This window comes from Pseudorca crassidens, chromosome 9 (genome assembly GCF_039906515.1).
Source record: "Pseudorca crassidens isolate mPseCra1 chromosome 9, mPseCra1.hap1, whole genome shotgun sequence".
Lineage (NCBI taxonomy): Eukaryota > Metazoa > Chordata > Mammalia > Artiodactyla > Delphinidae > Pseudorca > Pseudorca crassidens.
This window is the reverse complement of record NC_090304.1, coordinates 87,267,332-87,339,420: the sequence shown is the minus strand read 5'-3', so window position 1 is coordinate 87,339,420 and position 72,089 is coordinate 87,267,332. Positions and strand designations below refer to the sequence as shown.

The 72,089-nt window shown below is 37.7% G+C and overlaps 1 long non-coding RNA gene and 1 other non-coding gene across 3 annotated transcripts; one reads left to right on the top strand and one right to left on the bottom strand.

Moving 5' to 3' along the window:
* Positions 1 to 20,017: 20,017 nt before the first annotated feature.
* LOC137229709 (uncharacterized) lies at positions 20,018 to 48,847 on the bottom strand. Of its 2 annotated transcripts, XR_010945804.1 has the most exons (4): positions 48,765 to 48,846; positions 44,911 to 44,974; positions 40,342 to 40,482; positions 20,018 to 20,337 (listed from the first exon to the last, which is right to left on the bottom strand). It is a non-coding gene; the product is annotated as an uncharacterized lncRNA (long non-coding RNA). The 2 variants fall into 2 exon arrangements; XR_010945805.1 differs by lacking the exon at positions 44,911 to 44,974 and having other exon boundaries at positions 48,765 to 48,847.
* Positions 48,848 to 67,367: 18,520 nt separating this feature from the next.
* TRNAF-GAA (transfer RNA phenylalanine (anticodon GAA)) lies at positions 67,368 to 67,440 on the top strand. The gene has a single exon. It is a non-coding gene; the product is annotated as a tRNA-Phe (tRNA).
* Positions 67,441 to 72,089: the final 4,649 nt, after the last annotated feature.

Genomic DNA, 72,089 nt, shown 5'->3' with positions numbered 1-72,089 from the left:
TTACTTAATCAAAAGGGGAGTTAACCTGGGCAGGCCTGACTTGAATAGGTGAAACTTTTAAAATAAAGGGAAGTGTCAGTGCCCTGCTAATCTCAGGGAAGAAAGCAAACAGCATATTGCAAACTTCTTATCACAGGGGCCGTGTGGCTGGGACCTGAGAGTGATCTCTTTTTTTTTTTTTCTTTTCCTTCTTTTTTTCTGCACCACGTGGCATGGGGAATTTCCCTGACCAGGGATCAAACCCACACAGCCTGCAGTGGAAGCATGGAGTCTTAACCACCGGACCACCAGGGAAGTCCAAGAGGGATCTCTAGTTGCTGAAAGCGACCCCTGGCTGACAGCCGTCAAAAAAAGGGGGACTTCAGTCCTAAAACTACAAGGAAATGGATTCTGCCAAAAACCTGACTGCCTTTGGAAAAAGACTTTGAGCTCCAGGTGGGTATTTAGCCAATCTGACACCCTGATTTCAGCCACGTGAGACCCTGAACAAAGAATCTAGTTATGCTGTGCCTGGACTTCTGACATACAGATATTGTAAGATAATAAATAGGTATTGTTTTAAGTCACTAAGTCTGTAGTAATTTGTTATGCAGCCAAAGAAAACTAATTCATGTTTCTAATAAATTAAAATTAAAGTTCTAAACAATTTTGAAAGTATAAACACATGGTATTATCAATTCATTGTTGAGGCAGCCTCAATTCTATTTCCCATGGGATGCTAATAGGTAATATCTGGGGCAGGGGGAGGGAGCTGTATCACATTTTCTAACTTGTAAGTTATATACTTGTACACACACACACACACACACACACACACACACACACACACTCTGCTGTAGTTATGCAGCACCACTTCCACTGTAATGTCTGTTAGAAGTGAGTCATTATTTTGGCCTATAGATTCAAGGGGAAGAAAATTAGATTTCATCTTTTGGATGGGAGGGGTATCAAATAATTTTCAGACATTTCTTAAACACTTTACATCTCCTACCACCACTTATTTAGAATAGGACCATGTTCTTTGTAAATTCTATGTAATGTTGTCACGTGCAGCTTTGTGTAACTACCTTTACGATTGAGATAGAGAACTATATGATCACCACAGGGCTCTATGGTTGCTCATAGCCACGCTACCCTCTCCCTCCTAATCCCTGACCTCTGGCAACCACTAATCTGTCTTTTACCTCTATAATTACGTTATTTCAAGGATATTAAATAAATTGAATCATGTAGTAATTAACCTTTAGAGCATTGCTTTTTTCATTTAGCATTATTTCCTAGAAGTCCATCCAAGTTATATGTATCAATAGTTCATTCTTTTTTGTTGCTGAATGATATTCCAAGATATGGATTTACCACTATTATTTTAACCACTTATCCATTAAAGGCCATGTGGGTTGCTTCCAATTTTTGGTTATTATGAATAGAGCTGTTAAAGACATTCATTTACAGGTTTTTTTTTATGAACATAAGTTTTCATTTCACTGGGGTAAATGCCTAAGAGGCACTTGTTCACAAACTATTTTCCAGAGTGGCTGTACCATTTTGTACTCCCAGCAGCAATGTATGAGGGATCTACTTTTTGTGCATGTTTGCCAGCACTTGGTGTTATAACTATTTTTTATCTTATCCATTATGACACTTTTGTAATGATATCTCATGGTTTTAATTTGTATTTTCTAATGGCTAATGATGTTGAATATCTTAGTGTGATTATTTGCCTTTGACATATTCTCTTCATTAAGATGTCTATTCCTGTCTTTGTTCATTTTCTAATTGTTTTGGGATTTTTTTTTTTTTTTTACTGTTAAGTTTTGACAGCTCTTGATATATTCTAGACACAAGTTCTTTGTCAGATATGTGATTTGCAAATATTTTCTCCCAGTCTATAGCTCATCTTTTCTTTCTCATAACTGGATATATTGCAGAGCAAAAATTTTTAATTTTGGTGAGGTACAATTTGTTGATTTTTCCTTTAAGAATTGTGTATTTGATGTCAAATCTAAGAACTCTTAACCAAGTCCTATATCTTGAAGATTTTCTATGTTTTTTTCTAAAAATTTTGTAGTTTATAGTTTTATAACTATAGGCAATACTTGTTTCATGACTTAACACAAAAAATTATTTTGATAAATGTTTCATAACCACTTGAGAGGACTGTTATTCTACTCAGCTGAGCTCTTCAGATCTTTTATATCCTTATTGATTTTTTTGTCTGCTTTTTCTATCTGAGAGAAGTGTGGTAAAATCTACAAAAATGATTGTGCATTTTTCTATTTCCTATTTTACTCTGTCAACTTTGCTTTGTAAATTTTGAAACGATGTTATCAGAAAAGTACAAATATACTGATACTATATATTGCTAATGACTTGATCTGTTAATCATTATGAAATATACTACTTTATTTCTCATAGTACTTCTTACTTAAAGTCTAATTTTGTTGATATTAATAACTTACATCAGCTTTCCTTTGATGAGTATTTGCATGGTTTATCTTTTTACTTTTACTTTCAACTATTTTGTGTCCTTAGGTTTAAGGTGTATAGCCTGTAAAGTAGCATATGGTTGTATTTTTTTTTATGTCAGTCCAACAGTTGTCTTTTAATTAGAGTGTGTAGTTGTCTACATTTAATATAATTCCTTGTATAATCGGGTTTAAGTCTACCACCTTGCTTTTTGTTTTTATGTTTGCCTCATTTATTTTCCTTCTTATAATTCTTTCTTTGGCATTTTATGGACTAATCAAATATTTGTATTATTGTATACTTTTCTTTTACTAACTCCTTAGTAACTACTTCTTTTAATAGTTATTCTGTTTTACTTTTTACTATCTACCTTAAATTAATACTTTAATCATTTCCTGAGCAATCCAATAATCCTACAACAATTTAACTCCATTTGCCCTGTTTTATTATTACAATGTTATAAATATGATATTTTGCTGTAAACAATCAATATTACTTTATAATTACCACATAATTAACCTTTCTAGTGCTTTTAATTCTTTCCTGCAGCTCTGAGCTTCCATATGTTTCATTTTTCTTCAACCTGGAGAATTTCCCTTGGTATTTCTTGTAATGTGCATATTCAAAGATTTCTTTCAGCTCTTGTTCATCTGAAAATATCTTGATTATTTTCATTTTTAAAGATTTTTCTTTACTGGATATAGAATTGTCTTTTGCATTCCATGGTTTCTGTTTCACAGTCAAAATAAATCTTATTGCTGCTGCTTTGAGGACTAATGTCTTTTTTTCTCTTAAAACTTTGTCTCTTTGCTTTGAATTTAGCAGCATGACTACTATATGTTTAGGTATGGTTCTTTTTGCATTTACAATAGAATCTTGAACAACATGAGGGTTAATCTGCAAATAACTTATAGTCAGCCCTCTGTGTCCATGGTTCCTCCACATCCACAGATTCAACCAACCATGAATTGTGTAGTACTGTAGTGTTTGCTATCGAAAAATATCTGCATATAAGTGGATCCATGCAGTTCAAACCCTCATTGTTCAAGGATCAACTGCGTTTAGCTTGAAATTCCCTGAGATTCTTAAATTTGTGGGTTGAAGTTTTTCATTAATTGTTGGGAAAAAAAATCATTATCCATGCAAATATTGCTCCCCCACCAACTTTTAATTTTCTTTCCTCTCTTTCTGGGACTTCATTTGCTTATATGTTGGATTTTTTTTCCCATGTCGTTTCACGTATCTCTTATATTCTTTATTCCCATTCTTTTCCTTCTCTGCGCTTCAGTTTGGATTGACCTGTCTTTAAGTTCACTTATTATATATTCTGCTTATAAATCTATCAAATGAGTCTTAATTTCAGATATTATATTTTGCAATTCTAAAACATCCATTTGTCCCATTTTATAGATTTTCATTCTTTGTTGAAACTCTTCACCTATTCATCAAATTTGCCCATATTTTCTTCTAATTTCTTTAATAAATTGGATATAATTAGGCTGAAATCCTTATCTACTTTGTTATCAGAGATAGCCATGAGTCTGCTTCTAATTTTTTTCCTCATGAATATTAATTACATTTTCCTGTTTTGCCCTATGTCTACTAAACTTTATGTTGTATTTCATATATAAAGAAACTGTAGAGGTACCAGATGGCATTTTTCCACTGGGAAAGTTGCTCCTTTCCCCCGTTATGGAGTAGAGGCTAGAGGTTGATTTCTTCAGTCTAATCAGTGATTGAGTTGTGTTAAGCCTGGTTTACAGGTTGAAAAAGACTGCCTCTATCTCTGGTTCTTCCCTGTTCTACCAAATGTGTCCCTCTTTTTTGGGAGGGTGGGGGATTGAGAACCTGGCAATTCTCTAGATGTGAAAGCCGTGGGAGAGACGACTCTGTCCTTCAGAAGGTTTGATCTATGCCCTTTGACTCCCTGTCCAATGCCACTTCCAACTTCAGCAAAATTCTTAAGGAGAAGACAGCAGTATGTTTGAAGAAGGAATCGTTCCTTAAGTGAAACTTTGTTTCCTAAAGACTGTGAGACTGCAGGAGATTTGAATCTGCCTTACAGATCCTGAAAACATTCCAAATAGACTCAAAACTTAGTTAACATACTCTGGAGAAACAAGTTGGGTACTTCTAGTTCCTGAAGCTTCCAAATCCATGACTACTAAAAGGGTTTACTGATTTATTTTCCTTCTAGTAGATTCCCTCTTCATGGACTAAAGCTGATCCTCAGCTCATACACAGAATCAGCAAATCTAGTAATGGAAGGAAATGGCTGATGAAGGACTGTTCACATTAGAAGGACTCTTCTCTCTTAGGAATTTTAGTTTATTGAATATTTTTTGTTGCTATTGCTCTTGAATGTCTTTAAAAATATCTTTTCTTTTTCAAATAGTCTCGATCATCTTTTATTTCTTGCATAGAAATGGTGATATGACATAATCCACATTTTATTCACATGTGAAAATCCTATATACTTCTTTTTAAAACATTTTTCTTCAACTAATACTGAACATGCTGTTCAACATCAGGTACTTTAAAGAATATAGTATAGTATCCCTATCATATTTGCAAGATTTATCTTATCAATATTTTCCTAATGACATTTATGTTGTTTAATATTTTTACTACTAAAAATAATGCTTCACTATATAGCCTAACATGTAAGTTTGTACCCATTTTTGGTTACTTCCTAGTGATAAAGCTTCTAAGACATAAATCATGGGGTTTCAGGTGGGAAAAAATAGTTTTTGATGTATATGTATTAATTCATCAAACATATAATAAGTGCCTACTATGTGCCAGATATTCTTCTGGACAGTTGATATACACATGATCAAAACAGAAAATAATTCCTGCCTTGATGGAGTTTACGTTCTGGTGACAGAGAAAGTAAATACATAAACATAACCTGCAATAAATTAAACAGTATATTAGAAGATGTTAAGTGCTATGGAGAAAAGAACTAGAACGTGGTAAGTGTAAACAGAAGTGCTTGTGGGACGGAGGAAAGTTGCAGTTTCAATGCATAAGAAATCTGCTGCCATCCTTCTCTCTGTTCCTTTTTATATAACGTGTATTTTTTGGGGGAGGGGGCTTTTTGTTTGTTCACTTGCTTCATGTGTGAGTTTCTCTTTAATCACTGGTTGTCGGTAATTTGATGATAATTGTATCTTAATAAAGTTTTCTTCATATTTATTGTGCTTGGGTTTTGTTCAGATTTTTAATCTAAGTATTTATGATTTTTATCAAAGAGTTTTTTTAGCCATTACTTTCTCAAATATTTATTTCTTCCCTCTCCTTTCTCTCCTTCAGAGATTCCAGTTGCACTCTATTAGGCCACTTGAATTTGTCTCACAGCTCACTGAGTGTTTGCTACTTTTTTTCCCAGTGTCTTTCCTGTCTGTGTTTCAGTTTGCCTAGTTTATATTGCTATGTCCTTAAGTTTCCCAATCTTTTCCTCTGTGGGGCAAAATCTAGTGTTAATCTACCTGAGTGTATTTTTCAGTGCAGACATTATATTTTTGAATTCTAGAGGTTCAATTTGGGTATTTTTTATGTCTTCCATATCTCAAATTAACATGTTCAATCTTTCTTCCAGCTTCTTGAACATATGTAGCACAGTTCTAATAAGTGTTTTGATGTCCTTGCATACTAATTATGTCATCTTTGTCATTTCTGGTTGGTATCAATTTACTGATCTTCTCACTTTGATTTACATTTTTCTGCTTCTTTTCATGGCTAAGTAATTTTTTTATTTGATACTAGACATTATGAATTTTAGATATTGGATACTCTTTGTTCTTATAAATGTCCTTGTTGTAGCTCCATGATGCAGTTAATTTTCCCTGAAACAGTTCAATCCTTTCTGCTAATGATTTTAAATGTGGAGCAGAGCTCATTTAAGCTAGGGTTAATTTTCCTCTCCCACTGATGCAAAATCTTTTTCGCTTACTCTATATGTGATGGTTAATTATATGTGTCAGCTTGATTAGGGATATCCAGATAGCTGGTAAAACATGATTTCTGGGTGTGTCTGTGAGGATGTTTCTGAAAGAGATTAGCATTTGGATTGGTAGACTGAATAAAGAAGATCACTCTCACAAATGTGGGTGGGTACCACCACCTATTCCATTGAGGACATGAATAAAACAAAAAAGGTAGAAGAAGGGCAAATTTGCTCTTTTTGCTTGAGCTGGTACATCCATCTTCTCCCATGCTAGGATATCAGTGCTCCTGGTTCTTGGGCCTTCAGACTTGGACCATGACTTACACTATTTGCCCTCTAATTCTCCAGTCTTTGGACTTAGATTGAATTACACCACTGGCTTTCTTGATTCCTCAGCTTGCAGATTGCAGATCTTGGGACTTCTCAGATTCCATAATTGTGTAAGCCAATTCCTATGAAAAATTATTTTGGGTGTTTTATTCTCAAGTCTTGGGTAGTCTCTTTGCACACATGTGCTGATAAGTACTCAGCTGAAGATTCAAAGAAGATTCTCTATAGATCTCTGGAGTTCTCTCTCTGTGAAGTTCTCTTCTCTTCAATATGATGTTTTGTGAAGTCTAGCCTCCTTTGTTTCCCAACTTCCCAGCTCTGTCTTTTCAACTCAGAGAGCTTGCTGGAATCTTAGTTTTCCCTTCCCTGTGCTACAGCATGTGAATTCTCTCCAGGCAGTAAGTTGGTGTAATCATAGGGCTCACTTATTTGATTCCCTAACTCTCAGAGATCATTATACTTTGTTTCTTTATGTCCAATATCTTGAAAACTGTCTTTTCATATTTTTTTCCCAGTTTTAAAATTATTTCTTTTGGTAGGGTAAACCTGGTCCCTGTTTCTCTATCTTGGTTGATGGTGGGAGTCTTGTCAAACAATTTTATTTAAGAAAATATTTACAAACATTGTCTTTTTAAATTCAATTCCACTACAGACAAGTGATTCTTCCTTTCTACATTCTAATAATTATAACTAGCATAAAAATATACTTAGCAATTAATGTTACACAGGGCTCCTCCCAAGTCACTTAAAATCTAATTTCATTTAGTCTAATTGGTTCCCAAAAAAGAGTAAACATTCTTCAATGAACAGTTTTCTCCAGGAAATCTGCTTCTTAAGGATTCATAGGATCATAACATTTTATTACTAGAAGGTTCATTTGAATTTGCTTTTGGCCAGTCTTATTTTATGATGATGATACTGAGGCCAATACTGCAGAGATGCTTTGACAAAAAACATCAGTAACAGGCATCTGGCCAAAGTAAATGATAGATATATTGTACTAGCAGGCCCAGCTTATGATTGGGTTATATTTAATTTTTAATTTAAGTGGTTGTGAGGCAGGAGATATTTTCCGTAGAAACAATGCAGTGAATTTGAGTCTATATTGTTAACATTGTATTATGAACACAGACAGGTACACTTTAGGTTAAATAGGTTTTTGTAAACTGATAGTTGAATCAGTCACTGATGCTACTAGAGAAAAATGTATTTGTGTTCTAAATCAGAATACAAAGCCATCATCTGCCATTCCTGGTTTCTGTAGGTTCTGTCAGTGGTTTTAGTTGATAGAAGTGCCATTCAAGCATTTTGTTTTTAACAGCAAATTGTAAACTCGCTCTATTTCTTAATCAACATTAAAAAACTCTACCTTAAGTGAAAAAAAAGACATTTTCTTGAGAAGACACAGGGTGTTTGGATTTAGACTAAGTAGGTCTTTCTCAGAGAAATTTATCTATATTTCTATTTGGTATTCAGTGTTTATATGTTGGAGACATCCTTTATCTGTCAGGATGAATTTATCCCTAGACTCTCTGGCTTGCATTTTCTTTGTGCTTAGTTCTATATCAAGTGTTATAGGGAATGAAATGAAGAAAACAAAATAATCTCATCAAACAGTTATAATTCTAGGAATTTATTCTAATGAGAGTATTAGAAAAATATGAAAAGTCATCTGTATAAAGTTGTTTATCTCAGCATTGTTTCTTATAACAAAGTTAGAAGCAATTGAATGCCCATCAATGGGAGACTGGCTAAATAAATCATTGCCTATCCATACAACTGTAAACTTCGCAGTCATTATAAATGATGATATAATGCTATATTTATCAATATGAAAAGATATCCATAAATAATTACTAAATGAAGATTCAAACAAAATAAAAAGAAGGTTAAAAACAGCTTTTATTATGTGAACCAATTTATTTAAAATTTTATATAGGCGTACATATGTATGCATGTGTGTAAAGGGTGAGTTGTTTATAAACATATTAAAATGTTAGTATGGTTATTTCTCTGGTTGATGGGACATTGTTTGAATTTAATTCCTTCTTCATATTTTATTTTATTTATAAGTTTTACTACAAATTGTACAATAAGATATTTCATTTCGAAAATAAATTAAAAGAATCCATGCCCTGTGAGAATTCAGTGTAGAGAGTCAAAAACAATCAGCAAAGAATATGACAATGTACAAATAAATATATCTTATCAGACAGAGAGCAGTAGGAGCTGAGAAAAGAGGAAATATATGTGAGTTTTACAGAGGAGCTAGGATGGGACCTGGGCTTTGGGAGAAAACACAGAGATTGGGTAGGAAGAAAGAGAAGGGAGAGCCTTTCAGGCAGAGTGCACAGTATGAGTAAGAAAGGAAGGTCTGGTTTGGTAAGCTGGCAAGAGGTAGTGGTAGAAACACAATTGTATAGGAAATTTAGATTCAAAGTAGTTTCTAAAATTTAAAAAAACCACAGCAAGTACACTTGATCATCTTATCTATTTCTGGTTATTTTTTTAAAATTGAAGTATAGTTGATTTACAATATTATATTAGTTCCAGGTGTACAACATAGTGATTCAATATTTTTATAGATTATACTCCATTTAAAGTTATTACAAAACAATAGCTATATTTCCCTCTGCTGTACAATATATCTTTGTTGCCTATTTTACACATAGTAGTTGGTATCTCTTAATCTATATTTCTATGTTCCCCCTCCCCAATTCCCTCTCCCCACTGTTAACCAATAGCTTGTTCTCTACATCTGAGTCTGTTTCTGTTTTGTTACATGCATTTAATTGTTTTATTTTTTAGATTCCACATATAAGTCACAACATAGGATATTTGTTTTCCTCTGTCTGACGTATTTCACTAAGCATAATACTCTCTACGTCCATCCATGATACTCTCTAGGTCCATCCAATAGGGCTGAGTAATATTCCATTGTGTGTGTTTTTGTGTGTGTGTGTGTATAGATATATACCACATCTTTATCCATTCATCTGTTGATGGACACATGTTTCTTCCATATCTTAGCTATTGCAAATAATGCTGCTATGAACATTGGGGTTCATGTATCTTTTCAAATTAGTGTTTTTATTTTCTTCGAATATATACCCAGGAGTGGAATTTCTGGGTCGTATTGTAGTTCTATTTTTAGTTTTTCGAGGACCCCCCCATCCTGTTTTCCATAGTGTCTGCACCAATTTACATTCCCACCACCACCCTCACCAACATTTGTTATTTGTGTTCTTTTTGATGATAGGTGTGAGGTGATATCTCATCGTGATTTTGATTTGCACTTCTCTGATGATTAGTGACATTGAGCATCTTCTCATGCGCCTGTTGGTCATATGCATGTCCTCTTTGGAAAAAATGTCTATTCAGGTATCCTGTTCATTTTTAAATTGGGTTGTTTATTTTTTTGTTATTGAGTTGTATGAGCTGTTTTGTTTTTTTTCCCCACTGTGTTGACATTTGTACTGACGGTACAAAATTAAAAGTGGATAAAAGCACTGGTGGCTTAGCATGAATCAAGGCAGTGACTCAAAATTTTAGAGATATTTTTTCACTGCCACAAATTCACATTAAAAAATCTGTTTTACTGAAGAATGTTCTCAATGAAGCAGTATAAAGTATTAATTTTATTAAATCTTGAACTTTGAGTGTCATTATTTTTAATATTCTGGGTGATGAAATGGGATGTACACATAAAGCACTCTGCTATGTATTGAAGTACAGTGCTCATTTTGAGAAAAAGCACTTGGGCAATTGTTTGAGTTGTGACCTAACTAGATTTTGTGTGTGTGTGTGTGTGTAACAACATTTTTTTCTTTAAAGTGTGACTGCCAGGCAAATTATAGTTATTTAGACTTGGTTATTTGACAGATACTTTTCCAAAAATGAACAAAGTAAGTCTTTAAGTCTTTCCCTTCAAGGAAGACAACTGACAAATAGTTTTGTTTGTTGCCAGTGATAAAATTTCAGCTTTTACATGAAAATTAAAATTGTAGAAAACTTTCATCTGCTACTGTGAGTTTGGCTGCTTCTTTATACTTAAAGACTTTTCTGAAAGGATGAGGGGAGACATTAAAAAAGTAATTTTTTTGATAGTGAATAATAAAATGTAGTCAACATTTAGAAAAGTGGCATAACTCAGCGTACAAACATTTTCCGAATGACCAATACATCTTACAAAATCATGTGTGTGCAAAAGATCCATTCATTGTGCAAGACAAACCAATAGCTTTTAATGGAACAGAGTAAGATAAGTTCAATGACATGTTTCAGATTCCACACTGCAATTAACCTGTAAGACACCATTACTTGTTGAGTTTTGGTATAGTATCAAAGAAGACCTATCCACAGTTCTCTGAAAAAAAAAAATTAAATATTACTACATTTTCCAACTACACATTTGTGTAAGACAGTTTTTCTTCATATCTTTCAACTAGAACAGTATATCCTAAAAATTGAATATAGAAGCAGACTTGAGAATCCAGATGTCTTCTTCTTTTAAGTCAGAGAGTAAAGAGATTTGCAAAATGAAACATAAGATCACTTTTCTCAATAATTTTTTTGTTAGGGATAATATAGCTATTTTTAATAAAAATGTTAACATGTAATGATTTAATTATTATTATTTTAAGTGAATAAATAAATATTTTTAAAAGACCAGTTTCAGCTTCTAACATAGTAAATATCAATAGATGTAATCCACGTAAACAAACTTCCTTTGGGGTGCTCCATAATTAAGACTGAAATGGTACCTGAAACCTCAAAGTTTGTGAATTGCTTGCCTAGGTCATTCTGTGCTTCTTGACTCTTAATTTTCCCTGTGACCTATGGCTCCTATCCAGGATTGATTCTGTGCTGTTTACTGGACGAACTGCAGGCATCCATTTGGTGGTCTTGATCCAGTGACATTCTCAAACATTCCTTGAGGTACCACCTCTTACCCCCTCACCTTCCTGACTTCCACTCGCTAATAGGTGTTTGCCTTTCTTTCTTTCTTTCTTTCTTTCTTTCTTTCTTTCTTTCTTTCTTTCTTTCTTTCTTTCTTTCTTTCTTTCTTTCTTTCTTTTTTCTCTTTCTTTCTTTCTTTCTTCTTTTGAGTTTCAGTTTTTAATTTGGATAAAACTTAATTGTCTGACATGTAGGTTGAATGGGGACCAACATAAGTTGTAAGTGTGAAACCCATAGGCTTACACAGCAAGAAAAAGAATAATGCTTCCAACATTCATAACGGGCAATGAAGAAGTACTTTACATAATACAGGTATTATGTATTCTATTCTGAATAGAGAAAATAATTTTACTTGAATCTTCTGTTGAAAACCATAGTGTTATGTAAAAAAGTATCAGCATTAAATTACAAAATACTTGTAATTCACCCTTCCTCTATGTTCTAAGAAAAATAGGATCTAAAGAAGATACAATTGTTTCATGGGTGACAGTGGCAATATAGGCTACTTAATTCAATTCACAATTTTTCTGTTGTCAACTAAGGAAAACCAAAAATCTGAAAAAGAGAGGGGATAAAGATATTTGTCTTTTTATGATACTGTTGGTGGCCTTTTCTTTTTTTTCTTTTTCTTTTTTTAAATTTTAATTTTTATTGGAGTATAATTAATTTAAAATGTTGTGTTAGTTTCAGTATACAACAAAGTGAATCAGTTATACATATACATATATCTACTCTTTTTTAGATTCTTTTCCCATATAGGTCATTACAGAAAATTGAGTAGAATTCCCTGTGGTATACAGTAGGTCCTTATTAGTTATCTATTTTATATATAGTGGCATGTATATTTCAATCCCAATCTCCCAATTTATCCATCTCCCCCTTTCCACCCTGGTAACCATAAGTTTGATTTCCACATCTGTGACTTTATTTCTGTTTTGTAAATAAGTTCATTTGTACCATTTTTTAGATTCCACATATAAGCAATATCATATGATATTTGTCTTTCTCTGTCTGACTTACTTCACTCAGTATAACAAACCCTAGGTCCATCCAAGTTGCTGCAAATGGTATTATTATTCTTAATGGCTGAGTAATATTCCATTGTATATATGTACCACATCTTCTTTATCCATTCCACTGTCAGTGGACATTTACGTTGCTTCTATGTCTTGGTTATTGTAAATAGTGCTGCTATGAACACTGGGGTGCATGTATCTTTTTGAGTAACGGTTTTCTCTGGATATATGCTCAGGAGTGCGATTGATGGATCATATGGTAGCTCTATTTTTAGTTTTTTTAAGGAACCTCCATACTGTTCTCCATAGTGGCTGTATCAATTTACATTCCCACCAAATGTTTATTATAATCATTATTACCAACATGAATTTTAAAGAAATTAGTAGCCATTAGACAACCGTCATGTGTGTCAATTTTAGGGAGACGTTACCCTGTGTCTTGTTAATGTCCAAATGGTTTGAGGGGATCAGATTGTAGGCAGAGCAGGAGCTTTTTATTAATTTCAAAGATTAAATTGAAAGAACAATATAATTGAAGGAAAATTTTCCTCAGATCAATAGAATAAAGTTAACAAATGGTAGAATGAATGATCTGGCAATATATACCTGCTCCATGCTCTGAAATACCTCATTAAAATTTTTTTCTTCCTGTTTCTTTAGTATTTTCAAATGAAAGTCAACCATGTGAACCTGGATTTCAAAAAGGAAGAAGCGAGTTCTCATTTTTTAGCTTACAATTCACTTTCCATGGGAAATGCTTTTTTCTCTGTCTGGAATTACATTACAAATATCACAGAGATTTTGCTCATTTTAAGCAACAAGCCCAGGTATTTAGCCTTTGTTCATAAAGAGAACAGATTGCTGCTCAGTTCATGTGCTCAAATGGAAACAGGCATTGAGGTAATTATGACCACTTCTGAGCCATATTCACAGCCAAGTTCAGGCATCCATTTGCTGTGGGCCTGCCGACACCTAGAGTAACATAAACCAAAAAGAACAACAAATGTAAAGTGGGGGTGCTTCTTAGTGGGGAAAGATGCTGGCAGGAAAGAAGGTAGAGCTGTTGCTGACCCAGATCCTTGGACTCTTTAATCAGTAGAAATTGATAAGAGGCCAGACGAGGAATTCAGGCAAGGCTTTATTGGCACTTGTGCCGCACAGAGTGAAAACATGTAACAGGTTCCCTTACTCGCTTCCTGAGGGGGGTGAGCAGGTGTCTTACATGGGTGAGGGTAGGAGCAGACCCATGGGTCCAGCCAGAGGGGAGGCTGAGGTGGTCAGTCCACCCCCTTGGTGGTGCCGTGTGCAGGGATCATGCGCAGTACCCTGCTTTTGCTCCCGACACCTCAGAAGCGGCAGTTGGGTTTTGGTCTTTTGTATCTTGTCATTAATTTGCCCCAACTGTGCATGCACGCAGTTATTTTTAGTCCCATATAGTTTCTTTGTATTCTGTTGCTCAGAGATGTTTGTACAGGTTCAAGCAGTACAGCAAAGGGTCCCAGGTCCCAGGTCTCAGACTGTCTCAGAGCTGCCAGGGCCTAATTCTAGACCGTATGAGTGCTGGACGCCTTTGTCTGGGGAATCTTTACTGGACAAGCCCCATCTGTTGGATCTGAAATGAAAGTGCGCTGGGGACCAGGAAAGATCCAGGCTTGGAAGAAATACCTCTTCATTGTTATTCAAGATTATTATAATAATAATAACTAAAAATGAAGTGTTTTGCTATGTGCCAGTTAAAAATTTAACTCTTTAACAAGCACTACCTCATTTATGCCTCACAACAATCCCATGAAGTAAGTACTATTTCCATCATCATTTTAAAGAATAACTCTTGGAAAATGGGAGTAAGTTTTCCAAAGTGATATAAATAGGGACAGAGGCAAGAATTGAAACCTTGTCTGTCTGACTCCAAAGCCTAAGCTCTTATCCACTGGGCAACCCTACCCTTATTCTCCTGTCACCCACCATATCTCCCCTAGGCTGTCCTTTCTCTACACTGCAGTCAGCTTTTATCCTAATTCTCCACTCCAATCATATTATTCCTTTGCATAGGACATTCTGATGGCCCCACTTCCTCTCAAGATCCTGATCCTGGCCTCCAGGGCATTCCGATTTGCCTCTCCAAAGTCATCTGATGGACACTGGGTTCTAAGCAAACCACACTGCTGCTCCTGATCATAACGCATAATTCCCTGCCTCTCTGCCCTTGTCCCACAGCCCTCTCAGCCTGGACTCTGCTCCATCATCTCCCCTAGTTAAACCACTACCACCACAATGTTCTCCTTACTCTGTACCAACTGTTGTAACCAGCCTTTTACACTGTGAGGTAGCTACTATTATTATTCAAGCTCATCAATGCCAGGTTCAAGGCCTCACAGCTAGTGAGTAGATTGGGGAGGATTTGAAGCCAGTTGGCTGATGCCAGGGTCTGAGTTCCCAGCCACTACGCTATGCAGGTGAATGATGTCGTGCCAAAGCTTTGGAGACTCACGTGTGTGCAAAGCACTTTGCTCAGCTTTCCTGATCCCCTAGTGAGAATCAGCCATCAGCTCCTGCTTCCCGCAGGGGACCACAATGTGTGCCTCTGTTACAAAAATTACTCCACTCTGTTTCACTTTAGCCATGTGTCTCGCCTACAAAATGTGCTCTGTTTGAGGCCATGCCATTCATTTTGTGTCCTTCATGAACGTAGTGCCATATCTGAAGCTCAGCAGGCACTTACTTGATGTGTAATGAATTCATTCAATGGCTGTTTATTGAACTCCTGCAGAAGTTATCTCACTCCTGCCTGTAAACTCCCTTAGGCAATTGTTCTTATCCTTTCTTGATTCACACCCCCCTTGGACAAGCTGATGAAAGCCATGCATCTTTACAACAGAAAAATGCAACAACCAGTAAAATTTTACATCCTTCTTGTTGGCTCATGGATTCTGGATTCAGAGTCTAATTGATTTGAATTCAATTATCGGTGAATTGAATTGTTCTTTCCTTTTTTCAAGTTATAGAAATCCAACTTAAGCCAGCTTAGACAGAGAGAGGTTTTTTTTAGCCTAGGGAGTCCAAGAAATGGTTACATTAAAAAAAATACATAGATGTGTGAGCTTGGCTTGTGGAACAAATGGAACAAGAGATTCTAACATTTTCAGGATATGCTTCTATCTGAAGATCAGTACTAATCTCTCAAACTCACTTCCTCCACAAATTGGAGAATAAGCTTGCTGATAGGTCCTGTGCCTCACACCCCACCAGAGAGGAGTTACCCCTTCTCCCTCTTAGTAATACTTAAAAAAAAAAAACCCAAGGAAATATTCTGATTGGCCAATTTAAGTGACATGTCAGCTCCCAGACATGGGAGTCAATTGGAGAAAGAAAAGCTCCACCAAAGGAATGATATTCTGAGAAGAGGTGAAGAGCAGAGCATCACCACCACTTTTTTCACCATCAACCCCTGGGCACCTGCCCCTGCCATCTCTCCCTGGAAGCTCTCTAAGCCCCCATTCTTCTGTGCCCTCCCACCTTCATTCCAGCATCATCAAAACTTGCCACAAATAGCAAGGACCCAGCTCTTTGCTTTCTAAGAGAACAGCTAACAGTGAATAGATCTGGGCTAGACTATGAAGGAGAAAAACAAAACAAAACAATTACCTGGCTCCCCCTCCTGCTTCAATAAGCTATTTTATCAGTGGCCATTTATAATAATCACCTTAACCTACAGTAGTTCTAACATGGAATTTTGCTTAATTTTACGCATCACAGATTTAAACAACACTGACTTTTAGAGCTGGGAGAGTCCCTTGAGATCATCTTGCCCAATACCTCATTTTATAGATGAGGAAACTGAGGATTAGAGAGTCACTTATTTAGGTCACACAGCAAACTGGTATTAGGCCCTAAGCCAGAGTGTATGGACGCTAATTCCCAGTCTAGTTGTCTTCTTCCTTCATTGTAATGCAGTGAAGAAAATGTTTGGTTTGTCATAGGCCCAGTGAGGCTCACTAATCACTGTGCGTGTGTTTCCTTACTGGAACAAGTCATGACTTCAGTATTCCAGAAAACATATAGAATTAGTTGGCTATATGGGAGGCTTGTGCTGGAGGTGTTGTGAATATGGGCTTGGGAGCCAGGCTGGTTATGTTCATTCTAAGCCTTACCACTTACATGCTTGGACAGGTGAGTTAATATTTTTGTGCCTCAGCGTCCTCATCTGTAAAATGGATCCTCCTCCAGCTCTTCTAAAGCAACAGCCCCATTTAGCATTTGTTGTTCTTTTGGTTCATGTTCCTCTGGGTACAAGCAGGCCAAATAGATGCCCAAGAGTTGTATCTACCACATTAGGTTTTAGAAGAATAGATTAATTCATGAAAATCACTTAGAATATGGTCTGATGAACTGTAAGCATTCCATGAGTGTAACATCTGTAATTAAAATCAAGTTGTCAGGAAAAAGGGAGTATTTTAAAGGCAAAGGCCATAAAACAGAATTTCCTGTAGGTCAAGTAATTCAAACCCTTAATTAGCCTCAATTTCCTTTCTGTCGCACCTTCTTATGAAAACAAAGCAAAGAAAACTCTTACCAGGAATTTCATTAAAAATAATAAAGCGAACAATCCAATATAAATAAACCTAAAATATTCCTATATTTAGCCCAATGTGCTAAGGAGGTTATCTGGATCATCTGCCCTTTGCAATCAAAACTGACATTCAGAGTAATGATTTGTGTCCTCAAAGACAAAATAATTATAATTGCTATCATTTGAGGACTGCTTACCAAACAACAGGCATCATGCTGAGTACTTAACATACCTTATACACCATGCAGACACAGGCGTGCATGCACACACACGCACAAACCCCCCCCCCCCCACTCATTCATTTAATCATCTTAACAACTTTAGGGGCATGGATTTATTCTTATTTTACAGTTAAAAGTACATTTTATGCTTAATGAAGTTGAAGCTTGGAGAAGAGAAGTGAATTTCCAAGTGTACAATTGGTAAGTGGAGCTTGGAGTTGAACACAGAGCTTTCTGAATCCACAGCCAGCACTCTCAACAGCTCTGTTTACAGTCTTAATATTCCAGTTACCAAACAAAGAGAATATGGCGATTTATTTTCCATTTTCAGCCAGACAACAACAAAGGTTTCTGCTTGGCTCTTAACTGACTAGAAACTGAAGCAAATTCAAGAACTTCATCATCCTCTAAGAATCCGCTTACAGAGCTTCTATTTCCCAGTGGTTTTTTGTTTGTTTGTTTTTGCGGTACGCGGGCCTCTCACTGTTGTGGCCTCTCCCGTTGCGGAGCACAGGCTCCGGACGCGCAGGCTCAGTGGCCATGGCTCACGGGCCCAGCCGCTCCGCGGCATGTGGGATCTTCCTGGACCGGGGCACGAACCCGCGTCCCCTGCATCGGCAGGAGGACTCTCAATCACTGCGCCACCAGGGAAGCCCCTTCCCGGTGTTTTTAATTATTCTTCATCCTACCATTAGCAAGGAAAGCCAAGAATTGACTGGAGACCGTGGACTTTGACTCCATATGCACAAGGACTGTGTTTTATTCATTTGTTTCCTCGAAGGAACCAGGTCAATGACTTATTAGTTTTAACGGAGAATAAATATTTATTGAACAAACAAATGAGTAAACAAATATGCATATCAGCCTTTCCATCATGGAGCTATGTTTGAAAGAGGAAAAATGTTCTGTCCAGAAAAACAGATTGTTTAATGAAAGAAGTACTAACTCAAGTGCTTACTAGCTGTGTCATCTTAAGCAAGTTACATAAACTCTCTGACTTTGGTTTTCTCATTTGGAAACGGAGGGACTGCTTATCATTTCATTTACAGTGTAGGGAGAATTAAATGTGCTAAAAAATTCTAAAATGTCTGTTACACAGTGGCCACTCAAAAATACATTTTGTTTACCCTCATTCCTTATTTTTTTATTTCCATCATAAGCCTATTATTTTCTTACACTTATACCATTGATAAATAGAACCTGTCATTTGCAAATTCCTTTGCAATTTACAAAGAATATCATGTTATCTTTTTTGAACATCACAATAGCCTTGAAAGATAAAAAGGATAGAATAAACTCATTTTATCTCAAGTTACAGAGGACAAAACCTATTCTGTTCTCATTTATACAGTGAGTAAATCATAATACCAAGACTCATATCTAGATTCACTGACATGAGTTCTGAGCTTTCCTCAGTTCTCCAAATTGCTTCTGGAGAGAGTGAGAAAAACCAAAGCTTAAATCTTTCAATTAACTATTATATATGTTCTAAATGTAGAATTCCATACTACCACAATAATCATAAAGTCATATGTATTCTTCAGGTTTAACCTTATAATACCCTTCCTTGTAGAAATACCTTCAATTGGTCCTATTAAAAGCCAAAATTCAGCCAAGTAAATTTGAAAATCTAATTGCTTTATTCAACTATTCATGAATAGGGCAGCATCCTATCTAGCAACTAGAACAGTGATCAGAGGAGTTGTACAAAATGGAAGGCTTTTATAGGACAAATGGTGGGGCAAGGGAGCTACTAGAAAAACAAAAGAAATTATTCTTTTTCGACCAGGACATCTTTTGTGAAGGGAGGGAAGAGCAAGGGTTTTCTCATACTGAAGCTTCTTCTTCCTCTTGGGGATGGAGAGGGTCCCTGTGACAGACTACCTTACTGATGCTTGACCAGAAAATTCCAGACTGGTAGATTAAGATTAAATTTCTGTGAGAGGTTGAAACTGCAGTTAGATCAGGTATTAAATCTAGGTTTGGTATCATGGGCTTCTAGCATGAGTGATGCCACTAGGGGACTGTGATTTTCTTTTCAGCAGTTCAGATAACCAATTATAGCAATTTTTCACCAGGTGTCACTCCAATGTTAATACCTGATAAGAACAGATTATCACGTGTCCTTAACATAGCCATGAGTAAAATTCAGAGCTCAACTGTAGGTAAAGCCAGCTATTGTTCTGTGGAGCAAACTGGATATAGGTAGGTAGATAGGATAGATTTTTTTTTTAATAAACTCTGGTTTTTACACAATGGTCAAGAGAATTTCACTTTTCTTTCTGACTTTTGAAAGTGTAAGAACAAATGGGAAAAATTAATAATAAGATAAAGTTTATTTTGAACTAAAAGGTTATTCCATTTTTATATGCTTTGCTGAAGAGTAAAATGCTTTTTTACAGTTATTAAATTATTCACCACTCCACATCATTCTAGGGTGCCATTGTACAGAATAGATTTCTCTGTACAGAAGGAAAAATAAGTCAACTCTGAGTCACTTCAGGAAACTAACATTTTTAATAACAGCATATTACCAGTATTTGACATCTATTAAACATCAAGAGATGCTCCAGAGTGTCTATTATTTAGTGAGTATTTCAAAGAACAGTGAGTTATGCTAATCCCAGCTTAAAGATAACTCAGGATATAAATTTGACTGAAAAGGACACAAACCGGAAAAGAAGGAAGAGGATTTATAGACAGAGATAGAAATAATGTCAACAACTCCTTGTCTCTGGTGTCCAGTGTGCTGAAACTTCACACTCATGGAATGAGTGCTTCTGTCAGGAAGAATTTCCTCTACCCTTGTAGGTTCTCCTGGTTGGTCTAAGAATTAAATCAACATAAGACATATTAACAGAAGAAAATCAAATTTAATTTCATATATACCAAAACACCACATACATGAGAGGTTCAGAAACAGAAAGATAAAATTAGGAATATAAGCTATCCAAGCTAAGGAATGAGATAGGGGCCTGGGGCTTCCAAGGACAGGAGAGTCATTCATAGGATGATAAGAAGAGCAGATATTTGGTACTTAGATGTTTGCCCTGCCATATAGATGGGGCCACTTAGATAAAACTTATCTCCAGTAATAAGTCTGTTCAGGGGAAAATCACCAATTTAAATTATCCTAAGTAGTTAAGGGTAGGGCAACAGTTTCTCTTGAACCCACAGGGTCTCAATTGCCTTTAGCACAAAATAATCCTCATACAAAAGTGACACATTCTGGGGAGTTCTGAATACTTATTTTTCTCTTTAACATTAACCTTAATAGAAAGTCCCCTTTTAGGATAAGAAAACTGAGGCATATGAATGGATACAAAAACAAGACCTGCAAATATGCTGCCTACAAGAGACTCAATTCAGATCTAAAAACACACACAGATTGAAAGTGAGGGAATGGAAAAAGGTATTCCATGAGACTGCTACAAACAACTATATGTCAATAAAATGTACAACCTAGAAGAAATGAACAAATTCCTAGAAATGTACAACCTCCCAAGATTGAACCAGGAAGAAATAGCAAATATGAAGAGACCAATTACCAGGAAAGAAATTGAATCAATAATTTTTTTAAAACTCTCAATAAACAAAAGTCCATTACCAGATGGCTTCACAGGTGAATTCTACCAAATATTTATAGAAGAGTTAACACCTATTCTTCCAAAATATTCCAAAATATTGCAGAGGAAAAATGTTCCTGAACTCATTCTGCAAGGCCAGCAACACCCTGACAACAAAACCAGGCAGTGATACCATGAAAAAAGGAAAATTACAGGCCAATATCACTGATGAGCATAGATGTAAAAATCCCCATAAAATATCAGCAAAGAGAATCCAGTAATGCATAAAAAAGACCATACACCATGATCAAGTGTGATTTATCCCAGGGCTGCAAGGATTTTTCAATATCCATAAATCAATCAATATGATAAACCACATTAACAAACTGAAGAATAAAAACCATAAGTTCTTCTCAATAAAGGCAAAAAAAGCTTTTGACAAAATTCATCATCCATTCATGATAAAAACTCTCCAAAAAGTGAGAATAGGGGGAACATAACTCAACATAATAAAGGTCATATATGACAAACCCACAACTAACATCATACTCAATAATGAAAAGCTGAAAGCATTTCCTCTAGATCAGGAACAAGACAAGGATTCCCACTCTCACCACTTTCATTCAACATCGTATTGGAAGTCCTAGCTACAGCAATCAGACATGAAAAGGAAACAAAAGGAATACAAATTGGAAAGGAAGAAGTAAAACTCTCACTGTTTGCAAATGACATGATATTGTATGTAGAAAATCCTAAAGACACCACCAGAAAACTACTAGAGCTCATCAATTAATTCACTAAATTTGAGGATATAAAATTAATATACAATAATTTGTTGCATTTCTATACACTAACAATGAACTATCAGAAAGACAAATTAAGGAAACAATTCCATTTACTATTACATCAAAAAGAATAAAATACTTAGGAATATACCTGACCAAGGAGGTGAAAGACTTATATGCTGAGAACTATAAAACATTGATAAAGGAAATTGAAGAAGATTTAAGAAGAGATGGAAAGATAGCCCCATGCTCTTAGATTGGAAGAATTAATATTGTTAAATTTGCCATACTACCCAAAGCAATCTAGAGATTTAATATGATTCCTATCAAACTACCCGTAACATTTATCACAGAACTAGAACAAATAAGCCTAAAATGTATATGGAACCATAAAACAACCAGAATTGCCAAAGCAATCCTGAGGAAAAAGAACTAAGCTGGAGGCATAACACTCCCATACTTCAGACAATACTACAAAACTACAGTAATCAAGAGTGTGGTATTGGCACAAAAACCGACATATGGAGAGGATAAATGAAACAGAATAGAGAGCCCAGAAATAAACCCACACACCTATGGTCAATTAATCTTTGACAAAGGAGGCAAGAATATACAATGGAGAGAAGACAGTCTCTTCAGCAAGTGGTATTAGGCAAGCTGGACAGCCACATGTAAATCAATGAAGTTAGAACACTCCCTCACACTGTACACAAAAATAAATTCAAAATGGCTTAAAGACTTAAATATAAGACATGACCCCATAAAACTCCTAGAAGAGAATATAGGCAAAACATTCTATGACATAAATCATATATCAATGTTTTCTTAGGTCAGTCTCCCAAGGCAAAAGACAGAAAAGCAAAAATAAACACAAAGGACCTAATCAAACTTACAAGCTTTTGCACAGCAAAGGAAACCCTAAACAAAATGAAAAGATAACTTAAAAAACTGAGAGGAAATATTTGCAAATGATGCAACCAGCAGGGACTTAATTTCCAAAATATACAAACATCATATAACTCAATAATAAAAAAAACAAACAACCCAATCAAAAAATAGGCAGAAGACCTAAATAGGCATTTCTCCAAAGAAGACATACAAGTGGCCAATAAGCACATGAAAAGATGCTCAACATTACTAATTATTAGAGAAATGCAAATCAAAACTACAGAGAGGTATCACCTCACACCAGTCAGAATGGCCATCATCAAAAATTCTACCAATAATAAATGCTGGAGAGGGTGTGGAGAAAAGGGAACCCTCCACACTGTTGGTGGGAATGTAAATTGGTGCAGCCACTATGGAGAACAGTATGGAGGTTCCTTAAAAAACTAAAAGTACAGTTACCATATGATCCATCAATCCCATCCCTGGGTATACATCCAGAGAAAAGTCTAGCTCAAAAAGATACATGAAACCCAATATTCACAGCAGCACTATTTACAATAGCAAGACACAGAAGCAACCTAAATGTCCACCCAAAATGAATAGATACAGAAGATGTGGCATATATATATACAATGGAATACTATTCAGCCACAAAAAAGAATGAAACAATGCCATTTGCAGCAACATGGATGGACCTAGAGATTATCATACTAAGTGAAGGAAGTCAGATAGAAAAAGACAAAGAGACAGAGAAAGACAAGTCTGTATATAAAATAAACAAGGTCTTATTATATAGCACAGGCAACTATATTCAATACCTTCTAATAAACTATAGTAGAAAAGAAAAAAAAAGAAAGAAAATTGATGCACAGAGTGACTAAGGATCTGACTCTTATTCACATGGCTCAGGGCTGGTGCCAGTTGGCTGAAGGCACAGCTCACAGGGAAAGTTAATCCCCAAGGCAATTCTAACTCCCCCATCTTCATCTTACCCCTTCTGGTACCTCACACCCCAGCCCCAGCCCCAGAGGTAATTCATCTGGCAAAAGTCCTGTCACTACTCTTCCAAACCAGATTTTCTTATCCCCTTGAAAAGTACAGGGCATCCTCAACCTCCCCCTGATCTATTCAGCTCAAAACAATTGTTAAATGGCTCTGAATATTCAGGCATAGGCAAATAGAAATAAAAGCTGAGAGGCAATTTGTCATTAATTTTGCCTCTGGTTCCTGGTGTGAGTAGAGTTACATCAATTTTGTATATCAGAAAGGTTATTTTTCAAATAAACCGAGTCAGATTTCCCTCACATGTATCTCTGTGGGCCATGGAATCCTGCAGCTGTTAAGGCATAAAGGCATTGCTCAGTGCTGAGAGCTCACCCTAAAGTGATTAAAGCAGACTGCAAAATTGTCTGCCAAATCTGATGAGTAGGAAAATGAAGGCTAATGGAAGAAGTGTACAAAGTCATATTTCCAGACAAATCACACCAGATCTCACTCATTAGGGGATGAATCTACAAAGTGTGCACTATAGTCAACCACCAGCTGAGATTTATATCAGCCTAATTTAGTCTTGAACCCAGCTCATAGTAATAATGAAGTTAATAGAAAAGATAATGCTATGTGTACAGTATAAGATGCCTGAATTTTAAGTAGAATAGTCACCTGTTCTACTAAAATAGTCAGTATAAGTGATGTGACGGCCGGCTTCCTCTGCCCTCAAACATAAATAAGACAGGTGACTTTATACCTGAAATGCTATGATTTGAGACCTATTTCTATTGTTTAGGCATTGTTCCTATAAACAACATTCTCTTTTAAAATGCAAGAGCTCCTGCAGGTGGAAAGCAGGAAGTCAGTAAAATACTAGTGTGAATCATTATAGGAAATGTTTTTGTTTGTTGTTAGAGGACCTTAAGCACCCTATGAAGCACTGGACACCCTGGAGAGTAGAGGACCTGAAAGAAGTGAGGGAGAGGAAGACAAAAATGGGGTAATTTTTCATGTGGCTGTTTATCACATCAGAGGACACCCATTTTCTAACTCCTGGACAGAGTCCTAAAGATGAGGTTAACAATATATAATGTTTACTCATATACAAATTACACTTGCTAAAAGTGTCAAGAAACATAGCTGCACTTTTGTGGCATAAGAAATATATACCTTTTTTCCATATAGATGGCGATGATTTTATGACATTCCTCTTCTTTGTAAACATATTGTCATTTGGGGGCTTCTATAAAACAGTTTCAATCTGATTTGTATAATTCCACTTAAAAGCATTAGAGGAAACATCTGATACTGTCTCACAGGCCTCTCTGGAACCATCTGTTTCTCTTTGTTCTTGTTCTTTGGGCTTTTGTTGCTCCTGCTTCAGTGCCTGCAGTTTGTAGCTAAGTAAACAAAACTGCTGTCACTCCTGTCCTCACTACTCAGACTTCCACACCTCAAATGCTGCTGCAACGGTGTGCAAGCAGCTCACCAACTGCTTGCACAACTTCAGAGATGGCTCCCTGCATGGTGCCAAGGCAGCCTGTGAGAGGGCAGCCCAGGCTGAGCCACGGTCGAGGGATCTGTATCAGCCTCTTAGTTATCAGAGTTTATCAGATGGAAGAGATCAAATTGTTCAGCTGCCTTTTTCATTTTGAATGCTGAGCATCTGGTGTTTGATTGTGTATTGCCATGTAAGAACACAATAATCCTCAAACATTTTGATCACAAATAAATCGGTGTGTGAGGAAAAATGTGTTCCTGCTGGTTAATGTCTCCTTAGCTTTGATAAAAGGTACGGAAGACATTACACAGAACCACAAATTGCCAAGGAAAGCAGTGGATCATAGACTTTTTGGAGTTTGGAGAAGCCTGCAAGATAATCTAATTCAATTCCCAGTCTAATTTACCTCTTTCAAATTGCAAGTGAAAAAGCTGATTCCCAGAGGGGAAGTGATCACCTCCTTAGGTAATGGTAAGTAGTAGCATCAGCGCCAGAATCAAAAGTCTGCTCCAACTGATAACTGGAAGACCAGGGTGGTCTTGCCTCTGGCTGATCCTGTGGACAAAAGAGCTTTCAACTCCCCCACAGGCCAGTGTGAACTTAAGGGACAGGGCAGAATAAAGAGAAACCAGGATTGATTGTGACTGAGGGCACCATTAGTTTCCTGACTCCAACATTCCTGGGGATTGTGAAATGGCATTGCTTATAGGTGTCAACTCTTACTCTTCATTAATTGTTTAAATCGGCATGACTGGTCTGAAATAATAAGAAACAAAATGAGATGTGAATTTGAAAACTATTCAAACAGGAGAAATAATACTAATTAAAACTTTAAAGTGGGGAGGTTTAAGAAGTATGGTTTAGACTCTGAGTTGTTGACAAATAACTATTTTTTTCCCTAGAGACCCAGTGCTAATTAACTAGGGGCAGCATTCCCTAGTATAATAGTGGTGGAGCTGAAGGCTGTTCTGTTGAGAATCTTTTCCCCAACCAAGGAACTCTCAACCTCTGAGCACTTGAGATCCTCCTCCTAAACCTCCATGTCCCACATTTGATGTGGTTAGACTGGATATCCACCAATTCATGAGTAGCTAACTTTCACAAATTAAATATCTGAGGGAAATGAATGGAGGAGAAATAAGATATGGTGATGTTGTATATATGAGGAGATTAGGAGAAAGAAAAAAAGTTACACATTAATCACATCAATAATGTGCTCCCCCAGTGTAAAAAAGTGTAGCCACTATGGAAAACAGTGTGATAGTTCCTCAAAAATTATAAATAGATTTACCATATGATCCAGAACTTCTGGCTATGTAATCAAAAAAAATTGAAAGTAAGGACTCCAGGAGATATTTGTCTACCCATGTTTATAGTATCATTAATCACAATAGCCAAAAGGTGAAAGCAACCCAAGCATCCTTTGACAGATGAATGAATGAACAAAATGTGTATACACAAAATGGAATGTTATTCAGCCTTAAAAAGGAATGAAATTCTGACACATGCTACAACATGTATGAACCTTGAAAACATTATGCTAAGTGAAATAAGCCAGGCACAAAAGGACAAATATTTGTATGATTCCACTTGTATGCAGTACCTAGAGTAGCCAAATTCATAAAGACAGAAAGTAAAATCATGATTTCCAGGGTCTGAGGTTGGGAGGAAATGGGAAATTATTGTTTGATGGGTACAGAGCAATTTAGGAAGATGAAACAAGTTCTGAAGATGGGTGGTGGTGATGGTTATACCACAATGTGGATGGAATTAATTCCACTGAACTGTACACTTAAAACTGTTTAAAATGATAACTTTTATGTTATGTATATTCTACCACAATAAAAAAAATTGTGTTTCTTCTTCCATACTGTAGAGTTATCATTGGGGAACAGGTATCCAGCCAGTAATGACATTCCCAGATCCCCTTGCATCCTGGTGGGCCTTATGAATAGCTCTCACCAGTGGAATGTGTGTAGGAATAACATATATTGCTTTTGCATCAAGGCAGCTAAGAAGCAAATGTGCCTTCTCCAGCCTCTCTTTCACCATTTGCCAGATATAGCAAGAGAGTAAGAGAGAGCTGAGACCCTAAAGGAAAAAGGAGCCACAAGGTGGGTCCTGAATCACCATGTGGTAGAGAATTGCATAAGACTTAGGAGAGTGAGAAATACAATTTTATTGTAAGTTACTGTAATTTTGGAGTTTATTGTTACAGTGACTAGCATTTTCCTAAACAATACATCAAAGAATTCAGTCCCTTTCCTTTCTAACCTAGGAAAATGAAAGGTAAACCCTAAGATTGAGCACCACTAATAAAGAAAGGTCAAGAAACACTGCTATGAGAGGACAAAATTAGCTTGAGATCACTGGAAATCAATAGACACAGGATGGACATGGAGGTTGGATTTTGAACCAAGGGGTGGTCTGATCCATTTGTGATATAAGAGGACTTTTGCAATAAAGATGGGACCAAAATAAAAATTAATGTGACTTCGGGAAATGCTAAGAATTAGCTTCTGAATTACAAGAAAGAAGGTGATGGTAACGCCACCAAGGAGGTCAGTCTCTAAAAATGAATTGTATAATCATTAAAGCTACCATAAAAACAACCCCTAAATGTCCTTTCCAACTCTACTCTTATGACTGTGATTCTCACTTAGTTATACAGAGTTTTAGCTTATTTATAAGATGTTGCTGACTCAGATAAACTGCCTCAAGTTAGACCACAGGGAATTTTGGAACACAAAAGAATTGGTGAACACTAAATTTCACATAATTATAAGTGAAAGTATATGCTGCAATTCTTCTCACAGAATATTATAGTCAACTCTGGAACTTGGAAGCAAGGCCTCTATGTTTATTGACCCCAAAGCTTCTGCTAATGAGTGTCAGAGTTATTCATTTATTTGTGAGTCACATATAGTAAGTCTCTTTATTCTGGAAGAGCTTATATTTGTAGCTTAAAATAACAAATAGAGCACCCATGTGAATCAGAATCAGAGAAAAGAATGCTTGAATTAAAAAAAAGAAAACAAAGCATGACTGGGTGCTGTGATGCCCCCAAGAAGTTTCCAGTGCTGTCTTTCCCAGTGCCTGTCTCCAGTGGTCCTTATAGAGAAAGTTAACAAAGCAAAAAACAAACAAACAAAAAAACCAGTCTAATTCAAGACAGTAAACCAGCCGGAGCTTCGAAAGATGGAAGTTATGATGATTCTTCCAGGATTCCTTACCCCAGAACATAATGCAGGGAGAGGTAGTTCAGAGATAAAGGAGCCCACAGCGTCAGAGATTCCTTTTTTCATTGATACAGTGGAATAGGAATAAGCAGAGACCCAGTGCAAAACTGGGTTTTGATCCCATATCAGACACAGAATTGTACACTCCTTTTTAGCAATGCTCTAGATGTGAAAGTACTCAATAAGGTTGCAGGTATCCAGGTAGGTCACAGCTGAGGTCAGTTATGTCCACATGTGCTGTTGGAGACACTCCACTGATGCACATCCTTGAAATCCAATTTGGCTGGAACACAGGAACCTCACTGGTAAAAACAACTCAAGCCCTGACATTAATAAAGGCTTAGGCACATATACACAAGTTTAATGGATTTGGGGAATTATGTAAAAGAATCCAACTTCAGGAAGAAACAAAGCACCTCAGAATGGGAAATCCCCATTTGTGAGGGAGTCAGGCAGGAGGACCCTAGTCAGCAATCACAGTGAGAGGAAGGGTGGCCATGTTTCTAGGAGCAATGTGAGCTGTTCTTGAACTTACTTTGTATTCACCCTTCTAGGGAATATCCAGGCATCCTGGGGTAGAGAGAACTGAAAGAACCCTGACCTTGGGTGACCAAATAACCACACTGGGGCATCACACACAAAAACCATCCCCACAGGACAGGAGAAGAAGATATATTTCCCTACCTGTTAGAAAGAAAGGCAGCATTTATTGTTTGTATAAATTTTTGATGAAGGCCATTGTGACTGGTGTGAGTTGATACCTCACTGTAGTTTTGATCTGCATTTCTGGTGTGGAGAAAAGGGAGCCTTCCTGCACTGTTGGTGGGAATGTAAATTGGTATGGCCACTATGGAGAACAGTATGGAGGTTCCTTAAAAAAACTAAAAATAGAGCTACCATATGATCCATCAATTGCACTCCTGGGCATATATCCAGAGAAAACCGTAACTCAAAAATATACATGCACCCCAGTGTTCATAGCAGCACTATTTACAATAGCCAAGACATAGAAGCAATGTAGATGTCCATCAAAAGATGAATGGATAAAGAAGATGTGGTACATTTATACAATGGAATATTATTCAGCCATAAAAAGAAACGAAATTGAGTTATTTGTAGATGGACCTAGAGTCTGTCATACAGAGTGAAGTAAGCCAGAAAGAAAAAAACAATTAACCTATGCTAACACACATATATGGAATCTAAAAAAAAAAAAAAAAAAAAAAAGGTTCTGATGAACCTAGGGGAAGAACAGGAAAAAAGACGCAGACGTAGAGAATGGACCTGAGGACATGGGGAGGGAGAAGGGTAAGCAGGGATGAAGTGACAGAGTAGCATTAACATATATACACTACCAAATGTAAAATAGCTAGTGGGAAGCAGCTGCATCATATAGGGAGATCAGCTTGGTGCTTTGTGACCACCTAGAGGGGTGGGATAGGGAGGGTGGGAGGGAGATGCAAGAGGGAGGGGATATGGAGATATATGTATACATATAGCTGATTCACTTTGTTATACAGCAGAAACTAACACAACATTGTAAAGTAATTATACTCCAATAAAGACGTTAAAAAAATTAAGTTAAAAACAAAAAAAAAAAAAACAAAAAACAGCAACAACACAAAGAACATTTATACAGTTCTCACTATATTCCAGGCAATGTTCTCAGGACTTTACATTTTGCTATCTCATTTGATCTTAACCCTAGGAATGAGGTAATATTATTACTCTATTTTTCAGATGAGGTAACTGAGCCATAGGGAAGGAGATTAAACAATGTGGTCAAGGCCACATAGTAAGGAAACTATGGAGTTAGGATTCAAACCCAGATTATCTGTCAACTGTATATCTTTAACCACAATTCTATGATAACCGACTTTGTGTTCTTGTGGTTTTGTGTTGCTAGCATGTAAACATCACCTAAACTAAGATTAACAATCACCTCCATAATGGTTTTAATTAAAATTCCACAAGATTGGAAGACAAACTGGATGTCAGAGTATTTCCAGTCTCTAAGATTATTTTAGCTCATGTCATGGAGAGGCTAAGGCCCTTTATTGGAATAATGGACTCCATCTTGTGTTCCTGGCCTTTTAAGTTTCTTTGCCTTCTAGGTAATTTCTTCCTTTCCTCATAGCTCCTCAGATTTCTTTCTTTTTTTGTATTCTCTCACCTATTTTTTTTTGTTCTCCCTATCAACTTGTCTTCCTATTGCTATTGTGCTGTAGCACAAATTAACCTTCTTCCTACTAATAAGCAACAAATTAACTCTTTAGGAATCATTCTACTATCCTTGGGGTGTGTGTCAAATGTATCAACAACATTTAAACCTATCTGACACCAGCTTCTATGTGTGGGCTCTTTCTCCACACCAAACAATTCTTCAACACCACCTGGGTGTCCTACAATTCAACTCAGTTCTGAAGCTATCTACCTAGAGTTCACATCAGATCCCACAGGTTAAGGGCTCAGTCTCATGGGACTGCTACCTCCTACCCCCTACTTCAGATGTCAATTGAAAGTCCAGGTTGTTACCTGTGCTTCTGAATGACTGGCTATAAATCAGAAACTCCCAAGAACCCCTCTTTGGGTTTGATTAATTTTCTAGAGTGACTCACTAAACTCAGGACACCAGTTTACTTGCCAGATTATCAGTTTATTACAAAGGATATTAAAGGATATAAACCAGGTGAAGAGATACATATGGTGAGGTCCTGAACGCAGGAATTTCTGACCCTGTGGCATGGAGTTGCAGAATTTGGGGGCCAGCATGGCAGCACGTTGATGCGTTGTGGTTCACCAACCTGGAAGGTCTCACAGCCCAATCTTTTTGGGTTTTTATAGAGGCATGATTGATTAAATCATTGGCTATTGGTGCTTGAACTGAATCTCCAGCTCCTCTCTGCTCCCCAGAAGTTGGGAGTGGGGTTGAAAGTGCCAACCCTCTAGTCAGGGGGTTGGTTCCCATGGCAACCAACCCCCATCCTTAGGTAACCTAGGGGTTTTCCAAAAATCACTTCATTAACATAAAAAAAGACACTTTTTGGCTCTCATCACTTAGGAAATTCCAAGCGTTCCAAGAACTGGAAGAAGACAAAATATACATTTATTATAAATCATAATATGACACATCTATAATATTTTTGCTATAGTGTAGATATACAAACTAGTGACCTTAGTAGTGGAAATTTTCTTAAAATGAAAAAAGAAGAAGGGGGTTGCATTGCCTTTAAATCCTGATCTATTACTATTTTTTTTTAATTAAAAGTAATTAACCACATGAATTTGCTTGCTAGGGCTGCTATAACATAGTAGTATAGAATGGCTGGCTTAAACAAATTTATTTCCTTACAGTTCTGGAGGCTGGAAGTCTGCTCTCAAGGTGTCACCAGGATTGGTTTCTTCTGAGAACCATGAGGAAAGGATCTGTTACAGGTCCCTCTCCTTGGTTTGTAGGTGGCCATCTTCTCTCTGTGTCTTCATATCACCTTATCTCTCTGTGTCTCTGTGTCCAGATTCCCTCTTTTTATAAGGAGACCAGGCATATTGGATTAAGTCCCACCCTAATAACTTAATTTTCACTTAATTACCTCTGTCAAGACCCTGCCTCCAAATATAGTGACATTCTGAGATATTGGAGGTTAGAACTTCAAAATGTAAATTTGGGAGCAGGGGCATATTTCAGTTCATAACACCATACAAAGTAAAAATTGTCCAGTAGATTTACTTCTATCATAAAAAATTAGAGATTTTATGGGGAGATTTTTCTTTCAGTGGCATTAGCAGAGTATGTAGAAAAAATGATTGCAAGTACGGACCATGTTGTGTTTCTGGAAATTATCACAATATCACCAGTATCTTAAGGTGGATTCTTTTTTTCAATAAAAACAGTGCTATAACTGGGGATTGCATTTCTGAAAATAGTTTTGGTACTAAGTTTTTTTCCTCCATTTTCCCCATCTGGTGTAAGGTCCAGCTTTCCAACTCTTTCTTTTGTGCCTTCTGATTCTTTGGATCATAATGACATCTGAGAACTTTTTACTGGGACCTCCCTTTCCACATTTAAAAAATAGTGAAAATAGGAACATCCTTGGTAGACCAGTGGTTAAAACCACACACTCCCAGTGCATGGGGCCTGTGTTCGACTCCTGGTCAGGAAACTAGATCCCACATGCCACAACTAAAGATTCCACATACTGCAACAAAGATCCCTCCCATGTCAAAAAAGATCCCACGTGTCACAACTAAGACCCAGCACAGCCAAATAAATATTTAAAAATAAATAAATAAAATAAAATAGTGAAAATAATGACCTTCTCCAGGGGTTGTTGAGGGTTACATAATATTAACTGTGGAAAGACTCTTTCTCTTCATTGTATATAAATGGGTTTGCTCCCTATTTAAATTGTGAAATCCTAGGGAACAGGGAATGCATTCAACTCCCAATGGATAAAAGTAGGTACTAAAATAAATGTTTGTTGAGTAAACAAATCAATTCTATGATAAAAAGCATTATACTTTGTTTTAAATTCTAAAATAATCTAGTTTCAAAAAGGTATAAGATCCAAGGAGGAATATAAACCTGGGAACAGGCTAAAGGTATGACTTTGGAAGTGGAGGGTTGCAATGACAGGATTATCAGATACAGAGATGGGTCTTTCAGGAAAATGTGTTCCCAATGGATCTAAGAAAGAATCAGTAGTATGGGTTGAATAGTATCCCCCCAAATTCATATGTTGAAGTCCTAACCCCCCTTACCTCAGAATATGACTATGAAAATAAGGTTACTGAATATGGAATCAGTGAGGATGAGTTATACTGGAGCAGAGTATCCAATATGACTGGTGTCCTTATAAAAGGGGGAAATTTGGACCCAAAGGCAAGCATACTGGGAGAACGAGATGTGAACGTGCAGGCAGAGATGAAGTGATACTTCCTCAAGCCAAGGAATCTAAAGATTACCAGCAACTCACCAGAAGCTAGGAGAGCAGATTCTCCCTCACAGTCTTTAGAAGGAACTTTTAGAAGGAATCCTGCCAACACCTTGATATTGGACTTCAGACTTCCAGAACTGAGACAATAGATTGCTGTTATTTAAGCTGCCTAGTCTATGGTGCTTTTTTGTGGCAACCTAGGAAATTCAAACAATAGGACTGGCAGCAATGAGGGCCAACTGGATAGGGTACAAGTCAAGGCTCTTGCATCCTAAGAATCACTGTTTTGGGGTGAAGAATGGGACACCAATAAATCTGAAAAGAATGTGAGAATGGGAGTTTGGTAGATTGATACATGAGGCAGCTCTTGAGGACTTTAGCCCGTTAGTACAGAGGACTCAAAACTATTTAGTGGGGATAAAAACCAACTATAAACTTTTAAAATTTTTGGCAGGATCCTGCTGGGTTTTAGAGGGTTGGGGTGAGAATGGATAACAAGGTTGAATTAAGATGGTTGTTTGACCATTATGGGTGAAGAGATATATCAATGAGGATAGGTTAAATTTTATGTTATGTTGTAGCAACAAACAGCCCCAAATCTTAGTCATTTATAACAACAAAGGTTTATTTTGTGTTTGGGCCATATATCCAACATGGCTTGGGAGGAAACTCTGCTCATCAGTGTACTGGGATGACAGGTTCTACATTTTAAAAGATGCTTCTATGACCACCACAGCAGAGGGTATAATGCACAGCAAATAACATAGTAGCTCTTGAAACATCTATCGGAAGTGGCACATGTCACTTCCCCTCACATTGCATTGATCAAAGAAAAATTTCAGGGAGTGCAATCGTTGAATTTGAGGGTGGTCTTAGGGACTCCCAACAAAGCTTCCAGGTGGTAAGAAGAGGCATTAGAAATAATTCCACAGATGAATCCTTTGAAATCAGCCAAGTAAAACAGAAAGGATGCTAAGAGATGCTGGGAGTGGAGGCAACCGATTGACTGCCAACCTGACACTACTTATAAGAGGCCAAGACAGGCTGCTCTGGGATTTAACAGAGGACATTTGGATGCACATTAATGTTGACACAGATAAACATCAGAATAAATAGTTTACCGATGATGTAGCTGAAGGTTATTTGGATGTTAATGTCCACTATGGGAAAGAATAACAGCACATCTCCAAACTGGGTCTAAAAGAGTACTTTTAACCAAAAGTAACTATTTGTTTATTTGCTAAATCACTGCCTTTTCTAATTATTCTGTTCAGAAAAAGTTAATGGAGATTTGCTACAGGTTATAAAACAGAAGACTTGTGAAATGCAAACATGCCATGTTTGAGAAAGTGCAAATGTATTTGCAGCTAACAACTGGCAGTAATCAAGGTTGCTATTTTCTCAAAATTGGTTACTTTTGGGAAAGAGAAGTAGAAACATCATCAGGTTTAATGAATTTGCCAATTGTTCTTACTGCATATTTGAATTTGTATGTCTCTATGTAATCAGTCAATGAACAAAAATAAACTGAATTAAAAAAAAGAAAAAACCTACTTATTACTTTTAAATATATTTTTAATGTACTTTATTGTTGGTGCAAATATTTACCTCCTTGATTGGAGAATGTCTCAAGTGCCAGTTTGTAAACGGACTGTTCTCTTGCAGAGAATCATTTTGCTATTTGAACCTTGAACTATTCATTCAAATTAAATGAGGTATTATGTTAAATTGCTTTGCTTCTCTAAAGTGCTACACAGAAGTAAGCATTACTAGTCATTCTTATGGGCAGTGGCCCACAGTATTCTGTGTGTAATTTCTTATGCACTGTACTTTTTTAAATCTCAAGCAAGTCTTTTTGGTAAATGGAGGTGTCAAACCTTGGGGTTTGACTAGATGGGGTCTGGTTGACAAGAGCAGGTTGGGGCAGACAGGAAGTGCTGAGGCCTGGAAAAAGATCTGTCCCTGAGGGTGGGGAAGCCACAGAAGTGAGAGAAATAAGTCAGGGAAATATTTTGACATATAGAACACACAATCCATGTATATATAAACTGACCAATGGGGTATCGGGAAATACATAGACTATGGGGACAGACAGTATAGGATCAGGCAGGATAGAGGTTATGAACTTGGCCCATGGGGTCACAGAGATATAGATTTGAGTTTCAGTTTTACCAGTCAAAAGCTGTATGATTTGGGATACATTAAAGTCTCTTTTTAAGCTTCAAGTTTCTCAAATATAAAATGAGACAATAGTAACCTTCTGAAGGCGTCATTGTTAAGACAAACTTAGACAGTGTATGTAAGGTATTAGCACAGTTCCTGACAAGTAGGGAGTGCTCATTAACTCTTAGCTCATATATATTTTAGGAGAGCTATTTTCAAATCAGAATCAATTGGTTTCAGCTGTGTGGAGAGGGTCAGGTTCGTTGTTTAGGACCACACAGATACTCTTAGAGAGGAGGAAGGGGAAGAGAGCTCAGCCAGATCAACAGGCCACCTGTCATCATGTGAAGGAGGATGCACACTACCAGGGTGGAGGAGACACATTTGCTATTTGTCTTGCTGCTTTGGAGGTGAGTCTTCTCTCAACAGCTGCTGCCCCTCACCTTTGCTCATGGATGAGTCACAGAAAATGCTTCATGGCTTTGCTGAGCACCATCAAAGCACCAGTCTCTTTCTCAACAACCTGATGCATTTTTATGACACCTGGATCACAGATGTGTATGTGTTTTGTGGCGGGGGGCGGGGAGTTCCTGACACACAGGGAGGGAGAGGTGGTGTGGAAGGAAAAGGGCATTTCAGTGGAAATGAACAGAGCAGTTACACACCCCATTACAACGTGTCAGAGGTAACAAGACATTTACAGTGCTGAGGTCCTCTGACAATGTGTTTCAACACTTCATTTGACTTAGAATGATCTTAATTATTCTTCACACTTGAGCAAAACAAATCCAGCCATTTGCAAGGACACATGGACCATAAAATGCATTAAATGAGCCCAAGGAAAGAGCCTCCAGACAATGGAAAGTGTTTGCATTAGGTCTTTACTCCCAGATCCGGGTAGGAACAGCCCCTCTAACTAATGAAGGAGTTGAAGCTGAGTCAGAGTGTCACTCAGGCAGCTAAGTGGGCAGCTCTTAGGCCACACAGTTCATTGTTACCATGGGTGCACCTTACCATGGTAACAATGAACAGCAGAGATTGTGCCTCATGCTGAGGAAGAACTTGGAGAGGTGGAACAGATGGTCTGTCGTCTGTTTCTACTTTGGGCATGACAGATGAGCAATGGATCCAATTATATCACTGAAGGGGACGAACCATCTAAGACATTTGTGGTCTATGGGGCTGGCTGTGGAGCCATGGATCAGTACCAGGTACATTGCCTGGTCCACCAGTCTTGTAGGGCCTGTTCAGGAGTAGCAATGGTAACCATAGCCAACTCTGAGAATCATATCCTGGACCACACATCACTTGGGAAAGGAAGCATGAGGCTAGAAGTGACTACCACCAAGCCCAGCAGATGTTTTCTGTAGTCTGTGCAGACAATATGGATATGAACACTTTACCTCCATCACGAGACTGAATAGTAAAAAAAAGACCTTCATTTTTTAATTCGTTTGTCAAAGAAAAAGTACTCACTTGTTGATCTTACTTAGTTTAGTGATTCTTCAAGTGTTTCCCAAGAATGCTGAGAATTATTTCACATTTAAGTAAATGACGAGCATATGTCCTAAAAGTGCTTTCTCTAAAGTTGGTTTCGTAAGTGCATTATAAGTGTAACTCAGTAAAAGTTTCCTTGTCAAATAAATTTGACAAGGAATCCAAAATTAAACAGGTCTCTTCACTAAAGGACTTTATAGTCTTTAATTTATGATATGAATTATGGATATGTGCGTACAGCATATACAGCATACCCAAAGCTTATTTGACTAAAGAGTGCTTTTAGTCTGAAGCATTTAGGGGAAGAGGGAGCAAGGGTATATTTTGGACTAGTGTTTTGCAGATACCCCTTTTGGAAAAGGCCACTGTGCAGTACTTTAGGAATAATTAGGACAAAATCATACAATTTAGCACTGTACAAATGGTTGAGATTAGTTAAATCTCTATGCTCTATTTAAGACCATGAAGAGTTCTTTACTTGTGCTTGCTCCATGTATAAATGAGAATAGTACCTCAGTTTTGAATTTTTTCATCAAAACCTCCATATATGTGGTGGGTATTGTTCTGGCTTCCTTCATGTTTCTATTTAGTCCTTCAAGTCATGTGAAGGAAAAAGTAGCTGATATATGGAAGAGTTTTCTAAATACGAGGCACTGAATGAAAAGTTATCTAGTGATTGACATATCATATACTACTTTGTATTTCAGAAGACTTAAATTCCAAGAGCCTTGATATTCTCAAAAACTTCACTGAAAAACACCATAACCTAAGAAATAAGGTCCATGCTCTGTTAAATAGTTTAAATATTCATCCCCCGTAATCTTTTGCAGCCACTGTATGGCACATTCCCAATCAGAGACTTGATAAAGAACAAGTTCTGCCTCAGAAAGTTTATCTTGAATAATGTAAAATTAATGGCTATATAATTCGCCCCGTGTATGCTAGGTAAATATACTCATTTATGGTATATTTTCAGACCACTAATAATCAGATCAGCCTAGACATTTCTCTGCTTTGTTTGTATTCTTGTGACACCAAGTTGATAGCAGACCTCTAGCTCAATATTTAATAAATCTTCTCAGGAAATCTTCACCGATAATGAAAAGGACAATGGAACCTGCAGTGTAGCAAGCTCACAACCCCAAATACTGCAACTGGGCTTGGTGAGCAGGATCGAAAGAGGAATGTGCTCACTCTGAGCCTGCTGGCATTAATGTGTTCACAGGTGAGCAGGGAGCTTCTGAATCTGCCAATCCCATTACACAGTCTCCTCTTAGCACTGGGCAGAGCTGCGGAGGGTGGTTGGGAGATGAAGGAGGAGCATGGTCAGGAGCGGGGAGGGGACACTGCCTAGAGGCGCGATCTGGGCTGAGGGGTCAGGAGCAGAGATCCACGCTCTGCTCCAAGCTTTGCTGTTGTTTACCATTCCCTTGGGGGAGTGTCTGGGCTCGGATCCGCAGTCCCTGCCTTCCACACTGCACCTTGTAAATCACAACCACGGTGGCCTCGGGGCCACTGGGTCCCTAATGTGCTCTTATATATTGCACTGAGAGCTGCCCACTCAGATGACCTCCACAAATCTTGTTACTTGGAGCTGAGTGCACTGGAGAAATAAGTGTTGTATTTGGAAGGAAAAATTAATCATCCAAATTAAGTGGGGAAGATTCTGGTGTGATGTAGTAAAAGCATTATTGAAAGGGAAGGAAGAGGTTATGGAGGGGCGTGAAGAAGAATTCACATATACCTTTGACTTTATGGTTATATACAGGAGCTCTTTGTACTGTGAATAACAGAACCTAGATGCAGTAATATTATAATAATTAAAATAATAATAACCATTTATTGAGTGCTTATGATGTACCAGGCACTGTGCTAAGGGCCCCACAGGTTCCATTTCATTTAATTTTCACTAAAATAGGCACTATTATAATCCACATTTTACTTATTAGAAAACTGAGGCTCAGAGGGGTTGAGTAACTCACTCAAGATCACACAGCCTGTTGACAGTACAGCTTGGTTTTCAGACTCTAATGATGGGAGGTCTTAATTAAAAGCTGTGCTGATAATGAATCATATCATTTGGGGTGTGGAGGTAAAACAGATTTAAAAAAAGCAGAATACATATTTCTTGCCAACATGGAGTTTATGCTCAATCAAGGAAGATAGACAAAGTATTTCAAATAGTTAATTAGATGTTTATAGAGGTATATGGGGCTGAGAAAGAGAAGTGCAGGATGCTGTCAGGGCATTTCACAGGGGCCCTTGACCAAACCCATGCTCTACGCCCTACATCATTCTGCTTCTGTCCACAGCTTTAGGGACCAGCTTATGTACACCTGTACAAATAGAATGAGTTAGGAAATTCAGGTTATCCCTCCCCTCCCAACTCATATTTCAGAGTGTACACTGATTATCAGTTCAAGAAGAAGAAAATACATTGTCAGTGTGCATATTATCATCTTCTGTGCCTTAAATGTCTACTGGATAAAAAGTATATCTTTTTAGCTGGTTTGTCTACTTGATTTTTATGCCATTTTGAGCTTCTTAGGTGTGCAAGAGAACAGAGGCACATCTAGAATTCTGATTCCCAGTCTTTTTTACCTGCCTGATTGTGCTATTCCTTTGGGAAGAGCCAGAGGCAGAATGTGGGAGTACAGATCTGGGTGCCACTGCTCACTTGGGTTCCAGTGGGGTTGAATCTCATTGACCAGATATGACTCTGGAAACTGTGCAGTCATCGGTGAGTTCCTTCTCTCCTCGGGTATTTTAGGGATTCCTCCCAACAGAACATTCCTCTCAGCTGAACCCTGCCATCTGCTCTTGTCTGCCCTGGCACTGAAAGGGAATAGTTTTGTCTCAGGTCAGGTTCTCTAGAAACAGGCCCTGGGACAAAGTGCTCTTTGAAAACACCTAAGGAAGGGAGCAAACAGGGTCTGGAAAGGGACGGGGTGAGAGCCCAGGAAGGGTGTGGTCTCAGGCCTGATCCCTGAGGGTTCTGAGTCTAAATCACGTGCAGAGGTGCCCCACCTGGAAGCCAGCAGGCCAGGCTCTTATATTCCATATCAGTCCCCTCCCCCTGAGGAGAGATAACCTCCTGGGGGGGTCTCAAGAAGCCAAGGAGGTAGGGTGGGTACAACAGCAGCAAGATCTGAAGGGAGCCTCTGTTCCAGACTCATAGCAGGGAGCACTCCAACCACCCCTGAGTCCCAGTTCTTCAGTGGGGGTTGTGGAGGTTTATAGCACAAACACAACATAACATATTTTTACCTTTCTGATAACAGTCCGGCAGGTGGAGACTGGGGAGCTCAGGTACTGACATCAGAAGGCTCTCTAGATCCTGTGTTTCCTGCTTCGAAGTGGGGAGACAGTGGTCCTGCCAGTGGGAGTGCCTCCAGATGATGATCACTCCTGGAATGCAAAGTTGTTTTAAAGCATCTGCCCTTCAGGACAGACATCTTCTGGTTTGGAGTCAATAAGTGACATTCTATTGCTTAGGGACAGTCTCCACATGGACCACAGAAAGAGGAACCAGTTTAACACATTTTAAACTTACTCTCCCAAGTAATAAAGATTCTTCCCACCTCTGTACATTTCAAACTGCAAATATGACAATACAGAAAACTCTTATAATTCATTAACTTTTCTATATGCAAGTATTTAATTCCAGTCAATATACAATTTAAATAATTACTTCAATAATTTGTTTATGAATATCAGTCCTCCCAGAATGGCTTCCTTAAACCAATCACCTGGTCAAATTTTGTAGTGTCTTCCCAAGAGTAAATGATCCCTTTAAAGGAGATTTCTTTCCCAAGTCTTGAGAGGTGTGGGAAAAAAAAAAAAAAAAAGTAAGATATCTGCTTTCTAAGTCCTTGAAGCCTATTTTGTGTCTTTGCCAGAAAAAGAATGCTAAATGCTGGGTTCCCTTCTGAAGGGTCAGTGTGATTTTTTTCCCTTGGTGTGTGTATCTTCCAGAATCCTAGATTCTGCAGTTAATGTGCGGAATAGCTGTTTAGAACGCCATGCTTCACTGAATAATCTCCTCTCCTCCCATTTTTCATGGAGCGATGTCCAATTAATTTCACATTGTATTTTTGATGGCTGCAACCAATTGGTTGTTTCAAGTCAGAAGTTTTCACCCAGATAGAAATAACTATGGTGAGTAAAGGAGACTGTATAACCAAAACAGAGAATCCACTTAGCCTTTGTTTGCATGCTGACGCTTCTAATTTTTATATACCTGACTTCAATCAATCACAGATTCCTTTCAGAAAAGATGTGCATCCAGAGTCCCAATTTATAGATTTGCTGGTCGTTTATATGTTGGAAAACTTACCTGACGTTATGTCTTAAATTTACAATTTATACTCTGTGTCATTTGCTGCTGTTCTCCAATTGCAATGATTAACTGAATTACATGTTTTTTGAGCAGATGAAGACAATTTATGTAAGGAAGCAAATGCCTCCAAAGAAGAAGGATTTATGCATCTGTGTATGGGCCTCCGTGAGCCTTCCTATGTGCCCATGCCAGGCCAGTGTTTTCCTTCAAGGTAGGAGCCTCCACCGTAATGGAATGCATCCCCTTATAATGTCCAGGAGCTGTGGGAAGACAGATCCATAGTTCCTAATTAAAGCAGAGGTCGGTGACTGGTAAGACAACTCTCAAAATACACTGAACAAAGAAAAGAAATTAGATTCGAGGGAAGTGGAAATCAATACTGGCTCAAAGAAACTATAAATCTTGATATTCCATACAACAAGTATACATGCTTATCATTACTCATTCAAACACATGAGCCAGAATCACTTTTAATGCCTCCTGGAAAGTAGCCAGATTTCTACCTGCCTGTAGCAAATGATGATTTATGCCAGGTAAGTAGTAGAAAAGAAATGATTTAATTAATTTTGTTACCAGGGTTTCTCAACCGAGGAAGGGTAAATTGGGAAAAAGGCTAGCAGTGCATTTTCTAATATTTTTTATAAGGATAATTTAAAATAGCCTACTGTATCTTATGTATGCTTGAGGTTAACTATCTGTCTTCAAGTTGTATAACTGCCTTGTTTACTTTGACCATCATCAAATCAGGTCAGTGAACCCACCAATTTTCTTCTCCACTTGAATAGTCATGGATCACTTCTTTATGGGCTTTAGGGTTGTTCATTAATTATTATTATTATTAGTGATTTGATGTTCATTATATAACAAGCTGTTCTAGGTGCTGGGGACATGAGGATGAGCCAAATGGACAAAGCTGCTGCTCTCACAGAACTTACTCTCTAGTCTCTATGATAAACAAGAAAGAAGGAAATGTGTATATGTCCCATGTTTCCAGCTCAGGATGAGTGCTATGAAGCAAATGAAGCAGAGTAAGGAGATAGAGTGTGAGGGAAGGGGGTGCTGTTTTTAAAAGGCTGCCAAGGAAGGCCTCTCTGAGGAGGTGCCCTTTGAGCAGAAACTTTAAATGACATAATCTATATGATTACATTAAGTATGTAAATCAAGATGAATTAGAAAAGATGTAAGCTACATGAATATTTGAGGGCATAGAGAACACAAGTGCAGAGGCTTGAAGTGGACACGTGCTTGCCTTGGGGTGCTGTGTCACTGGCATCAGCTCAGAGGAGCTGGCTAAATTATTGTCTAGGTTGAGGGTAAGGGAATAAGAATGGGAGGTAAGGCAAGATTTTAGTGCTGAAACAAACAAGAGATTCCAGAAACATTGTCCTGATGGGGCCAAAGTCTGAGCTGTTTAGGCAGTCCTAAAGCTGGCTGTGAGATTTAACAGATCCAATTGCAAGACGAGCCAGCGTGAGCGGAAGCCCGTGAGAGGAGTGTTGATATAGACTCACAGGGCATGGAGTAAGGGGATGGTGAACTGGGGACAGTTCCTAAGCCAAAGGCTGATATCTGTGATTACTTAAGGCTTGTATGTCTGTCTCACAGGTGTGCCAGGTACACTGGAAATGTTGGATGGGTGTTCACAGAGTCAGGCAGGATGAGATAAAAGAACCAGGTGAATCCCAGAAGGATCATCTCTAGTTTGGAGCATTCTATAAAAAGCTGAGGTGTGGGAATAATGGGAGAGTATCAAAGAGGAAGTACAGTTTCTAGGCTTATCAAGGGCTTGGGATAAAGTTGGCTGCTCAGAGTGGAAATGGCCACTTTGTTACCTTTGTTACCCACATAACATGGGTTAATTGTTTGACCAATTTTACTGTAGGATGCAAATGTTTTTTAGCAAACATATTATTTGCTTGGTTTGGCCCAGAGCATAAGGATCTTTCCAGACCTTGTGCTCTGGACCTCAGAGCTGTTTTCTCATTCATTCATTCCTTCATTCATCCATTTAACAATTATTGAATAGCTATTTTGTGGCAGGTCTGAAGATACAAAAATAAATAGCAACTGGTCCCTGACTTTAAGGAACTTATGCCTTCTAATTCCAGGCTGAGCTACTTCCTTCAAACCCCTTTTAATTATTCAAGGAACAAGTTCTTTCCTGCTGGACTTCATGCCACCCCTTAGGACTCTGACAGCACACTGCTGTACTTGCAGGTCGTTTGTTAGCTTTTTGGGCTCTGCCCCAGGAATGCATCATTTTCTCTTTCTCTTGTCCCAGAGCCAGGCTCCTAGACCCTATTTAAAGTCTATTCTTCCAAGATTTGCTGCTCTCTAGTCCTGTCTTTTCCTATTAAAGTTGACAATATCACACTTGCCCTGCCCATCCCCACCCAGCAACATATAGCCACTTGGAGTTTAAAGCATCCCACTCAGAGATTTTCCCAAACTCTTGGAACTTATAGCCCCTATCTCTGCTGCCTACTTAATTCTGTCTCGTTTTATCTCAGGGGCATTAGGAGGGACAAGGAGAACAAAGAGATATCCATTCACATTGTCCTTCAGGTAGTAACACCACCTTCCTCTTCTAGTAGGTTTAAAATTTAATAGAACAGTTCCTAAGAAAATAATGGTTTGGGCTATAATTAATTAATCTCATTTAGATTTTCTTATTATTTTTCTTTTTCTTGATCCACTTCTTTAAACAAGAATACGAAATAGGATAGAGATAGAAAGTTGAAACAGAAGTATAAGATTTTGAGCTCAAAGAAAATAAGGATGTTCTTTGATATCTTTCCTGTGGTACTTAGGACGGAGAAGAAAATGAAGAGAAATAACACATTAAGCTCCTCCTATGTGCCAGATGTTTCATATAAGCTCCTCATAATAATTAAAAACTAGAGAGCATGTTCAAGGTGGTCAGTCAATTTATCAAATGTTATACAACTAATAAGTGGAAAGTTGGGATTTGAATTAAGCTGTTTGTGATGTTGGAACTGGTCGTTTATTCTTCACCATATTTTGACCTGGATCTGGAATTGGCTAGCTGCGTGACCCTGGCCTTACAGACCTCAGCATTGACTTTGCGGAAATGACGAGATTAGACCCAGGCTAATCTCTGTCAGATTCAGAAGGAGAAACAGGTTTAAACAGGTTTGACCATTTGAATAGCAATATAAAGTAAAATTGACAGACAATTGTGAAATGCCTCTGCTCTACTTAGTGATTTTCTAAGATGAACCAACAGATCAGCTGATCAAGAGATTAAAGAATCAATGGGAAATTAGAAGGATAATGTCTATCTCAAAAAAGATGACTTGACACAATGTTGTAATAACTTAGAGCCACCAAAGCACTTTAAAAATTAATGTGAAATTCACCATCGATCATTTTAGATTTTATACAAGGCACTGCATTTGTATAACTCGATCGCTCAATTGCAGAGAAGCATTAGGTTTCAGACCAGAGAAGAGGAATTAGATGAAATGAGCACTGACCTTTGTGACTGATGAAAATGAGAATCAGCATCTCTGGGCACTTCTTGTTTCACATTGTTCTTAACTGGACAATATTACAGAATGACAAGAAATGGAACTTGATATTGATGGAAACTGCTTTAACAGATGGGAGTATTTTGACACAGTAATTCCAAGGTTTCCTAATTTGAACGTGGCTGAACTGTATTTTTTAAAACTAAAAAGTATTTTTATAAACTAATCTCTAGAGGAGACATATGCAACAAATGTTTAAAATTGATCTATAAAATTTCACTGTCCCAGGGATCCAATTACATGAAAACTCAGGTCATCTAGCTATGTGCATGAAAGAGACAATTCGTTGGGTGTCTAACAGCTTCAGACAGAAATACCAGGCAAATCTGAGACTCGTCAGCATCATACATACAGAAGCCACAAATTGGGCTGTCAAAAGCCAGTCCCCTTTGATAATAAACCTGTATACACCAAACACACTGGGATCTACAGGGAGCAGAGAGCCCTGGAAAAAGTCCTAACAGGCTCAGGCAGGAACTCCAAGCAAGCTGCACTGGCATGAACAGAAATTGCTGAGAGATTTTAGAATTAAGGTCAAACACTGGACTGGACAACCTCACAAGAAATTGCCCATAGAACAGAATGTCTGAAGCTCTGTGACCTTCAAGGTTCTGCTAATCCCCCTCTGTGAGGCTTAAAGCTCTTGCTTTGCACCCTAATCTGGTAGGGTGCAAATTGAGTTAATATCATAACTAAAAGTTTCCTTCATAAGAGGGAATTTTATTCTTTGTTCTACATCCATAACTCCTCACCTCACACTAAGTTAATTTCTTCAGAGCTTAGCTTAAACATTACTTCTTTAGGAAAGTGCTTCTTAATCCTCAAAACAAGATAAGGTATCTATTTTATGTTTGCTTATACTACTTATTTCCATTTGTAATTATGTATTTACTTATGCTTTAATGTCTATGATTACATGATTCTTCTCTGTCTTCTCCACGTGCCTCTAAGCCCCATGAGGGGACATTGTGGTATCCTCCAATGCATGCTTGGGTCCCTTGCCCAGTGCCTGACAATGAATATTGAATGAATGAATTAATTAATGAATGAACAGAGAATAACTTGGTGTCAGGCACTGTGCTATGTGCTTTTACATATATTATCATATTTAAACTTCACAACAATCTGGTGGCAGACGCTCTGTGATCCATTTACAAATGTGGAAACTAAGGAATGAATATGTAAAGAAACATTGTCAAATGAATATAAAGAGAGAGAGAGAGATCCAGGACATAAAATGAGGTCTTGCTCCAAATGCAGAGTTCCTTTTCTCATGCCACCTTCTAAGGGCCTCTTAAATGTCTATTTGCACTCTCTCCTTTCCCTACAAAATGCTTATCTTGACTCCAATTCCTACAGCATTATACTCTCTTTTACCTTTCATTAAACTGGTGGTTCATTAGGTTTAACATGTTTCAGGAATATTTTCATCCTTACCTGGAATACTTGAAACACACACCCTTCACCCCAATAAAGCAAGAAAGAACATATTTTAGAGCAATGGCCCTGGTTTGGGAATGTATGGGAAGGGTCTGTCTTGAGATTGCCTGTACTTTTCTATATTGGTCAGTGACTTTCATGTCTACTCCTAAAACCATCCATGCGTAAAAGAGAAGAGGTGAAAGAATAAGAGAGATTGGGAGAGGGGAGGAGAAAACAGAACCCATCTATGTTATCGATCTGGAATCCCTGAAGTCCTCAATCCTTCAAACCCCCTTCCCACTCACAGTGCCCCAGCCACCCAGCATTTTGGTCGTCTGCACATTATAATGGTCTGACGACAATATCCATTAAATGGCAGAAGAATTTCAACCTAGTAAAGTGATGCTAGACAGCTCAGTGGACATTGATAATACACTTGGTATGTACTGCTCAGAACTGTAACAATGTTTAGATTAAATGCCCAGGTTCAAAAGAGGCTACAGAAAAGGAAGAATTCCAAAGATTTTTGGATATGCTGTAAAGGCTTATGGCAGTGCTACTCAAAGAAACAAACCTCCACATTCTCTGTTACACATGTGTGACAAGATGAGGAGCTTTCACCAGAGAGTAGACTGATGAACTGCTTCTCTCACTGAGGCAGTCTTGCTATACAAAGAAAATGGCAGCTGAACCAAAGTGTGTAATGACATAGTTGATGCTGGCATAAACTTCTTGTCTCAAATGGCTAACAAGTTCACTGTCTAGCACTAGTCTCTAACTGCCCTTTGAGCAGTCAAGGCCTTGAAAAGTGGTGTGCAATGCTGGCCATATATTAGAAGCACCTGGGAGGCTTTACAATATATTTACCAATGCATAAGGAACTTATCCAGAGGTTCTGTTTTAGTGAGTTCGGGGTGGTATCCAGTATGCTTTAGCATTACCCCTGGTGATTCTAGTGTGCAGTCAGGATCAAGAACTACTAGCCTCAGTTGTAGCAGGACTGGAAGATGTGAATTATTAATGCTGACCTTTGGCAAAGTATTGAGAGATAAGTATAGCTGACATAAGTGGAGGAGCTTGTCTTTGGAAAAACTTCTTGCTTCTTGGATCTTTTATTAGCCATTCAGGGAAAGGAAATAGAACTGAACAGAGTTACTAAGAGATAGGTGATGTGTCGGGGGAAGGAACACCTACAGGCTCTTTGGAACCTGAGGCTTTAAGAAATCTGAATTTAACAAGTGAATTGGTAGATGGGATGTTACTCCACTGCACAGGCAGAGTGACACAGAGCAGGCAGTTGAAGGCAAAAAGAAAGTCTTAATACTCTCATTATTCCCCCTCCTCCTCCACGGTAGTTTTCTGGGGATAATGGAGCTATCATTGATATCAGAAGGAAAAGTGAGGATTTGGGAGACGAGGGCTATAAATATGGCAGTATGTAGGACAAGGGAGATCTGCCATCTATTGAAAATACCTAAGTTCAGAGCTGAGCCTGGAAAATATGTAGTTCAGAGTTAACGAATGGATGGAGCAGACCTCCAGTTCTTCAGGCCATCCATCCCTCTAGCCATTCAAGCTCGCAAAGCACCAACCATTATTCAACTCACCCACTAAATGAGGACGGAATAGAAAGATAAACCTTATAAACACTTGTAGCGCAGTTGGAGCCTCTGCTTAATACTAATAACCCCTCAGACCCTACATTCCAGAAAAATTCATTTTGGAGGCCAAACTGATCTCCTTTGCAGCACTGTGTTGCCCACAGTCACTGCCAAGTTTCCTTCCCGGCAAACAGCCCCAAAGGAGTTGTTGTAGGATTCTTGTCCCTTGCATACTCATCTATTGGCTTATTACAAGTATTTAACACACTCGAGTGTATTAATATAGGTAGCACAGCATAATGGGAAAAATATAAGCTTTAGACATTGGCCCTTTAACTTGTTAATGAGATCTTGGGTAAATTAATTTACTTTTTTGAACCTTGGTTTCTTTGTAAAAAGGTTTAATAATCTCTATCTCTTTAGGATTACTGTAAATATTAGATGTGAGCTGACCACAGCTGTTGAGCAAGCTGCATTTAGTAGGGTGCAAGTAGGAAGCAACTTTGCTTTTTGTCAACATTGCCTTTCAATCTGGTCTGCTGAGGCTCCCTTTCCCACTCTATTCTTGTCACTTCCTAGCATTAAAATATCAACTTAAGAAATCCACCCCAATCTTACATCAAGCTTTCTTTTCTCCTACAATTTGAAGCATTGTTCTCCTCTGGATCAGGCCTGACCAGTCTTTAGAAATCTGCCTGACTCCTCCTGCAAAGCTCTGGGGCTCCTGAATTCTTCAGGACGGTAATGGGAGAAGGAAAAAGGAAAAGTTTTACTTACTTATCTGGCTCTGGGCTCTCTGTGTGATAGACACTCAAGTGCTGGTGTTGTCTTTTGCGGAGAGCTTTTGCAGACTCTCCAGGGTACCAAAGAAAGCACAAGAAAACAGGAAATGATGGCTTATGTAAACCCTAAATGACTGGTGCCTGGATTTAAACAAAGCATGTGATGACAGGTTTGTGCAGACCTAGGCAGAACATTTGCCTGCTCTTTACAGAAAACATTCTTACGGACTATTTCAGAGTTATGCATGTATATTTGCTTTCTCTTTATTTGACAGTTCCCTTCACCATAACATACACAGTAGTTTCCTTGTCTCTTTCTTTTGTGTTGTGACAAGATATACACAACATAAAATTTGACATGTTAAGCAGCTTTAGGTGTACAGTTCAGCAGCATTAAGTACATTCACATTGTTGTGCAACCATCACCACCGTCCATTTCCAGGACTTTTTGTATCTTCCCAAACTAAGAATCTGTACCCATTAACCAACAACTCCTCATTCTTCCCTCTCCCTCAGCCCCTAATCAGCACCATTCTACTGTCTCTATGAATTTCACTGCTCTAAATACCTCATATAAGTGGAAACATACAATATGTGTCCTTTAATATTTGACTTATTTTGCTTAGCATAATGTTTGCAAGGTCCATTATGTTGTAACACGTATCAGAATTTCCTTCCTTTTAAAGACTGAATAATATTCCATGTTTTTGTATACACATTTTGTTGACGCATTCATGTATTGATGAACATTTGGGTCCTTTCCACCTTCCTTATCTCTTAAATGCCATTTTTAGATAAAAAAAGTTTATGCCATAAGTAATCATCAGTTGTTGGAGACACTTTGTCAACAGAGGATTCCTTCTCTGGCCCATCTCTTTCTCCATTTTTCTAAGTGGTAGACAAGCACTGGGAAGCAGTTTGACTCCTGTTTTCTGGGAACTGCTTACCCTCAGGGAAGGTCCCCGGTAACCCAGACATCTTCTCAGGGTACCTCCTGCCCCACCCCCACTCTCCAGCAAAATCAACACTTGACCTGACTTTGGCTGGTCAACTCTGAAATACACAGACACTGGGCATTGATATCTGGGTCCTGTCCAGTGGGAAAGTCCACAAACACCCGTTGCAAGGCTTCCTGTCTTGAGGTATGGTAACCCTCAAGTGGCAGTTCGTGTATTCAGCTGGATTCAGTACTGGAGACTTCTCACACTTTTCTTGATTTAGTTCAGCTCAGAGAGGTCTTTTTTTACTTGCAACCAAATCACTTGACTAATGTTGTCTGTATTCTCTTTCTCACTTTCCTCTTCTCCAATGCATTTTTCTTCTCAGATTTGTTCCCTGCTGGCAAAGGCATCCACCAGTTTTGCTCAGGACTGTTTTAGCCAACATCCCTTAAGGCTAAAGGGATTGTAAACTCCAAGCTAGACATTTTAAATTCAGCTGGTTCCTATTCTCCACCCTGGCTCCAGGCTAAGCCCTGGGTAATTTAAGCTGACTTGCTGGCCTCCAAAGGCAGGAGACACAAGACATCCACTCAGGTCTGTATAGTGAGAAATACTCATGGTTCTCAGATGGTGGTATATAAAATCCTGGAGCAAATGTCAATAGATTGGGTGCACAATCAGCTTCCAGAAACCATAATTTTCTTTTATTTTTTCAGCAATTTTTGTCCCTGACTTTCATACGGTAACTGGATGCATTTGACCCTAAAAGGTGTCTGAGATTTCATTCTGCTTGGTTGGATTTCATACTTCAACTGCTTCTTTAATTTCAAGTTTCTTCAGTTTATGTGGGATTCATCTTCCCTCCCTGCTTCCCCCTAATGATTTAGTAGTTTAAGGCTTTTGTCCTTTCTTTCTTTAAAAAATTTTAAATCCACTAGGAACACTATACCAAAACAAAGACTGACTTCTTGATTTGATACTTTGGAAACTGAAACTCTGGTGGGTCCCTGGGCAATCATCCTCCCTCGGCATTTTCTGTAAGTGATGCAGGGGGCTCAACAGCCAGCCTCTTTCCACTCATTTTACTGCTCTTTTGTAGGAGATGTATCAAACATCCAAGTGTTAAATCTCCCTTTGTACAGTCTGTGCACTCTCCTAAATTGGAATGTTTGTTTGCTAAGGCTGAAGGGATGAAGAGCTGCTTTTTAATGATAATGATACTACTTCCATTTCTCAAGCATCTGATTGTGCAGTATGTTTTACTTGCAAGATGGGATTTTCTTATTCCTGTTTATAGATGAGGCAACAGCCTCACCAAAACAGACTAATAGATTTGCCTTGAATCACACAGCTACAAGAAATGGGGCAAAGTTTTAAACTGTAATTTTAAAGAAGTACAGGTATGGTATGCTGCAAGATTGGCAAGAGCTGAGCCTTTTGAAAGATATCTTAGAACTCCCACACCAAAAGGCCCAAGGAGGGGGCGTGTTGACTCTCCATCACATGGGTGTATCCTGGGACTTGGCTGCACTCTCTGTCCTCCATTATTTATCCAGACAGTCTGCCCTTGACCTGTGTCTACAGGCACTATGACCTGAGACTGAATAACAGCACAGTTGTGCTGTGCACACACTTCAGGGGTCATCTGTTCTCTTTTCAGCTCTCATTTGTGATTTCCTGAAGCAGATGTGCCTTCCTTGGGAGACATATTAAGGATCTGAAATGTGTATTAAAAGATGCCATTTGTTTTCGTTAAATAGTTCTATGTCATCCATGATACAGTTTTCAGATGTTGCTGATTCTGAGGATTGATCTCAGGCAACTGTCAGTGGGCTGGTTTGGGGGTCATAGCTGCTCTTTGCAACTTGCAAAAATGCTCAACAGAGACATGTATCCCTGGTGAGGAATTTTATTTTTTTATCTTCATTCATGGACACTGCTCAAATCAGCTGCAGTGGAACCAATTTACATTTCCCTGGTTTTGTGGGTTGTCCTGTGTGGATGTCATGTGTGAATTAACTGGCCCCATGTTTCCAACCTATTTCAGTGACGCTTTAGTGTCCATGGTGGATCGGCACACTTTGCAGCTGGCTTGCCTCTTGAATCCAGCTCTAACTTCATCCTGGGGCTCATTTCTGTATTCATTCCTCCTTCTGGCCTGACATTTTTTCTTTCTACTTGTACTTTGTCTTTTCCCCTCCATAATTCACAGTGCCTCCCTTATCCTCTTGGATATTTTGACAATTCTGTTTTAAGGCCCATAGAAATTCTCTTCTGTGATAAACCTATGTTAAGGTCTCTGTCCAATTCCTGATTTGAAGTTGCCCCACCCATAAGCCACTTCTGAGACCACAAGACCCCTGTTTCTGTCCAGGACTAACTGAGCAGAATGAAGGTCATAGCTGCCTGATTTTGGGGAACCGCAGGTAGGTTGGATGAACCAATGTGATTCTCTCTCACAGGTATTTAGAATTGTGACCCAAAAATTGAGCCAGTTGGATGGTGGCAGACACTCATGCAAGACCAGGTAAAGTCACAGCTGTAACCCCAAGTGGGGTCATGCAAAGGAGATGAAACCAGACTAGGAAAGAAGGAAGAGAATTGGAGAGAAGATGGGAGAAACCACATGCTTTCCGAGAACATGGTGACTACTGCCATTTTTGGAATTCAGTCTGTCTTTGTCTTGCCCAGACATACTTCATTTTGTCTTTTGATAGTCCTGAGAAATATTATCTTTAATTAATTTCCCCTTTTACTTAAGTTACCTTGAGATAATTTCTGTTTCTTTTAACAAAATATCCTTTAATCAAGTCACTTTCTTCTTTCTGCCATCCTGCCTTGCTGCCTGAGTGTCTTCTAGGGCTCAGCCTTTCTCCTCACCACCTGCTCTATTTGAGGCAGCAGCATTGCCCTAGGGACAATGCTTGTGACTGAGAATCACTTGCCCACTTTGTTAATCAAAGAAATTAATGATAACTGCCTCAACAGACAAGCCCCCAAAGGTACAAAAAGTATATTTCTCATTCACCTAAAATCTGGTGTGGGTTGGGAGGCCCTCCTCCATCCAATAACTACATCATCTGGAAAACAGGGCCTCTGTGGTTGCCAAGGTGGGAAAGGAGAGAGATGGAGGAGGCAGAATAACTCTGAATTGCCTTGTGTAGGGATTGACATATGCCACTGGTGTCTCTAATCACAGGCCATTGTCCAGAATCACCTTAACTCTACGGCCATGTGGGAAGCATAAGGGGGCACACAGAACTCTGGGTGAGTCCCAGCTGTTTATGCTGTACTCGTGTTTGCCTACTACATCCAATGGCTTAGTTGGGTGCCCTGATAACTGGCTGTGGGGAATCTTGGAGGGTGAGCCCTGTTCTGGGTTACTGCAGTGTGCTGCAGACAGTACAGCTGTTCAAAAAGACAACAGGGGAGAATGCAAGGCCTAGAAGGTAAAAGCATGAACTCTCAAGAAGCCAGGCCACAGACTGGCTTGATCAGACCTTTCTTCCCCAGGCCTGGGAAGCTGCACCTCCAGATGTCTGCCCTCCCAGATCACCCCTCACTTGCCCATATCCCAGTCATACTTTCCACACAAACCTTGTAAGGGTCATGCAGTAAAGGAATGACTATTAAGGAACATGGCTTTTAAAAAGAAGTTTAACAGAATTTATACTTTGAAATGGTTGTGGATCAGAGGGAAATATAGCAAACGATTGAGAACATGGGCTCTTGTATTGTTATCCTTGGGTTAAAGTCTCAGCTCTGCTATTTGTCAGCTATGTGAACTCAGGCAAGTTATTTAACCTCTGTGTGTCTCACTTTCTCATTTTTAAAATGAGAATAATAACAGTGCTTAAGCCCAGATTTGTTGTAAGGATTAAGTGTGCTAATATATGCAAAATGCTTAGAGTAAAGCCTGACACATGGCATGGGTTTTGCGTTATTGTTATTATTTAAAGCAGGCATGTTGGGAGGCTGTATAATTATTCCACTTCTGCTACTTTGGCGTGAAGCACATTGGGAAATTCCTCCAAGTAGTCTTTCAAAACCAAGTCATAATCATATAAGATCAGCATCTCACAATACCTTTTGAATTGATTAACTGAAGGTGTCATTCATCCACTTGACAACTGTCTTCCTTACATGCTAGACTCCAGCCTAACTAAACTACTTCCCATTCCTTCAATGCACTGACTTTTGCTCTACACACCTCCATGCATCTGTGCCTGTATATGCTGCTTTTTCTCCAATACTGTGGAAGAAAGAACCTTGCTCACATCTAGGATCAGCCTATCTTCTTGTGCCCCAGATCCCAGCACGTCTCATTTTCTCAAAGACTTTGCTTCTTCAACCATCAATTTCCCTTGACTACTTATTCTTTTTTATTAGCAATAAAGTATTTTGTGATATTTCCTATCTTAAAAAACATTTTTGTTGGACCAAACATTCCCCTCTAGCGAATACTTCATTTCTCTGCTTTTCTTTGTTACAAAAATTCTTACCAAATTATTTATATCCACAGTGTCCACTTTCTTTCCTCCCATTTTTCCAATCTAGTCAAGCTTTTGCCCCTACCACCTTACCACCACTGCAAAGACCACCAAAGACCTCCATGTTGCTAAAACCAATGGTCAATCCTCAATCTCCATCTTAGAGATATGTGACACAATTGATAAATTCCCTCCTTTCAGAAACACTTTCTTCAATTGGTTTCTAGGTCATACTTTTTTGGTTTCCACTTATTTTCAAGTGCCTTTGTTAAAACTCTCTCCTCTTCCCAGTCTCTACTTGTGGCTGGGGTGGGCTAGGACTCAGTTCTTAGATCTCTTTTTATCTGCTCTTACTTCCTAAGTAATAACATCCAGACCTAGTTCTCTAAATACTCTCTTACTTTGATGACTTCCCAGTGTGTACTCTTAACCTTGACTGTTCTCCTGAATTCCAAAGTTGTATATACTAAAAAGTAGTCGAACATTGGGTGTTCAATCAGCGTCTCCAACTTCACTTCTCTAATACTGAACTCATGATTCCCAGTCCTCCTCCCCAGTGCTCGCAACCCTGTTTCTTCTTTCCTGTTTATCTCAGTAATAATATCACCATTCACTCAGTTGATTAGCTTACTAACATTGACATTGTCATCATCATCCTTTCACATCTCATTTTCAGTTCATCAGTAAATCCAGGCATTTGCACCTTCAAGATATATCCAGAATTTGATCCCTCTGTTACAACCTTAATCCAAGCCACCATCCTCTCTGTTTCATGATGCTTTGATCTCTTCCAATCTTGCCTTCTCATCCTCTTATATGTCCTGAGCACCACATTCTTTGCTTTACACAGCAACAAAAGCTATCTTTTTCAAATTTTTACCAATGTCTATAAAACCCCATGTGATCCAGATCCAGGCTACCTTTCCTACCCCCATTTCAACCACATTGGTCTTCATGCTATTCCTCCAACACATCAAGTATTCTCCTGATTCAGAACAGTACTTTCTGTTCCCTCAGCCTGGAACACACTTCACTCACAATATTTTATTTTATTTTTATGTATTTTTAATAGAAGTATAGTTGATTTACCATATGATATTAGTTTCAAGTGTACAACATAGTGATTCAATATTTTTATAAATTATATTCCATTTAAAGTTACTAAAAAACAATGGTTATATTTCCCTGTGCTGTATCCTTGTTGCTTATCAATTTTATACATAGTAGTTTGTATTTCTTAATCCCATATCCCTATCTTGCCCCTCTCCCTGTTGGTAACCATCAGTTTGTTCTTTATATCTGTGAGTCTGTTTCTGTTTTGTTATATACATTCATTTGTTTTATTTTAAGTTCCACCTGTAAGTGTTAACATAGAGTATTTTTCTTTCTCTGTTGGACTTAACGCACCAAGCATAATACTCTCTAGGTCCATCCATGTTATTGCAAATGGCAGAATTTAATTCTCTTTTATGGTTGAGTAATATTCCATTGCATGTGTGAATATATAGAATTTACATTCCCACCAACATTATACAAAGGTTCTCTTTTCTCCACATACTTGCCAACATTTGTTATTTGTAGGCTTCCTGTACCCATTCTGACAAGTGTGAGGTGATATCTCATTGTGGTTTTCATTTGCATTTCTCTAATAATTAGAGATATTGAACATCTTTTCATGTGCCTTTTGGCCATCTGCATTTTGTCTTTGGAAAACACGTCTCTTCAGCGCTTCTGCCTATATTTTAAATTGGGTTGATTTTTTGATATTCAGTTTTATGAGCTATTTATATATTTTGGATATTACCCCCTTATTGGTCACATCATTTGCAAATATTTTCTCCACTCAGTAGGTTGTCTTTTCATTTTTTCAGTGGTTTCATTTGCTGTGCAAAAGCTTTTAAGTTTAATTAGGTCCCATTTGTTTATTTTTGCTTTTATTTATTTTGTCCAGGAGATAGATCCAACAAATATTGCTATGATTTATGTCAAAGAGTGTTCTGCTTATGTTTTCTTCTAGAGTCTTAGCTTTTCAGGTCTTAACATTTAGGTCTTTAATCCATTTTGAGTTTATTTTTGTATTTAGTGTGAGAAAATATTCTAATCTCATTGTTTTACATATAGCCATCCAGTTTTCCCAGCACCACTTACTGAAGAGACTGTCTTTTCTCCATTGTGTTGATATATTCTTGCCTCCTTTGTCATAAATCAATTGACCATAGGTGTGCAGGTTTATTTCTCAGCTCTCTATTCTGTTCCATTGATCTATGTGTCTGATTTTGTGCCAATACCATTCTGTTTTGATTACTGTAGTTTTGTAGTATAGTTTGAAATCAGGGAGCATGATACCTCAAGTTTTGTTCTTCTTGCTCAAGATTCTTCTGGATACTAAGGGTCTTTTGTAGTTCCATAAGAATTTTAGGGTTATTTGTTTTAGTTTTGTGAAAAATGTCATGGGTCTTTTGATAGGGATTACATTACATCTGTAGTACACTTTGTGTAGCATGGACATTTTAACAATATTAATTCTTCCAATCAAAGAACACAGCATATCTTTCCATTTCTTTGTATCATTTTCAAATTCCTTCATCAATGTTTTATAGTTTTTAATGAAATAGTATTTCATCACCTGGCTTAATTTTATTCCAAGGTATTTTATTCTTTTTGACACAATTTTAAATTTCTTTTTTTCTCTTTCTGATGGTTCATTATTAATGTATACAAAAGGAAGAGATTTCTGTATATTAATCTTGTATCCTGCAAATTTACTGAATTCATTTCTTGGTTTTAATAGCTTTTTGTGGAGATTTAAGGGTTTTCTATATATAGTATCATGTCATCTGCAAATAGTGACAGTTTTACCTCTTCATTTCCCACTTGGATGCCTTTTATTTTTTTCTTGTCTGATTGCTGTGGCTAGGACTTCCAATACTATGTTAACTAGAAGTGGTGAGAGTGGGCATACAAGTCTTATTCCTGATTTTAGCAGAAAAGCTTTCAGCTTTCACCACTGAGTATGATGTTAACCAAGAGTTTGTCATAAATGTCCTTTATTATATTGAAATATGTTCCCTCTATACCAACTTTGATGAGAGTTCTTTTTTTTTAACATCTTTATTGGACTATAATTGCTTTACCATGGTGTGTTAGTTTCTGCTTTATAGCAAAGTGAATCAGGTATACATATACATATATCCCCATATCTCCTCCCTCTTGCGTCTCCCTCCTATACTCCCTATCCCACCCCTCTAGGTGGTCACAAAGCACTGAGCTAATCTCCCTGTGCAATGCACCTGCTTCCCACTAGCTATCTATTTTACATTTGGTAGTGTATATATGTCCATGCCACTCTCTTACTTGATCGCAGCTTACCCTTCCCAATCCCCATGTCCTCAAGGCTTTTCTCTACATGTGCATCTTTACTCCTGTGCTGCCCCTAGGTTCTTCAGAACTTTTTTTTTTTTTTTTTTTAGATTCCATATATATGTATTAGCATACTGCATTTGTTTTTCACTTACTTCACTTGGTATGACAGAGTCTAGGTCCATCCACTGCACTACAAATAACTCAATTTTATTTCTTTTTATGGTTGAGTAATATTACATTGTATACATGTGTTACATCTTCTTTATCCATTAATCTGTCGATGGACACTTAGGTTGGTTCCATGTCCTGGTTATTGTAAATAGAGCTGCAATGAATATTGTGGTACATGACTCTTTTCAAATTATGGTTTTCTCAGGGTATATGCCCAGTAGTGGGATTGCTGGGTTGTATGGTAGTTCCATTTTTATTTCCTTAAGGAACCTCCATACTGTTCTCCATAGGGCTGTATCAATTTACATTCCCACCAACAGTGCAGGAGGGTTCCCTTTTCTCCACACCCTCTAAAACTTTTACTGTTTGTAGATATTTTGATGATGGCCATTCTGACTGCTGTGAGGTGATACATCATTGTAGGGGTTTTTTTTGGTTTTCTTTTTTTTTTTTTTTTTGCGGTACGTGGGCCTCTCACTGTTGTGGCCTCTCCCGTTGCAGAGCACAGGCTCCGGACGCGCAGGCTCAGCGGCCATGGCTCACGGGCCCAGCCACTCCATGGCATTTGGGATCTTCCCGGACTGCGGCATGAACCTGTGTCCCCTGCATCGGCAGGTGGACTCTCAACCTCTGTGCCACCAGGGAAGCCCCCTCATTGTAGATTTGATTTGCATTTCTCTAATGATTAATGATGTTGAGCATGCTTTCATGTGTTTGTTGGCAATCTGTATATCTTCCTTGGAGAAATGTTTATTTAGGGCTTCTGCCCATTTTTGGATTGGGTTGTTTGTTTTCTTGTTATTGAACTGCATGACCTGCTTTTAAATTTTGGAGATTAATCCTTTGTCAGTTGCTTCATTTGCAAATATTTTCTCCCATTCTGAAGGTTGTCTTTTCATCTTGTTTATGCTGTCCTTTGCTGTGCAAAAGCTTTTAAGTTTTATTAGGTCCCATTTGTTTATTTTTGTTTTTATTTCCATTACTCTAGGAGGTGGGTCCAAAAGGATCTTGCTGTGATTTATGACATAGAGTGTTCTGCCTATGTTTTCCTCTAAGAGTTTTATAGTATATGGACTTACATTTAGGTCTTTAATCCATTTTGAGTTTATTTTTCTGTATGGTGTTAGGGAGTGTTCTAATTTCATTCTTTTATATGTAGCTGTCCAGTTTGCACAGCAGCACTTATTGAAGAGGCTGTCTTTTCTCCATTGTATACTCTTGACTCCTTTATCAAAAATAAGGTGACCATATGTGCATGGGTTTATCTCTGTGCTTTCTATCCTGTTCCATTGATCTATGTTTCTGTTTTTGTGCCAGGACCATACTGTCTTTATTACTGTAGCTTTATAGTATAGTCTGAAATCTGGGGGCCTGATTCCTCCAGCTCTGTTTTTCTTTCTCAAGATTGCTTTGACTATTCGGGGTCTTTTGTGTTTCCATACATGCTGTGAAATTTTTTGTTTTACTTCTGTGAAAAATGCTAGTGGTAGTTTGATAGGGATTGCATTGAATCTGTAGATTGCTTTGGGTAGTAGAGTCATTTCCACAATGTTGATTCTTCCAATCCAAGAACATGGTATATCTCTCCATCTGTTTGTATCATCTTTAATTTCTTTCATCAGTGTCTTATAGTTTTCTGCATACAGGTCCTTTGTCTTCTTAGGTAGCTTTATTCCTAGGTATTTTATTCTTTTTGTTGCAATGGTAACTGAGTGTTTCCTTAATTTCTCTTTCAGATTTTTCATCACTCGTGTACAGGACTGCAGGAGATTTCTGTGCCTCAATTTTGTATCCTGCAGCTTTACCAAATTAATTGATTAGCTCTAGTACTTTTCTGGTAGCATCTTTAGGATTCTCCATGTATAGTATCATGTCATCTGCAAACAGTGACCACTTTACTTCTTCTTGTCTGATATGGAATCTGTTTATTTTTTCTCTTCTCTGACTGCTGTGGGTAAAATTTCCAAAACTATGTTGAATAACAGTGTTGAGAGTAGACAACCTTGTCTTGTTCCTGATCTTAGAGAAATGGTTTCAGTTTTTTACCATTGAGAATGATGTTGGCTGTCGGTTTGTCATTTGTGGCCTTTATTATATTGAGGTACATTCCCTCTATGCTTATTTTCTGGAGGGTTTTTATCATAAATGGATGTTGAATTTTGTCAAAAGCTTTTTCTGCATCTATTGAGAGGATCTTGTTTTTTTCTTCTTCAGTTTGTTAATATGGTTTATCACATTGATTGATATATATATATATAGAAGAATCCTTGCATTCCTGGGATAAACCCCAGTTGACCATGGTGTATGATCCTATTAATGTGCTGTTGGATTCTGTTTGCTACTATTTTGTTGAGGATTTTACATATATGTTCATGAGTGATATTGGCCTGTAGTTTCCTTTCTTTGTGACATCTTTGTCTGGTTTTTGTTTCAGAGTGATGGTGGCCTTGTAATGAGTTTGGGAGTGTTCTTCCCTCTGCTATATTTTGGAAGAGTTTGAGAAGGATAGGTGTTAGTTCTTCTCTAAATGTTTGATAGAATTCGCCTGCGATACCATCTGGTCCTGGGCTTTTGTTTGTTGGAAACTTTTTAATCATGATTTCAATTCCAGTGCTTGTGATTGGCCTGTTTATATTTTCTATTTCTTCCTGGTTCAGTCTCAGAAGGTTGTGCTTTTCTAAGAATTTGTCCATTTCTTCCAGGTTGTCCATTTTATTGGCATATACTTGCTTGAAGTAATCTCACATGATCCTTTGTATTTCCACAGTGTCAGTTGTTACTTCTCCCTCTTAATTTCTAATTCTATTGATTTGAGTCTTTTCCCTTTTTTTCTTGATGAGTCTGGCTAATGGTTTATCAATTTTGTTTTTTTTTCTTAAGGAACCAGCTTTTAGTTGTATTGATCTTTGCTATCATATCCTTCATTTCGTTTTCATTTATTTCTGATTTGATCTTTGTGATGTCTTTCCTTCTGCTAACTTTGGGGGTTTTTTGTTGTTCTTTCTCTAATTGCTTTAGGTGTAAGGTTATGTTGTTTATTTGAGATGTTTCTTGTTTCTTAAGGTAGGATTGTATTACTATAAACTTCCCTCTTAGAACTGTTTTTGCTGCATCCCATAGGTTTTGGGTCATCGTGTTTTCATTGTCATTTATTTCTAGGTATTTTTTGATGTCCTCTTTGATTTCTTCAATGATCTCTTGGTTATTTAGTAATGTATTGTTTAGCCTCCATATTTTGTGTTTTTTACAGATTTTTTCCTGTAATTGATATCTAGTCTCATAACATTGTGGTTGGAAAAGATACTTGATATGATTTCCAGTTTCCTAAATTTACCAAGGCTTTATTTGTGACTCAAGATATGATCTATCCTGGAGAATATTCCATGAGCATTTTAGAAGAAAGTGTATTCTGTTGTTTTTGGGTGGAATGTCCTAGTAATATCAATTAAGTCCATTGGTTTAAAATAACATTTAGAGCTTGTGTTTCCTTATTTATTTTTAAATTTGGATGATCTGTCCATTGATGAAAGTGGGGTGTTAAAGTCCCCTACTATGATTGTGTTACTGTCAATTTCCCCTTTTATGGCTGTTAGCATTTGTCTTATGTTTTGAGGTGCTCCAATGTTGGGTGCATAAATATTTACAATTGTTATATCTTCTTCTTGGATTGATCCCTTGATCATTATGCAATGTCCTTCTTTGTCTCTTGTAATAGTCTTGTTTGAAAGTCTATTTTGTCTGATATGAGTATTGCTACTCCAGCTCTCTTTTGGTTTCCGTTTTCATGGGATATCTCTTTCCATCCCCTCACTTTCAGTCTGTATGTGTCCCTAGGTCTGAATTGGGTCTCTTGTAGACAGGTCTCTTGTAGACATATATATTGGTCTTTTTTTATATATCTATTTAGCCTGTTTATGTCTTTTGGTTGGATCATTTAATCCATCCATATGTAAAGTAATTATCAATATGCATGTTGCTATTACCATTTTCTTACTTATTTTGGGTTTGTTTTTGTAGGTCTCTTCCTTCTCTTGTGTTTCCTGCCTAGAGAAGTTCCTTTAGCAATTATTGTAAATCTGGGTTGGTGGTGCTGAATTCTCTTAACTTTTGCTTGTCTGTAAAGATTTTAATTTCTCTGTTGAATCTGAATGAGATCCTTGCTGGGTAGAGTAATCTTGCTTGTAGGTTTTTTCCTTTCATCACTTTAAGTATGTCCTGCCAGGCCCTTTTGGCTTGCAGAGTTTCTGCTGAAAGATCAGCTGTTAACCTTATGGGGATTCCCTTGCATACTATTTGTTGTTTTTCCCTTGCTGCTTTTAATATTTTTCTTTGTATTTAATTTTTGATAGTTTGTTTAATATGTGTCTTGGCTTGTTTCTCCTTGGATTTATGCTGTATGGGATTCTCTGCATTTCCTGGACTTGAGTGATTATTTCCTTTCCCATGTTAGGGAGTTTTTCAACTATAATCTCTTCAAATATTTTCTGAGTCCCTTTCTTTTTCTCTTCTTCTTCTGGGACTCCTATAATTCTAATGTTGGTGTGTTTAATGTGTTCCCAGAGGTCTCTGATACTGTCCTCAATTATTTCAATTTTTTTTCTTTATTCTGCTCTGCAGCAGTCATTTCCACTATTTTGTCTTCCAGGTCACCTCTCTGTTCTTCTGCCTTAGTTATTCTGCTATTGATTCCTTCTAAAGAATTTTTTATTTCATTTATTGTGTTGTTCATCATTGTTTGTTTGGTCTTTAGTTCTTCTATGTCCTTGTTAAACATTTCTTGTATTTTCTCCATTCTATTTCCAAGATTTTGGATCATCTTTACTATCATTGCTCTGAATTCTTTTGCAGGTAAACTGCCTATTTCCTCTTCAGTTGTTTGGTCTGATGGCTTTTTCCCTTGCTCCTTCCTCTGCTGTGTGTTTCTCTGTCTTCTCATTTTGCTTAACTTACTGTGTTTGGGGTCTCCTTTTCACAGGCTGCAGGTTCGTAGTTTCCATTGTTTCTGGTGTCTGCCCCCAGTGAGTAAGGTTAGTTTAGTGCATTGTGTAGGCTTCCCCATGTAGGGGACTGGTGCTTGTTTTCCTGTGGATGAGGCTGGATTTTTTATTTTTTGTGGGCAGGAGCGTGTCCTGTGGTGTGTTTTGGGGTGTCTGTGACCTTATTATGATTTTGGGCAGCCTCTCCTCTAATGGGTGGGGTTGTGTTCCTGTATTGCTAGTTGTTTGGCATAGGGTGTCCAGCACTGTAGCTTGTTGGTTATTGAGTGGAGCTGGGTCTTTGCACTGAGATGGAGATCTCAGAGAGCTTTCACCATTTGATATTATGTAGAACAGGAAGGTCTCTGTTGGACCAATGTTCTGAGCTCAGCTCTCCAACCTAGAGGCTCAGGGCTGACACCCAGCTGGAGCACCAAGACCCTTTCAGCCACATGACTCAAAAGAAAAGGGAGCAAAAAAAGAAAGAAAGAAAGAAGAAAATAAAATAAAGTTATTAAAATAAAAAATTGTTATTAAAATAAAATTTGTTAATAAAATAAAAAAAGGAAAAAAAAAACAGACAGAGAGAACCCTAGAACAAATGGTAAAAGCAATGTTATACAGACAAAATCACCCAAAGGAGCATACACATACCCACTCATAAAAAGAGAAAAAGGAAAATATATCTATATCTATTTATATATATATATATATAAAAGAGAGCAACCAAATCAATATACTAACCTACAATGATAATAAACTCTAAATACTAAACTAAGATAAACATAAAACCAGAAACAAATTAGATGCAGATAGCAAACCCCAAGTCTACAGTTGCTCCCAGAGTCCACCATCTCAATTTTGGGATGATTTGTTATCTATTCAGGTATTCCACAGATTCAGGGTACATCAGGTTGACTGTAGAGATTTAATCCACTGCTCCTGAGGCTGCTGGGATAAGTTTCCCTTTCTCTTCTTTGTTCGCACAGCTCCTGGAGTTCAGCTTTTGATTTGTCCCCACCTCTGCATGTAGGTCACCTGAGGGCATCTGTTCTTTGCTCAGACAGGATGGGGTTAAAGTAGCTGCTGATTAGGTGGCTGTGGCTCTCTCAGACCGGTGGGAGGGAGTGGTACGGAATTCAGGGTGAGCCTGCAGAGGCAGAGGCCAGCATGATGTTGCAACAGCCTGAGTTGCACTGTGTGTTCCCCCTGGGGAAATTGTCCCTGGATCACGGGACCCTGGCAGTGGCGGGCTGCACAGGCTCCCAGGAGGGAGGGTGTGGATAGTGACCTGTGCTTGCACACAGGATTCTTGGTGGCTGCAGCAGCAGCCTTAGCATTTCATGCCTATCTCTGGTGTCTGCGCTGATAGCTACCACTCGCTCCCATCTCTGGAGCTCGTTTAGGCGGTGCTCTGAATCCCCTCTCTCATGCACCCTGAAACAATGGTTCTTACCTCTTAGGCAGGTCCAGACTTTTTCCCGGACTCCCTCCCAGCTAGTTGTAGTGCACTAGCCCCCTTCAGGCTTCAGGTTATTTTCACGCAGCCAACCCCAGTCCTCTCCCTGGAATCTGACCTCTGAAGCTGGAGCCTCAGTTCCTAACCCCCACCCGCCCCGGAGGGTGAGCAGAGAAGCCTCTCAGGCTGATTAGTGCTGGTTGGCACCAATCCTCTGTGCGGGAATCTCTCCACCTTGCCCTCTGCACCCCTGTTGCTGTGCTCTCCTCCATGGCTCCAAAGCTTCCCCCCACCCACCCTCCTGTCTCCACCAGTGAAGGGCTTCCTAGTGTGTGGAAACATTTCCTCCTTCACAAATCCCTCCCCGAGGTGCAGGTCCTGTCCCTATTCTTTTGTCTCTGTATTTTTCTTTTGCCCTACCCAGGTATGTGGAGAGTTTCTTGCCTTTTGGGAGATCTGAGGTCTTCTGCCAGCATTCAGTAGGTGTTCTGTAAGAGTTGTTCCATATGTAGATGTATTTCTCATGTATTTGTGGGGAGGAAGGTGTTCTCCATGTCTTACTCCTCTGCTATCTTAAAGGTCTCCTGTTGAGATTTTTTATCATGAATGGATGTTTAATTTTGTTAAATGCTTTTTTTCTGTAACTGTTGAGATGATCATGTAATTTTTACCCTTCCTTTTGTTAAAGTGGTGTATCACATTGCTTGATTTGTAAATATTTAACCACTTTTTCCTCCCTGGAATAAATTAAACGATTATGGTGTATGACCATTTTTATTTATTTTTGGTTTTGGTTTGCTAATATTTTGTTTAGAATTTTTGCATCTATATTCATCAAAGATATTGACTTGTAATTTTCTCTTTTTGTGTAGTGTTTTTGTCTGGATTTGGTATCAAGGTAATGGTGGCCTTGTAGAATGAATTTGGGAGTGTTCTGTTCTCTTCAGTTTTTTGGAATAGTTTGAGAAGGATAGGTATTATCTCTCCTTTATATGTGTGGTAGAATTTCCCTGTGAAGTAGTCAAGTCTTGGACTTTTGTTTGCTGGGAGCTTCTTAAATTAAAATTTCAGTTTCACTACTAGTGATCAGTCTGTTCAGATTGTCTGTTTCTTCATGAATCAGTCTTGGGAGGCTGAATATTTCTAGAAATTTGTCCATTTCTTCTAGGTTGTCCAATTTGTTGGCATATAACTGTTTGAAGTATTCTCTTATGATTTTTTTTTTGTATCTGTGTTTTATTTTTCCCCTTTCATTTTTATTTTGTTAATTTGGTCCTCTCTTTTTACGTCTTGGTAAGCCTGGCTAAAGGTTTGTCCATCCTGTTTATCTTTTCAAGCAAACCAGCTGTTTCTTTGATATTTTCTATTTTTTTAAATCTCTATTTTATTCATTTCTTCTCTTTTTTTAAAAAAATATTATTATTTCCTTCCTTCTCCTGACTAGGCTTTGTTTGTTCTTATTTTTCTAATTTCTGTAGATGATATGTTAGGTTGTTTATTTGAGTTTTTTTTTTTCTTCTTAAGGAAGGCCTATATCACTATAAACAAACCTCTGATAACTTCTTTTGCTGTACCCCATCAATTTTGGAAAGTTGTGTTTCCATTTTCATTTCTCTTGAGGTATTTTCTGGTTTCCTCTTTGAATTCTTCATTGACCCATTGGCTGTTTAGCAGCAAGTTATTTAGTCTTCTCATGTTTGCACTTTTCCCATTTCTCTTTCTGTAATAGATTTCTAGTTTCATACCATTGTGTTTGGAAAAATGCTTGATATAATTTCTATCCTCTTAAATTTATTGAGGCTTGTTTTGTGACCTCACACACACTCTATCCTGGAAAATGTTCCATATGCACTTTAAAAGAATGTGTATTTTGCTGTTTTGGGGGTGGAAAGTTCTGTAGATATCTATTAAATCCAACTGCTTGGGTTTCTCTGGTGGCGCAGTGGTTGAGAGTCTGCCTGCCGATACAGGGGACACGGATTTGTGCCCCGGTCCGGGAAGATCCCACATGCCATGGAGCAGCTGGGCCTGTGAGTCATGGCCACTGAGCTTGTGCGTCTGGAGCCTGTGCTCTGCAACGGGAGAGGCCACAACAGTGAGAGGTCTGTGTACCACAAAAAAAAAAAAAAAAAAAAAAAAAAAATCCAACTGCTTTATTGTGTCATTTAAGAACACTGTTGCTTTACTGATTTTCTGTCTGGATGATTTACCCATTGATGTAAGTGCAGTGTTGAAGTCTCCTACTGTTATTATATTGTCAATTTCTCCCTTTATGTCTGTTAATATTTACTTTATAGGTTTAGGTGCTCCTGTATTGGGTGCATATATGTTAATAATTGTAACATCCACATCTTGTATTGATCCCTTTATCATTCCATTATACCCTTCTTTGTCTTTTGTTATAGACTTTTAAAGTCTATTTTGTCTGATATGAGTATTGCTACCCTCACGTTCTTGTCACTTCCATTTGCATGAAGTATGTTTCTCCATCCCCTCACTTTCAGTTTGTATGTCTTGGCCCTGAAGGGTGTCTCTTGTAACCAGCATATTAAAGGGTCTTTTTATTTTATTCAATCAGCCACCCTATGTCTTTTGATTGGAGATTTTAGTCCACTGACATTTAATGTAATTATTGATGAATATTTACTTACAGCCATTTCATTACTTATTTTCCAGTTGTTTTTGTTATTCTTCTCTCTTCTTTTCTTCATCTTTTTGTTTCTTCCCTTGTTCACACCAAATATTTTAATGTAGTAGTTCTATGCATTTCATTTCATTTCCATATTCCCAAGCCAATTCATGTTTTATCCCCTCAATTAATTCAAATTTTTTTCAAATGCCACCTCCTCAGAGCTGTCTTCCATGATGATTTTGTCAGAAATATCCTTCCTCAATCTTCTCATTCCTCTACTCTGCTTTATTGTTTATCAAGCACATATTTCTTTTTTTTTTTTGGACATGAAAAAAGTCCATGATTTATTTTTAAATGGAAAAAAACAGATTGCAGGGCAGTTAAACACAGAACTGAGAAAAGTGAAATTAGTTATTACGTCTAGCTTGTAAACAGGGATCTTACCTCATCATCTCTGAAGATTTGTTAAATACCTACCTCCAGCTGACTCTGAATATTGTTTTGTTTTTATATTATAAAACAAGTATTATTCCATTATAGTTATTCAGGAGAAATCACCTGAACAAGCTGAAATAGCTCAGTTGGGAGAGCGTTAGACTGAAGATCTAAAGGTCCCTGGTTCCATCCTGGGTTTCAGCAGTAGTTTTGGGTTTTTGCACTAAATAGAGTTTCCTGGCAGTCTTAACCAAAATATAAGCTTTAAGGGGAATATTTGGTTATTATGTTTTGAGTGGGTCTATGACTTTTCAGGGAGGGGTGGTGTCAGGTGCCCTGGTGGGCCTTTTTACTAAACCCCCAATACCTTAGTACTTCCTGACTGTAATAATAATAGCTAACTTATCTTGAGTACTTGCTATATGTCAAGCTATACTTTAAGCTTTTTCTGTGTGTTAACTTATTTAAAATGACCACTAAAATTCTTGATAACTACTTGTTAAATAAATGAACAGTTTGATGCCAGAGGCCTGGCATGTGGTTGGTACAAAATGACCTTTCAAGCACATATTTCTTAAATATACATTGTAGATATATATGTATATATGTCTATATATCTTCTCTCCCCCACACACTCTTAACTAGTATCCAAATGTGTAGAGAATTTGTATGCTTTATCTACCACTATATTAATGATTCACACAGAGTTTCATCTCTCCCTAGTTCTTTCCTTTCTCTTTTTCTTCTGCCTAACTCCTTCTCATTCTTAATAAGTCAGTTAATTTATTATTCACATCTTTTGGGAAATCTTCTCTAGGTATGTTTTCTATGGGTTCATGAAGCACCATTTCCAATCCTTATCATGGCACTCACTACATTGTACAGCAGTTTTCTGTTTCTCCAGCTGAGCAACACACAGACAGGCTTTCTGGTGTTTGGCTATACTTGTCTCTGAACCATTTCCCCAGGAAGAGGATGTGAGAAGAGCTCCATTTCTCTGCAGATAGGAGGAGATGATGCCTTCTCCTTCCCATGGGACAGGGAGAGATGCCTTCTTCTTCTGTGGCCAAGGAGCTCCTTTACAGGGACTCTGTCAGGGCTCAGCCATCCAATCCCCAGAAAAGCTGAGCTTTGTCTACCATCTTGCAGTGACTGTCATGTGAGAGCCTGTGAAGTTGTAGGAAGCAATAAATGCCACTGAGCTGTGAAGGGATGTAAGAGCTGCCTGGATAACAACCCTGTAGCTACTATAATGACTTAGATTAGAGCAGAAGGAAATTCCAGTCATTTTTCAGTCTGTCAGTATTTCTATTATCCTCAAGACTGAGCATGAAACATTCATTACACCACAGCCTTATTGATTCAACTGATGAAAATATATTGGTATTAATAACATGAAACTCTAAGGCACTGGGGATAATAAAACAATTGATTGGAAACATAACGTGTTTGAGAATATTTTTATGTGGTAGTTCCATGCATTTCATTTCCATTCATAACTAAGCCAGCAAGTAGGTGATTTGGGCATCACCTCATCAAGCCATATAACCATCTTTATTTAGTATTTACATGATTATCCAGAATAAATAGTTTGATTGGTTGTTAACAACAGAGTTTAATTTGAGGCAAAATGAAGAAAATCTGTTTGAAATGACTAACTCACTGATTAAAAATATGGAGCTTGGGTTTTAAATGGCTTAAATATGCTCATTGAAAATAATGTTCTTTGGGGGTATTTTTAATTTTGTGTCCTCTTAGGAAGTTTCAAAAAACAGAGTGTCCCTTTTTTTTGGGTGGGGGGAATCTAACTTAAGTCTTTGTCTTTTGGTATTCAGATTATTATGATAAGGCATAGGAAAAGAGAACTTTTTATTACAGATTTTTCTTTGTGGCTACACTTTTACCTTGAGAAATATTTTTTTGATCATTTTCTCAGTTCATATTACTCAATAAGTGGCTACTGTCAGCTTCTGGTAAGAATGAGCTCACCAAGATGTATGATGTCAAAATATACCATTTTCTAATGCATTGAGCAAAATAATTATAAAAATTATGAATTAAAAATATCTAAATACCACTAACCTCCAATCAATTTTGCCATATTGTTTTCTGGATTTTATTTCTATGTGTACATATTCTATGTCTTCATATTTAGAATGTCATATGTGTTTAGAATACATATTTAGAATGACATTCATAAAATGTATTTTGTTTTATTCTTTTATAATTTATCACAATTTTCTTGTTTTTATATTAATTTTATGACAGTATAATATTTCATACAACTCTGTAGTTGTCCCTTCCATTTTTCATCTTGTAAATAATATTGCAATGGAAATATTTATGCCTATGTGTTTTCCACATAATTTATTCTTTTATTAAGATATTCCTATGAATAGTTTTACTGGGTCAAATTGTATGACATTTTTTTAACCTCATAAAGTACATTTCCAAATTACTTTTCAAGAGGGTTGAACAAATTAAATTTCCCCTATTGGTGTATATAGTTAAAAATATGTTGGTCAGGATTATGGATTTTTACTTAAAATATTTGTTAATGTACCATGTGAAAAACAATACCCTGTTTCTCTTGGTATTTTTGGTGGTTTCAGAGACTATTAAATATTGGTTTAGCAATTGTCTTTCCTCTTGTGTGAACTGTCTTTTCATATCCTTTGTTTACTCATTGGGTGTAAGTATTTTTGTGTCAAATTTTATGAGCATTCATGTTTGCTGCAAATATTTTCTTAGTCTTTTGTTTTCTCTCATATTTTAGTTATGTTATTCTTTATTGTACCAGGGATTTAAATATTTATGCAATTGAATCTGTAGATTATTTATTGTTTATAATTGTCATTTCTCTAAAGATGGACATAATATTTTTAATCCTATAGTCTGTTGATTTTCTTTGATTAAAATTTTATAGTTGTCTCATAATGTAGAATTTATTGTGGTAAAGGGGTGAGATGATTACTTCATATTATGTACTTTTATTCTTACATCAATTATTAAATAACAAAAGATCATTTAAAATGCCCTGTTGGCAGTATTATATTTTTGAAGCTTATTTGATAATATGCACTGTTGAGTCAGGTAGTGTTCTAGGCACAAGGAAATGAAAATGGTCTCATTTTGGTCATTAAGGAGCTCAGAGTTTAGGTGAGGAAGGAGGTCAGGGAACAGTTTCTACATAACAATTTTCTGGTATTTCACACTGACCACTGAGTCACTATGATGGGAAACTGAACTCTGTTCTCCTCTGGTTTCTATTTCCTTTTCTTTTTGTCACTCTCATTTGCTCTTGTCTGTTCTTTTTGTTCTCCTGCTCTTGCATGCTCTTTGGCTTGCTTTTTCTTTCTCACTCTTTCCCTTTTCCCCTCCTTCCTGCTTTTATTCTTTCCCTCCCTCTTTATTCTTCTTCCTTCCACCTCCATCAGCACTGCTTTCTTCCTCCAAACTCCCTCCCTCTACCTCTCCTTTACCCATACCTCCTCCAGAAAAAATAAATTTTGTCTCTCTCTGGAGAGACATGCATTTCTAAATCAATGGTAAGGCATTAGACAAAGCATGGTCTTAGGAGCTAAGCCAACTAGAATTCAAATCTTGGCCTTGTCTCTACCAGTTGTATCAATCTAAGCAATTGCAGGAAGTCCTTACTTTGCTCAGTTCTGATATGCATAAATTTAAATTCCCACTGTTTAGTTTAATAATACTAGTCCTTCAACAACATGGTTCAAATTTAAGTTACTTCAGTATATTGACTGTGAGTAATTGCATAACTTATAAAATTCACTACTAGCTTCTCAGACTACACATCAAGTAGCTGTGTTGACTTCTTGTGTTCTAGTGATAAACCAAGATGAGTTTTTACAAAAATGAATAAACAAAAGAGGAAACTGACCAAGAAAGATGAAAGTGCAGCAAAGAAATAAAATGATATTTCTGGAAACGAACTGAACATAAATGGGTTTATTAAAAAAACAGCTAACCTTGAGAATACTGACACTGACACCATTCAAGAGACTCCAGACACACAGTCCAAAGAACTTAGTGAAGATGAGCTTATGGACAAAAATGAAGAAATTGGTGGTGATGAAAAGAATAAAGATATCCCAGAGGACATGATGTCAGCAATAAACTTTACATTAAAGGAGTTCTTGGAGATATTTCACAACACGAAATGAGGAAAAGGTGAAATGTTAGAAGGTCATCCAAACAGAAACAGTATGACAATTTACAAGGAATAGAAAAGATGCTCACTCTGTATCATGTTATATAACAAGAGGGTAAGCACTGTTCAAACTACTCTGGATACATTTTTTGAAGAAACTAAACACTTTAATTCTCTTAAATTACAGTGTCCTAAATAAATATTGTTTTACTATTTTTCATTTTGCTATACATTTATAACAGACAGTTATAGAGTTCTTAATGTTTTGAAAAACGTTTTTAAAGGTCACAAAATAAGAGTAATATGTTCCATTGATTATTAAGATTGTTTTGCAAGATTTCTTGTATGGTCATTTTTATGACCCCAAACTAGTGTGCAAAGTGGCAACTGCCTATTCTTAACTTCTCTAAACTTTAGTTTCTCTGTCTGTGAAATGAAAGAGGATAACTCATAGGAATATTGTGAGAGTTAAATGAGATAATGCATATAAAGTGCTTGGAGCAGCTGGAATTTGGTAAAGTTTCAATAAAAGGTAGCTATTATTATTATTATTTTTTGCGGTATGCGGGCCTCTCACTGTTGTGACCTCTCCCGTTGCAGAGCACAGGCTCCGGACGCGCAGGCTCAGCGGCCATGGCTCATGGGCGCAGCCGCTCTGCGGCATGTGGGATCTCCTCGGACT